This window comes from Primulina eburnea, chromosome 12, assembly GCF_022965805.1.
Source record: "Primulina eburnea isolate SZY01 chromosome 12, ASM2296580v1, whole genome shotgun sequence".
Taxonomy (NCBI): domain Eukaryota; kingdom Viridiplantae; phylum Streptophyta; class Magnoliopsida; order Lamiales; family Gesneriaceae; genus Primulina; species Primulina eburnea.
Genome location: NC_133112.1, coordinates 9,462,367 through 9,534,455, shown reverse-complemented (window position 1 = coordinate 9,534,455; position 72,089 = coordinate 9,462,367). Strand labels below are relative to the sequence as shown.

General features: G+C 36.5%; 3 protein-coding genes and 1 non-coding gene across 6 annotated transcripts; 2 read left to right on the top strand and 2 right to left on the bottom strand.

Moving 5' to 3' along the window:
• Nucleotides 1-30,909: 30,909 nt before the first annotated feature.
• LOC140807942 (mitochondrial import inner membrane translocase subunit TIM17-2-like) lies at nt 30,910-33,423 on the bottom strand. Of its 3 annotated transcripts, XM_073164904.1 has the most exons (4): nt 33,312-33,377; nt 32,914-33,106; nt 31,591-32,336; nt 30,910-31,409 (listed from the first exon to the last, which is right to left on the bottom strand). In XM_073164904.1, exon 3 carries the CDS (start codon nt 32,281-32,283, stop codon nt 31,609-31,611), a length of 675 nt encoding a protein of 224 aa, XP_073021005.1. In that variant the 5' UTR covers nt 32,284-32,336; nt 32,914-33,106; nt 33,312-33,377; the 3' UTR covers nt 30,910-31,409; nt 31,591-31,608. The 3 variants fall into 3 exon arrangements, with proteins under 3 accessions (XP_073021005.1, XP_073021002.1, XP_073021004.1); XM_073164901.1 differs by lacking the exon at nt 32,914-33,106 and having other exon boundaries at nt 33,312-33,423; XM_073164903.1 differs by lacking the exon at nt 33,312-33,377 and having other exon boundaries at nt 32,914-33,180.
• A 131-nt stretch (nt 33,424-33,554) lies between these two features.
• Nucleotides 33,555-39,286, top strand: LOC140807941 (casein kinase 1-like protein HD16). The gene is made up of 16 exons (XM_073164900.1): nt 33,555-34,188; nt 35,114-35,245; nt 35,325-35,398; nt 35,494-35,563; nt 35,657-35,712; nt 35,807-35,878; nt 36,655-36,749; nt 36,843-36,909; nt 37,010-37,139; nt 37,214-37,432; nt 37,537-37,688; nt 37,765-37,939; nt 38,149-38,239; nt 38,329-38,486; nt 38,568-38,756; nt 38,860-39,286. Exons 1-16 carry the CDS (start codon nt 33,853-33,855, stop codon nt 38,917-38,919), a joined length of 2,076 nt encoding a protein of 691 aa, XP_073021001.1. The 5' UTR covers nt 33,555-33,852; the 3' UTR covers nt 38,920-39,286.
• Nucleotides 39,287-49,673: 10,387 nt separating this feature from the next.
• On the top strand, nt 49,674-50,422 carry LOC140807928 (uncharacterized). Its single transcript, XM_073164884.1, has one exon. The coding sequence runs from the start codon at nt 49,748-49,750 to the stop codon at nt 50,255-50,257; it is 510 nt and encodes a 169-aa protein (XP_073020985.1). The 5' UTR covers nt 49,674-49,747; the 3' UTR covers nt 50,258-50,422.
• A 17,875-nt stretch (nt 50,423-68,297) lies between these two features.
• Nucleotides 68,298-68,403, bottom strand: LOC140808502 (small nucleolar RNA R71). Its single transcript, XR_012112923.1, has one exon. It is a non-coding gene; the product is annotated as a small nucleolar RNA R71 (small nucleolar RNA).
• Between the last annotated feature and the right edge of the window lie 3,686 nt (nt 68,404-72,089).

The following is a 72,089-nucleotide window of genomic DNA, read 5'->3' as shown; positions in this document are numbered from 1 at the left end:
CATCCAAAGATTCCATGGAGTTAGAGAACGAACGGATAAGTGCATCATGATCAGTGAGACGTTGCAAAATATCATTCTGACCAAGCACTATGGTACTGTATCCTTTGGAAATTGTTTGTCTGAAGGCAATGGTTTCAGCATGCATCCTGCTCATAGATTATGCCGTGTTGAAGATTTCTCTTGTAATGCGGTCTTGAAAGAACTTAGAACCACTGACTTCTGCAGCATGTTCATGAGATAGCTTCCGAACTATATCGGATAGATTGTTGAGATTTTTCTGTAAAATATCTATCTCATGTTCGATATCGAATGGTTCTGGTGACGGAGTTCTTTCACGCATACGACGCCTCATTTCTTCTATTCGATCATCACGAGCAGTTTGGGCAATTGTGGATAATGCCAAAGCAGTAGAGGGTTGAGCTTCTGATTGGGCAGAAAAAATAGGAACGAGACCAGTAGATAATGCAGTAGTGAGGCCTTCCTGACCAGCAAATAGTTCAGCAACCACGGGTTCAACAGCAGCATGTTCAAAAACAGTAGAAGGTGTAGGAAGTGTGCTTTCTGCTGGTTGAGCTACTGCCATGGCGTTCAATGGTTGATCGGGTTCAATTGAATCATTCAAAATCAGGACCATCTCCTCTTGATGTTCAGTAGAAAAAATCGCCAAATTCGGCAAGGAAGGAGACTGATCAACATGCGATTCTTCCTGAGTTGGTTCTCCTGGTTGGACTGTTGGGTGGCCGGAATCATCATCTGGAACGGTATGCGATACCGCAGGGGAGTCCCGAGTGATAGATTGAATGACTTCCTCTACTGAAGCCAATTCATCAACATATACAAATGAAGAGGACGGAATAGGCATCTTGGAAAATGCACGAGTACTGGAATTTATAGCTTCTGGAATAGCTATAGATTGTTCCTCAACTGACTGAATCTGAGCAAGATCCGGAATAAGGCCTATTGAATACGGTTCAGTCTCTCCAAACTTTTGTTCTTGAGCACTGAGTTGCTCATCCATTATTCTCAGACGTTCTGTCAGTACAAGGATCACTTCTTGATCGTGAGCATCAGTTGGGATTAATGCATCAAAATTGGACTTAAGAATCTTTAAGATTGAGTCCAGTTTGTTTTGTTTAATCTGCTCAACAATGAAGCTCCGACGGCGCATCGCTTCAATCACATTCTCTGTCTTTGCAAGATCAAAGACCTTTAACTCATGCCTTACTAGTCGTCCAAACGAACCCTTAGTTTTGAAAAAGGTGAGGGGATGAAATACTCTGACCTTGTGCCATTCATCAAAGAACTCCATTTCCTCATTTGCAAAATTTTCGATTTCTTCGAGACGAAGATCAACACCAGTCGAGACAGATGATTGGTTAGTTTGAAAATTTGGTTGTTCCACAAGTTTCTCTTTTCCCTTTTCTGAAACAGATATAGTCGGTACCGGTTGAAACGCAGAAGACCCTGCAGTAGATTCTTGAAAGACAATTCCAGACACGGGTCTAAAAGTTGATGCAGTAAATGTTGTTGGAATAACAGCAGTAGTGATTGGTGTAGAGGCAGAGACAGTTGGTCGAGCAGAGGGAACAGCTTTTGGAAACACTTGCCTCAAAGGAACAGTTTCCATATCAGAGAGGGCTGTTGTCTTCTTGATACGAAGAACTGTTCGAGCTTTCTTTTTTAGAGGAGTGGGTGGCTGAGAGGGTTTGGTAGGAACAGCAGACTCCTCGGATACTGTTTTGTCAGAATCAGTAGAGATGACCACTCTCTTTCTTTTATCTTTCTTTTGAAGTGCCACATCCTTAGTTTGAGCATCGTCTTCTTCCTTTTTCACAGAAATAAATTCAGCCACAGTTGGCTTAGGTCGAAGAGCAAGCACGTTGGCAGCGTCTGTCATAGTGACATATGATGCGTCCGAATCAGAAGTGAGGGAAAAACCAGCATCTTTTAGCATTGTGCTGATCTGAACAACAAATCCAGAGCTTTTCCTTGTAACCATATCTTTCATTATTCGAAATAAGAAATGATTCCAATCCATTTTAATTCCTGAAGTGATGGTGTCAAGTCCCGAAAATTTTAAGTCCATATGAACCAAGTGCGTGCAAGTTATTAAATTCCTTATGTATTTTATTAAATGATTTTAATGCATGCATATATTTAATTTATGAAATTTATTATTTTATTATTTATGTTTATTTAATGTACGTTAAAATGTTTTTCAGAGTTTTATGTTTCAGGCGATTATTCGAGGCGAGATCGAGGAAAGAAGATCGGGACGATTTTTAGTAAATTTTAATGCAGTATTTTATTTAAGATAAGGATGGAGTATTTTAAATAATTTAATTAATTTTAGTAATTTAAGAGCTTAATTAAATTATTTAAATGATTAATTGATTTTAAAATTTTAGAGTTGTAGTATTTGTGCATCTTATTTAAATTTAAAATTTATAATGGGGTTAATATGAGATTTATTTTAAATTAGTATGTTAAATGTTTTTTTAAATAGATTTTTTTATTATATTAAATATATATGTTACAATTGTTTATATATATGTAGATATATATATATATATACAAACATATATATATCAACACACAAGCACACACACTTTGACTCACACACACACTCACACATTTACACACACATATACACATACACAACACAAAACACATTCAAACACCTTTTTCAAACCACAACACAAAACACATTCAAACACCTTTTTCAAACTTTTGACTATAAGGAATGAAATGTTTGTAAAACTCTATGATATCAATTCTTCTCTCATTTTATTTCTCTCCCCTCTCCCTTCAACAAACGTACAATCTCTACAAATTCCAGCAAGTTTAGTTTAGTTTTATTCAAAGAAAATTGAGCCAAGTTCGTCCTGGATCGTCTCCCGTATCGTCTCCGCTTCGGTATCGTCGTTACGGTATTTTAAATATCAAAAGGCACGTATATTCTGTTCTTGATGCATCGATCTTGTCATATTATGCGTTTTGTTGTTATTTATGCGAAAATTATATGTGCGATGCGTAGAAGTTTGAGCAATCACGTCTAGATCAAGTTTGAAACAATTTTGGATCACCAAATTCACGTTTTTTCTGTTCTGTAAAATACTGCGATTTTTCGGTATTGATTTTGAGAAAACTTTCAACAACAAAAACGTAGATCTTTTCGATACGTTCGATTTGATATAAAATTCGAGTTATTTGGATTAAAAACGAGTGAGTTATGGTGTTTTTAGTATGACTGCTCAAATTAGATCCGAAAATTCCTGTTTTGATGTTCTTTCGAAAACTGCAATTTTTCGGTACATATTTTGAGAAAACTTTCAACTAAAAAAACGTAGATCTTTTTGATACGTTCGATTTGATATAAAATTAGAAATATTTGGATGAAAATTGAGTGAGTTATGGCGTTTTTTGTAGGACTGCTCAAACTGCATTTTTTTAGAAACGTTTTTGTTGTTCTGAAAAATACTGCGATTTTTCAGTAAAGATTTTGAGAAAACTTTTAACTACAAAAACGTAGATATTTTTGATACGTTCGATTTGATATAAAATTCGAGTTATTTGGATTAAAAACGAGTGAGTTATGGAGTTTTTAGTATGACTGCTCAAATCGTGTTTCAAGAAAGTTATGAATTTTAATATGTTCTTGAAGTTTTTATGTTGCAGGCTTTGTTGGAGATCGATGGGTGAACGTTGCTGCATATAAGAAAGTTAGTAATGATGTTTAGAGTATTTTTGAGGTTTTGATTCATGTCGTTAAGAGCTTGAATTATTAAGAAGTCGTAAGAAATAAACTTTAATATAAATGACAGTATTTTGGGTCGTATGAATTGTAGGGTGATTATAAAAGTTTAGTTCATTGTTATGGTGTCCTAGAATGGTCTCATAGTGATGAATCTTGATGCATTATGTGTTAATTGGGAGAATAGATATGTCGAAAAATTTTCATAAAATAATTCGTCGAACAGAGCGGACACGGACCCAAACACGGAGGCAGGCACGGGGTCCGTGCCTTCTTATTTCATCACAACAATTTTTAAGCGCACGGACACGGACCATGATACGGACCTAGGGACGGGGTCCGTGTACCTTCAGATTTTAGGTATATTCTTTTATTATTTAAGGTTTGATTTGAGGTTTTATGCTATGGTTTAATATGATGTTTTACAAGGTTATGTCATGGGAAATTATAGAATGTTCTAAGAATTTATTTAGCTTGGGATTAAGCATGACATTTACGTTTAAGTTGTACAAGTTAAGTTTATGTATTCATATTAGTATGTTGCAGCAACGACCCGATTGACATCCAACGAATCCCTCAACACCAAGTAAGTATGTATGACGTGCAAAGAAAATATTTGAAGTTTTTGGGGTATGCTAAATGTCTTGTGACCAAAAGTGAATGGGTTTGGAAGTCGGTGAACGTGGCCGAGGACCTCTCCCCCCGTTAAATTATGAACGGGTTTGAAGTTAGGATTGGAAAGCGTTAAATTATGAACGGGGACCAATCCGCCCGTTAAATTATGAACGGGTTAGATCGTGGTTGTGAAGCGTTAAATTATGAACGTGGATCAACTGGCCTGTTAAATTATGAACAGGGATCTCATGTATGTGGTAGTGGATACATCCCTGTCAGCCCAGTATTGTGGTTTGTCTGATTAGATATTTATTATGTTATGGGTCACTTGCTTTGAAACATCCTCTACGCAAAATGATGAAGTTAAGTATGTTGAAGTATGAAAGCATGTTTAAAGAAAAGTTTATGTGATGGCACGTCATATTATGTATGCATGTATGTTCAAAGTTTATGCAAAGCTCAAGTTTATGAAAGTTCAAGTTATTATGCAAGTTCAAGTTTCAAAGTATGTATGTTCAAGTTCAAAGAAGTTTATGAGAGTTCAAAGTTATTATGAAAGTTTAAGTTTATTAAGAGTTCAAGTTTATTACGCAAAGTTTAAGTTTCAAGTATATATGTTATATTTTGAAGTTGTATGTGGTTTTATTATGTAATACTCGTTATTCCCAGTTTATACGTGTTGAGTTTTTTGACTCACTAGACTTGATCGATGCAGGTGCTTATGTTGATGAGGAGACAGGAGGTGGCGACCAAGTGGCAGGCTTGGACTGAGCGGGAGGCTAAACCCGAGGACCGCCATGTTTACGTTTTTATGCAAAGTTTAAAAATACTCTGATTTATATGATGTGATGGGAGATGTTTTGAGCAAGTATTTTGTTAGCGGATTTTATTGGTGATATTGAATTTCAAATATTTTATGAACGACTCTTTTGACAACCTTTTCTTATGGGGGATTTGGTTGTGGTATTTTATGGCAAATATTGAAGATTATTTTATATTAAAGAAAATTTTAAATTTTTCCGCAAATTTTGAATGGTAAAAAGTACGGTATGTTTCAGTTGGTATCAGAGCGGTTTTCTTGTAAAGGGTTATGCCTACTGCCAGTCGCAAGATGTGATATCTGAGGACAAGAGGGATGAATCTTGGTATTCGTGTAACCAAATTGCCGTCTCTTCAGCTTCCTGAGACTCTATATAAGTGCCTGCAAGTTTACAAACTAATGCATTCAAGATTTCTTTTTTCAAACCAATACACATGATAGGTGCAAATGATATCTCGGAGTATTCTCCAGAGTCAGAATCAGCAGAGGAATTCCAAAGACAATTTTCAGTCTCTCGTAAGCAGATGTTTGAAGACATCTTTTTCCAATACATCAGAGTCTTACAAGACCCAAGCTTGCCAGTGTCTTACAAGACCCAAGATTGCTGGAATCTTTTCGGAGAAGACCATCTTTTTCTTGCTGAAGTACTTTGCAACAAGAAAAGTACTTCAAGCTTCTGAAATCAACAAATGTAGTAGATAAACTCAATGTAAAGCTTCTGGTTAAAGAATATTTTGACATTGTTTATCTACTGCTTTCATTGAATAATAAAATAGTTTGAGTAAGAAAAGCTTAGTCTGGTAAATCAGAAGACGTTTCGGTTGACTTGAGACTTTTCCACTTTTTCATCGTTTAATGTACTAAAATAATTCCTTAATAAAATTTCAGTTGAAATACTTGATGTTTCTTTATTTTTCTGCAAATAACTCAATGTCAACTGAATAATATATATAACTGATAAATGATAAAAGAAATTCAGAAGGGAGTCTGTCGTCTTATGATAGCTTCTACTGGAAGATAAATAATGCCTTGTTTTATCAAAAAGACAAATCGCCTTCTGCATCTGACAAAATCAAGTATAATCAGAATAAAGTTCCCCCTAAATTAATGCAATTATTAAATGATAATTCTTGGTAAATGAACCGTCGATAGCTTGACACAGAACGCTTCACATTCTTTACTGTAGTCATGATTACCTTGATCTTTGGTACCTGGTTTGTCATCTATAAATACATGCATAGAGGTTAGTCATATAGTCACTTTTAAACAAAAAGAATATGGCAGGAAAGAATAGTCCTGATTTGGCCGAGGAGTTCATGAAAAAAGTGATGGCTGCAAGGAAGGAAGCAATAGAAAACAAGGTGCTGGAGAAGGCACTTGCTACCTGAACTAAGGTCCAGGAGCTTCAGTCCGCCTTTGAAGGTGGCCTGGTGTCTTCTTCCAAGGAGCTGTCAGCAATGGAGAAGTATTATCGACGTCTCCATGGTGCTGATAGCGCATACGTCTTCTCTGAAGATGACTTCTACCTTCTCATGCTCTTAAAGGAGCAGAGGACTCTGAAAAAGATTGCTTTTTCAGAGGAGTTTCTGCGTACCTCCACCGGAGAGCTGACCACCTGGTTGGCAATCTGGAGAGAGTACGTTAAAAAAGAAATAAAGAATGCACGCCCACGCTTCTATCATTAATGAAGTTTTTATATTTTTTTTACCTATTGTCTCTTTTGCTCAGCTTTTATTTTCTGCAAACTAAAACTGAACAATCACAAGAGAAGATTAAATCACAATATATCAATGGAATGAAGATAACAATCAATTAATTTATGTCTATCAATCCAAGTGTATTTCGAAAATAAGAAAACTTATTCTCAGGCAGAGGTTTTGTAAAGATGTCTGCTGTTTGTTGATCAGTAGGAACATATTCCAGACGAATGTTCTGCTTCTGCACGTGATCTCTGATGAAATGATGTCTGATATCTATGTGCTTCGTTCTGGAATGAAGTACTGGATTTTGTGTAATTGCAATAGCACTAGTATTGTCACAGAAGATAGGTGATTCGGAGGCCTGAATTCCGTAGTCTTTTAATTGTTGTTGCATCCATAGTATTTGAGAACAGCAGCTTCCAGCAGCCAGATATTCTGCTTCTGCAGTAGATGTGGATATAGAAGTCTGCTTTTTACTAAACCAGGAGATCAGCCTATCACCAAGGAATTTTCAGAAACCACTTGTGCTTTTCCTGTCTAATTTGCAACCTTCATAATCAGCATCTGAATATCCAATAAGATTGAACGATGAATCATTAAGATACCATAAACCGACATTTTGAGTTCCTTTCAAGTACTTCAAAATACGTTTAGCAGCAATATAATGAGATTGTTTAGGGTTAGATTGAAATCTCGCACTAATACAAACAGCAAACATAATATCTGGTCTACTGGCAGTAAGATATAACAATGAGCCAATAATACCACGATACTGAGTTACCTCTACTGGAATTCCACTTTCATCTTTATCAAGTTTGATAGATGAGCTCATTGGAGTGGAAGCAGCAGAGCATGCTTCCATACCAAAATTTTTCAGAAGCTCCTTAGTATACTTGGCTTGATTTATGAAAATTCCAGTATCAAGTTGTTTGATCTGTAATCCTAGGAAGAATGTTAATTCTCCCATCATGCTCATTTCGAATTGATCCTGCATCAACTTAGCAAACTTTGCACATAGTTTGAGGTTAGTTGACCCAAAATAATATCGTCAACGTAAATCTGTAATTATAGGATATGTTTATTCTTGATTAGAGGAACAGAGTTTTGTCTATTTTCCCAATTGTAAATTGACAAGAAATTGTGATAGAGTATCATACCATGCTCTAGGTGCCTGTTTTAGACCATACAAGGCTTTGTGTAATTTGAATACATGATGAGGTAAGAAATGATCAATAAAACCTGGAGGTTGTTCGACATAGAACTCTTCTTGTAGTAGACCATTTAGAAAAGCACTCTTCACGTCTATTTGATAGACTTTAAAATTTTTGAAAGCAGCAAAGGCCAAAAATATTCTAATAGCTTCAAGCCTTGCTACTGGTGCGTAGGTTTCATAATAGTCTATTCCTTCTTCTTGTCTAAAGCCTTGAGCCACCAGTTTTGCTTTATTTCTGATCACTATGCCTTCTTCATTTAGTTTCTTTCTGAATACCCACCGGGTTCCAATGACAGCTTGGTGAGATGGTCTAGGTACTAGAAACTAAACTTCGTTTCTTTTGAATTGATTCAGCTCTTCTTGCATAGCTTCAATCCAACTAGGATCCAGAAGGGCTTCTTCAATTTTCTTTGGTTCATCCTGAGAAATGAAAGCATCGTGCATATATTCATTAATCATTTGCCTTCTGGTTCAAAGGCACTGCTGAATTTCCAATAACCAAAGAGGGAGGATGATATTTTCTCCAAATAAAAGGGTTTAAAGGAATTTATTCCTGATTTGATATATTTGGATTGATCTCATTTGAACCAGTAGCAGGTTCTGGATTATCAGCTGCTGGTACGGGTATGTCTAATATTTGTACTTCTGGTTCTGCTAATGGAATGTCTGGTTCTGGATTTTGAACATCTTTTATACTAGCTTCTGTATCATCTTCACTATCCAGTTCCATGTGAATTTTTTCTAACATGTTGCTCAAATTTGACATATTAGATATTTCAGGAGCACTGCTGTCCTCGTCAAAGACAACATGAATCGATTCTTCAACAGTAAGAGTTCTATTATTAAAGATTCTGAAGGCTTTGCTCACAACAAAGTAACCAAGGAAAAGTCCAGCATCTGATTTTGAATCAAATGCAGTTAAATAGTTTTTGCCATTATTGAACACAAAGCATTTGCAGCCGAAAACATGAAAATAAGTTATATTAGGCTTACTCCCTTTCCATATCTCATAAGGAGTCTGGTTATGCCTTTTGTTGATCATTGTTATGTTTTGCGTATAGCATGTAGTGTTGATTGCTTCTGCCTAGAATCGCTGAGAAATGTCTGCATCTGCTAGCATTGTTCTAGCAGCTTCCTTGAGGGTTCTGTTTCTCCTCTCAGCTACTCCGTTCTGTTGAGGCGTTCTGACAGCTGAATATTCATGATGAATCCCATGTTCATCTAAGTACAACTCAAGAACTCTGTTAGTGAACTCAGTACCCCGATCAATTCTGATTTTAATTATAGAAGAGGATTTTTCATTTTGAATCTTTTTCAGAAGCTTGATTAGGAGGCTACTGGTTTGATCTTTTCCAGCAAGAAATATTACCCATGTAAATCTAGAAAAATCATCAATAACAACAAGGGTATATTTCATTCCCCCTAAGCTCATGATAGGGATTGGACCAAGTTGAAAGAGACAATTTGAGGGAATACTTTTTCCTTCTATTGAGATTGCCTTTATAGAGAATTACAGCATAATTACAGCATAATTACAGCACAATATTAGGGATAGAAATACTAAGCTAGAGGGAAAGAATATCAGCCTAGAATAAAACTACCTAAAATAACCTATTTACCATATTTACATGATCTACTGATTTACAGCTCAAACTTCCCCTAAATCATCCCTATTCTCGACACTCCCCCTCAAGCTGGTTTAAAGATGTCTTCCATACCCAGCTTGCTTACTAACAATTCGAACTGTCTCTTGTATAGTCCCTTTGTAAGCAGATCAGCTACTTGTTCCTTAGTATGGACATAGTCCACACAAATCACATTATTGTCTATTTTTTCTTTGATGAAGTGTTTGTCGACTTCTACATGCTTTGTGCGATCATGAAGTACGGGATTATGTGCAATTGAAATTGCTGCTCTGTTGTCACAGTGCATCTTCATTGGCACTGACTCTGACATCTTCAATTCTAATAATAATTTCTTAATCCACAAAACCTCACAAATTCCCTGTGCTAAGGCTCTGAACTCAGCCTCTGCGCTGCTTCGAGCTACCACATTCTGTTTCTTGCTACGCCAAGTGACTAAATTGCCGCCCACAAATGAACAATATCCCGAAGTAGACCTCCTATCGGTTAGACTCCCTGCCCAGTCTGCATCAGTATAAGCTTCAACTTGCAGATGTCCCCGACGTTCAAACATGAGACCTTTACCCGGTGTTCCCTTCAGATACCTTAGGATCCTGTACACTGCTTCGAAATGTTCTGACCCAGGCGAGTGCATGAATTGGCTGACTACACTCACCGGGAAGGCTATATCAGGTCTGGTATGTGATAAATAAATGAGCCTCCCGACAAGTCTCTGATAGCGCTCCCTCTCCTTTACAGATTCTGTCCCTGCTGGTTGCAGTTTGACGTTGGGCTCCATAGGTGTCTCAGCCGGCTTGCATCCTAGCATGCCTGTTTCAGTCAACAAATCAAGGACATATTTGCGTTGATTGACGAATATACCTTCCTTGGATCTTGCAAACTCCATTCCAAGAAAGTATTTCAACACTCCCAGGTCCTTGATTTCGAATTCTTTTGCCAGTCTCCCTTTAAGCTCTCCAAGTTCCTCGTAGTCACTTCCTGTTAAGATGATATCATCAACATATACAATTAACACAGCGGTTTTACCTTCCTTTGAGTGTTTGTAGAACATGGTGTGATCAGCTTGACTTTGAACATAACCAAGTCGCTTTACAGCCTTGCCAAAACGTTCAAACCATGCCCTCGGAGACTGCTTAAGTCCATACAGGGACTTCTTCAGTTTACACACCTTGCCAAGTCCAAACTTTGGTTCAAAACCCGGAGGGAGTCTCATAAATACCTCTTCATCCAGATCTCCATTTAGGAAGGCATTTTTAACATCCAACTGGTATAAGGGCCAATTGAGATTAACCGCAAGTGATAGTAGTACTCGAATTGAGTTAATTTTTGCAACAGGGGCAAATGTCTCCTGGTAATCTATTCCGTATGTCTGCGTAAAGCCTTTTGCTACAAGCCTCGCCTTATATCTCTCTATACTGCCATCCGCCTTGCTCTTTATTGTGAAAACCCATTTGCATCCTACTATCTTATGATCTTTAGGTGCTTCAACAATTTCCCAAGTACCATTCTTCTTTAAGGCATTCATTTCTTCTACCACTGCTAATTTCCAATCCTGGTCCTCCAGCGCTTCCTGAATGTTTCTAGGCACAACATGTTTAGAGATATTAGTAGTAAATGCCTTATGTGTTTCGGATAACTGATCATAGGTTATATATCTGGCAATGGGGTATTTGGTGCAGGTTCGAGTACCTTTTCGAAAGGCAATGGGAAGGTCCAGATCATTTTCTTGTGGGACAATTAGGGTTGGACTCTCGAGACTAACACTAGAAGGCTCGGGCATAACAGATAAAGGAATGTTTTTATGTGAGTGAGGGAAAAACGAAGTACCTGGAGTATCCATAGTTCCTTTGCCCGGGGCTTCCAATGAAGCTTGTGCTGGAATGATTAATTCATCTCCGCTTCTTTTGAGGACATTTCTCCTAGAATAAACCACAGGTTCAAGGATATTTCGGTTCTTCTCCATTCGTAGTATCTCCTTTTCCGACAGACCAATTTCACGGTCGACAATTGTGGATTCAGACTCCCCATTTTTTTCATTTTGAAAATCAAGAGGTTGGTCAATCACCAATTTTGGAAGAGGTTCGGATATTTCCCAAAAATTTGGTTCCCTTATATTATTCTCCCCCTGAATTAAATTTTTGGTAAAATATGATTTTGTTTCCAAGAAAGTGGCATCCATTGTTATAAAAAACCGTTTTGTGAGAGGATTTAAAAATTTGTAGCCTTTGCGATTTGCAGCATATCCTAAAAAAACACATTTTTCTGCCCTAGGATCCAATTTTGACCGAGATCTCTTGGGTATGTGTACATATGCGGTGCAGCCAAATATTTTCAGGGGTAAATCAGAATTGATTCGAGAGTCCGGAAAAATTGATTTCAAACAGCCTAGCGGAGTGATGTATTTTAAAACTCGTGTAGGCATCCTATTAATTAAATATGCTGCTGTTAAAATGGCATCTCCCCACAGGTATTTTGGAACTTTCATGTAAAACATTATGGCCCTAGCAACTTCAAGTAAGTGCTTATTTTTCCTCTCCGATACCCCATTTTGTTCTGGAGTGTCAGGACAGGTTGATTGATGTAAAATGCCTTTTTCCTTCAAAAAAGTCTCTACATATTGATTGAAATATTCTGTTCCATTATCGGTTCTTAAAATGCTTATTTTTGTTTGAAATTGGTTTTCTATCAAATTGTAAAATTCTTTAAAAATTTTTCCAACTTCAGTTTTGTCACTCATTAAAAAAACCCAACACAGTCTAGTATGGTCATCAGTAAAAGTTACAAACCATTTTTTTCCAGATGATGTAGTTATCTTTGAGGGTCCCCACACATCACTGTGAAATAAGTAAAAAGGTTTTGATTCAAGGTAAGGTTTAGAAACATAAGTTCTACGTTGACTTTTTGCAAGAACACAACATTCACAATGAAAGTCTAAGGGATTCAATTTTTTAAACAAATCAGGAAACAAATGTTTCATATATGAAAAACTGGGGTGGCCTAAACGGCAATGCCAAACCATTATTTGATCATGAACAGAAAAGGAACTAATACTACTAAGCCCTTGAATAATTTTATTACCAGGTAAAATATTCTCAAAATAGTAAAGACCATTAATCATTCTAGCACTGCCAATCGTCTTCCCCGAGCTCCGGCTCTGAAAAATACAATGAGAGTCACAAAAAACCACATGACAGTTAGAGTCTTTGGATAATTTGCTAACTGACAAAAGATTGCAGGTGAGTTTAGGTACATAGAGAACAGACTTAAGGGCTATGTTTTCAGAAATTTGGACCAAACCTTTGCCGGCAATAGGTGAAAAACTTCCATCTGCAATCCTAACTTTTCTATTTTCAGAACACGGTGAGTATAGTTTTAACAAGTTCAAGGAGTTGGTCATGTGATCAGATGCTCCAGAATCAATAATCCATGGAGTAGAAATTCCGAAACCACAAGAAAAGGCATTTATTTCGTTACCTGTATGTGCCACGGAGACTTTGGGAGCGCTGGACGATGGACTGGATTTTATCAGTGCTAGAAACTGCTCCAGTTGCTCTTTGGTGATGGTGCTGGCAGTAGTCTCGGCCTCATTTGCAGTGGGAAAGGCACGGCCAGTCTTTTCCCCTGTTCTGCCCTTGAAGTTGGTGGGTTTGCCATGAATCTTCCAGCATGTTTCACGGGTGTGACGCGGCTTATGGCAAAAGTCACACCATACACTTGGTTTCTCCTCTAGTTTACGTGGGTTGGCAGCACCTCTTCGCATGTTTAGGCCTGTAGAAGCAAGAGCAGAACCTTCAATGGTAGCAGCAGGTCCCTTCTTGCCGAGCATAACATTCCTCCGGCTCTCCTCCCTCCTAACTTCAGAGAAGACTTCGCCCAGGGATGGCAGCGGCCTCCTACCGATAATTCTCCCCCTCACTTCGTCGAACTCAACATTGAGTCCAGCCAAGAACTTGAAGGTACGACCATCTTCCACTGTTTTCTTGTGGTGCTGTCCATCTTCAGCATTCTTCCACTCATAAGCATCAAAGAGATCAAGGTCTTGCCAGATTCTCTTCAAGAAGTTGAAGTACTTGGTGACTGTTTCTTCTCCTTGCCGCAATTCACCAAGTTTGAGAGTCAACTCAAATATTTGGGACTGATTCCCTAAATCAGAGTACATTTGATTTATATTGTCCCATAACTCATATGCCGTAGGAAAGCACATATAATTTGCGCCAATCTCCTCTTCCATTGAGTTTACCAGCCACGACATTACCATGGAATTTTCGGCATCCCATGTAGCATACATTGGGTCATCTTCTGACAAAGCTCTCTTGTCACCCGTTAAATACCCCATCTTTCCTCGGCCCCGGATATACATTCTCACCGACTGAGACCAGCGCAAGAAGTTGTCGCCGTTCAGCTTGATGGTGGTAATTTGAACAGTGTGTGAATCAGAGGTTGGTTTTGCCAGATCTCTATTCACTGTGGGTTGTGAGGAAGACCGAGGAATGGTTGTGGAATCGCTAGAATATTCTGACATGGTTCTGGCTTAGGGTAATGGCCTCAAAAAAAAATTCTGGGCAGAGGAGCGTACAAGGCTCTGATACCAAGTTGAAAGAGACAATTTGAGGGAATACTTTTTCCTTCTATTGAGATTGCCTTTATAGAGAATTACAGCATAATTACAGCATAATTACAGCACAATATTAGGGATAGAAATACTAAGCTAGAGGGAAAGAATATCAGCCTAGAATAAAACTACCTAAAATAACCTATTTACCATATTTACATGATCTACTGATTTACAGCTCAAACTTCCCCTAAATCATCCCTATTCTCGACAGACCAAATAAGTCCATGTGCAGCAATTCCAAACATCTTGAAGTCGATTTGCTGCCTTTGTTCTTGAAGCTGGATCTTATCTATTTCCCAAGCTGACAAGCAGAACAAACATGATTATTAACAAAATTAATATCAGGTAAGCCGTCGACTATATTATGCTTTTTGAGATTGTTGATAGATTTGAAATTCAGATGATTCAATCTCTTGTGCCAGAGCTAATGTTTCTCACTAAGAGAGGCAACTAAACATGTAGGAGCATTAACATGATCTAAGTTCCAAGAAACTCTGTAGGTGTTTCCCTCTCTCTTTCCAGTTAATACAGTAGACTCAACATAATCTTTAACTATGCATGTGTGCTTCTGAAAAATTACAGAATAATCATTATCACACAGTTGACTAATGCTGATTAAATTATAACAGAGATTCTCAACCAGTAGTACGTCGTTGATAGTTATGTTACCATGGATAATCTTACCCTTACCCACGGTTTTACCTTTTGAGTTATCCCCAAATGTTATTTTTGGTCAAGTAGAACTCATTACTTCTGAGAGTATATTTTTCTGTCCAGTCATGTGTCTGGAACATCCACTGTCCAGATACCATGTGGAGCTGCTTACTTTAGCTTTCTTTTCATGTTCCTGCAAACACAAATTTTAGTATCTGGTACCCAATCTACTTGGGTCCAACCTTATTAGTCCCTTAGAAACCCACATTTGTACAATTTTTGGTGATTTTGTACTTCGGGTATCCAAGGAGGTTTGTGCAGTAGAGGGTCTATTATTTCTATGCATCTCAGAATGTTGTTCTTCCCTTCTGTTCCTATTGTCTAGCCTGTATCTCTTCTGAACAGGTCTAGAATTATAGTACTGGTAGTTTTTAACCTTCATGGGAGTTGTTTTCCTGAGTTGAATCCTCTACTGGATCCAGAACTTTGGTCAATTCTTCCCTTAGGTTCAATATAACCAAGACCATAATTCTTTTTTCTATTCATCTGATTTATATTTCTTTCAAATTGAACAATCGGTACTTCTGGTTCATATGCCACACTGGATTTAACAAATCGAATGTATTTTGTTTTGTTGGTATCCAGTTCTGGCTGAGTACTGATTTCAGAAGTGCTTTCATCATTTCTGAATCCGAGACCACTTCTATCTCCAGATTGCTTCTGTAATTCTTGCATCTTTTCCAATGAAATAGAAAACTTATTCCAAGCATTTACCAGAACAGACAGCTTCTGATTTTCAGATTTCATTGTCTGGTAATCTGATTTTACTTTCTCATTCTCAGTTTTCAACTTACTCATCTCCACTTTCAAATCATCGCAGCTATTCTCTTGCAAGCACGTGAACTTACTGACTTGATTTCTTAAGTTTAGATTTTCAATCTTAACTTTCTCGAATGATTGAGAAAGTCTTGATTACTCACTTACCATGTCATGTAATACCTTAATTAAATCAGTTCGTGTAAATTCGTCAGAGTTGAAGTCGAATACCTCTTCAGATGTTGAGTTTGATTCAACATCTGCCATAAGACATTTAATCTCTTCTACATCACTTTCACTAGAATGAATTTCTGAGTCAGATGACTCAGAGCTGGAATTCGCCCATCTAGATTTGCTTTCTTCAGCAATCATTGCTTTGCGGCCTTTTCTGAACTTTTTGTCATTCCTTTTGTACTCTTTCTTCTTCTGGTCATCTTTCTTGGGCTTTGGACAGTCAGCAATAAAGTGACCAATCTTTCCACAGTTGAAGCATGCCATATCACCAGATGGTGAATCTTTCTTGAAGTTGCGATTAGGGCTTTGGTGGGCTCGGTGATTCTTTCTCATGACTCTAGTGAACTTTTTCACAAATAAGGACATAGCTTCATTGCTGATTTTTTCAGCAGTCTTTTCAGAAGTACTTTCAGTAAGGGTAACAGGTACTGCTTGTGGTATGACTGCAGCAGCATCAGTAGGAGTAATAGCAGTAGTAGCAGCAAGGGCCTTGGTTGGCAGATTTGTTGAGGGCTTTTCTCCACCTCTTACTTCTAGTTCGAACTCGTAGGCTTTTAAATCAGCAAACAAGTCATGTAATTCCAATTTGTTTAGATCTTTAGAGACTCTCATAGCCATTGTTTTCACGTCCCATTCTCTGAGTAATGCTCTCATTACTTTGAGCGCTATTTCTCGATTGCCGTGCTCTTTGCCCAGAGCTGCAAGCTCATTGACTAGGCTACTAAAACGTTCATCAAACTCATTTAGAGTTTCACCAGCCTTCATCTTTAAATTTTCAAACTTCTGCATTGCTACAGACAGTTTTTTTCTTTTGTTTGCTCATTTCCTTCACATATCTGAATGAGCTTTTCCCAGATCTCTTTAGTAGTAGAACACATCTTAATTTTGCTGAATGTGTTCTTATCAAGAGTTTTGTAAAGAATGTCCTTAGCGACATTATCAAGATTGGCTTTCTTCTTATCTTCGCCAGTCCATTCGTTTCATGGTTTTTCAACCATTTGAGGTGCACCCTCAGTAACAGCAATAGCTGTATTTGGCTTTAAGATCTTTAATGGTCCGTCTGTGATGACATACCATATGTCATCATCCTGCGTTGCAAGGTGAGCTTGCATACGGATCTTCCAATCATCAAAATCTTCTTTCGAGAACATGGGAACCTTGCTGAAGTGTGCCATCTGTATGTATTTTCAGGGACAAGAATAACCCGCTCTGATACCAATTGTTTGGGATCGAGGAAGAGTTTAGAGGGGGGGTGAATGAACTCTTCTCCAATTTCTTCTTTTCTTTCTCAGATAAAGAAGGTGCTAAAATCCTGTTAGGGATAGTAGCTTATCTTGTCGTGAGTACTTCCAAATGATTACAATATTAAATGCGGAAACAATCTGATGGAGTGAATGAAAATAGTAATATCAGTAGACATCAGTTGTTTATGGAAGTTCAAAGATAAAGTTTTCTACGTCTCCCCTTCTTCTGTTTCCAGAAGGTATCACTAAAAGACTTTGGATTTTACAGTACAACTCTTGTACACACCCACTTCAGTAGGGCTTACCCTTTGCCTACTGAAACTCTTAGTTACTCAACACAGTGAAAATACGATACAACAAAGTTCTGAAAAGACTCTTTTCAGATTACAAACTCTTCTTGATAAAATATGAGTGCAGTGAATAATTATGAAGAGTGTAAGAAACAGTAGCACAAAATGATCTCAATAGATCAGATATCTGCTATGAAGCGTGCTACTTTTCTTTATGTTGAACTCGAAGATATCAAGGATTCGTGGTTTTCTCGGTTCGTGAAATTCAGATTGATTTTGAGAGATATTTCGCACTATCTTCTATATGGGTTTGTTCTATATATATAGGTGACTGAGTTCAACGTCTTTAATCAGAAACTGTCTTCTGACTTCTGATAGAATCAGCTTTATTACCGAAATAGGTTCCTGCAGAAATGCTATAAAATAATCATTCCTATTTTATACTAAAATTGGCGAAGTGAACTAAATGACTTCGTACAGTGATTAATGCTGCAATTAATACTTGTACTAGAAAAAGGTAACGGTAACATTTAAAGCTGATAACGTTAAGATGTCGAGTCTAATAAAGTCCTTTCTTCTGCTTCTGATTCTATATCCGTTTAGGTACTTCTTCTGATTTTCTACGCTACTGATTCTGATTTTAGTTATCTACTGTTTTAACGAGTGATCTGCTGGTTTTGATTTTCATCGCCACAATAAATTTAGATCTAACAACATCTTTCTATTTTATCCAGTCCTGTCGATTTTTACATTCACCAAATGATTTTTGTCCATGATCTTCATTCTCATTTATGATGTCAAATGCCACATTGTAAGAAAATATCTCATCAATTTCTTTTATATCTTTTCGGTTCCATATTTTTCCAGTATTAATATAATTTATAGAGATTTCACGTTTCTCATCAGTTTGTGGTTCTGACGGAACATTTTCATCATCATGTATTTCTGCCGGAATATCATTTTCTATTTTGTGATCATCGTGTTTCTCTATGATTTTTATTTGTCGAGGATTTTTATCCTTGGAACCGATTGGCCTTCCACGCTTCAGGTGTTTAATGACATCATGAGTGTCTTCAATTTGTTTCTTTGGAATTTCAATTCGAGCAGGGGCATTTACAACATGTATATATGATTTAGTTACCCTTTTTGTGTCTGCAAAAATGAATCTGGTATTTGATTTTGTATTCTTTGCAAGTGCACAATTTGCTATACATCATTTTCACATTGTTTAGTTCTTGGATCCAGATGTAACAATGATGATGTATACCATGTAATTTCCTTTTCGATATGTTTCTTTTCTTTCCCTAACATTGGGAAGATTTCCTCATTAAAATGACAATCAGCAAAACGTGTTGTAAACACGTCATCTGTCTGATGCTTAAGATATCAAATGATTGATGGGCTGTCATAACCAACATAAATTCCGATTTTTGTTTGAGGTCCCATTTTTGTTCGTTGAGGCGGTGCAATAGGCACATATACCATACATCGAAAAAATTCTTAGATGAGAAATATCTGGTTCTTTACCAAATGCAAGCTGCAATGAGGAGTATTTATGATATGCACTTAGTTTGATGCGAAATAATACAGCAGCATGTAAAATTGCATAACCCCATATAGAAACATGGAGTTTTGTTTTCATAATCGTTGGTCTAATAATCGGTTATAGACGTTTAATCAATGATTCAGATAATCCATTTTTTCCACTGGATGCTCAACAGTGATTACTATTGACATACAATAATCATTGAAAGTCTGGGAAGTAAATTCACCAGTATTATGAAGTCTAATTTTCTTGATTGTATGATCGGGAAATTGATTCCGCAATTTTATTATTTGAGCAAGTAATCTTGCAAATGTCACATTGCGGGTTGATAATAAACATACATGTGACCATCTGTTGGAGGCATCGATCAATACTATAAAATATCTAAATGGTCCACATGGTAGATGAATTGGCCCACAAATATCACCCTGAATACGTTCAAGAAACATGGGTGATTTAGTTTGGATTTTAGCTGGTGATGGTCTTATAATAAGTTTTCCAAGAGAACATGCTTTGCATTGAAACTTATTATTTGAAAGATCTTCTGGTCTTTCAGCGGATGACCATGTGGATTTTCTATAATTCTTCGCATCATTGTTGAATTAGGATATCCTAATCGATCATGCCAATTGATCAATATTGAAGAATTATCAACTACCATGTTTGATTCAGTTGGACTTATATATGTATAATACAATCCAGTAAAGAGCATTAGTAGTTTTTCAGCTACATATTCTTTCCTGATTTATATGTGATAAGACACATATATTTCTCATTTCCTTCATTTATTGTTTGAGTATCATACCCATGAGAATATATGTCATTAAAACTCAACAAAGTTATTTTCGATTGTGGTGAATACAAAGCATCATTTATAAAAAAAATAATTTGTACCATTAGGTAACAAAAAATGTGCTTTACCACAACCTTTTATCAAGTCTACTAGACTTGATATTGTATTCACCATTATTTTGTTGGTTTTAGTTCCAAGAAATATATTTTATCTCGGAGAATAATGTGCGTTTTACCACTATTAGGTATGCAAACTTTCATGTGATTAGTTCCTTATTTAGCTTTGTTCATAGCATTTTCCGTATTTGAACTTCAAAAAAATATGCAATGAAAAAAATTACTGACAATACATATGTAATTTATTGAAAAATATAACACATGTCATAATTGTACAATAAAATATTATTATATGTGTACATGAAAAATAAATTATTTTACATTTATATTCTACCAATATATTGTTCGTTTTCAGATAAATCATTGAGAAAATCTGCAGCATCAATATTTTTCATTTCAATTCCACCAGCATATTGATCATTTCTAGAAAAATCATTCAGAAAATCTGCAGCATCAAACGGTCACTGCGTTCAGTGAATTTTGTCTCTTTTTATCGATTCTTATAGAGGTGGTTTGTGACGCTTTTTTGAGATGAGTCATAAAAATAACTATCTAGATTGTTTTCAAAACCATGGCCGCGACCACGACCATGACCACTTCCTCGTCCACGTCCACGACCACGACCTCGACCTCGACCTTGTCTCTGAATTTGATTTTGGTTTCCAGTTTTAAATTCATTTATACTCACAACATTTACTTCTGGAAATGTTGCTGATCCAGTAGGTCGGGACTGATGATTTCTCATTAGCAGCTCGTTGTTCTTTTCTGTCACAAGAAGGCAGACGATAAGTTCAGAATATCTCGTAAATCCACGCACTCTATATTGTTGTTGTAGAGTTATATTTGATGCGTGAAATGTGGAAAATGTTTTTTCAGTCATTTTCGATTCCGTAACTTCATGTCCACAAAAAATTAATTGCGAGATTATTCGATACATCGCCGAATTGTAAACACTGATTTTCTTAAAATCTTGGAATCTCAACATAATCCACTAATCACGAGCGGTTGGAAGTATAACTTCCCTTATATGTCCAAATCTTTCTTTTAATCCTTTCCTTTCCATAGAGTCATGAGATCTTTTCGATAAGATATTCACATTTTAAACCTTCATCAAGATGTCGACGTAAAAATATTATAGCTTTTTATTTTTCTTGTGATGAAGAGATACCATTTTCTTTAATAGTCTCGCTTAGACCCAATGACTCGAGATGCATTTTTACATCGACAGTCCGTGGCATATAATTTTTTCTTGCAATGTCGAGCACAACAAATTCGAGCTTTGCCAAGTTTGACATAGTGGTACTATAAAAATAACATTGCATTTTATTAGTTAAGTTCTATTAATATGACAATAAAAAGTAACGGATAAATTACAAGTACAAGCATTCTTAAAAATAAAGAAAAAATGCGAGGCAGATATTCTCCGATAAATACAAGACTAATGACTATAATAACCAAAATAATATACAAAATAACCTTAAAAGAACAATCTTCTTTTTCTTCGAAAATTTTGATGAAGAAAATTTTTAGGGAGGAAGAATAATTTTGGAGTGATTGAATGGGTAAAAACTAACAGTTTATGTAATGCCCGAGATGTAATTACTGTAATCAGACGTTGATTAATTGGTAGACTTGAGGTTGTAGGAGCTCACGTGGAAAAGCCGGGCGTCGGTGCAAGAAAAACAAGATTTTGTACAGAACTCGTGGCGCCCGAGCGGTAGAAAGAGACCGCCCGAGCGCCAATGCACCATAAGTTTGGATTTCAGGCAGAACGTTTGGTGCCCGAGCGGTAGCATATTACCGCCCGAGTGCCAATGTGTGATAAGCCAAGCATTCGGGCAGAAAGTGCCGCGCCCGAGCGGTACTTTCTTACCGCCCGAGCGCCACCTGGAAAACATGAAATGTGCCACGTTTTGTAAGCATGCAACGTGGGATGTATATATATATATACATATATATATACGTATCATTCTTCAGAAAAACAAAAGAGAAAGGTCGAGGAAAGCTTCAGAGAATTTGTGAAAGAAATCCTTACGCCTTTATATTTCAATCCGCCCGTCCGATTTTGAATCCGACTTCGGTATTGAGTTCCTATCGACGTAGACTACAACTGGACGTAAGTTTTGCTACGTTTTGATATGATTTGAAATTATGGTATGGTCAGAATCTGATATGATTCATATATGATGTTCTTGACATGTTAGACATCGTATAATCGAAACCGGACTGAAGAATAGATACCATATGGAATTGTTATGATTTTTAGAGTTGAGTTGATTGAGAATTGATATCAGGATTGGAATATTATCGAGTATGAGGTGTTAGGATTGATATCTGACTGATATGGTATTGCTGGATATATTGAGATCATGATGTTATGCCGTTGAAACAGAATTTGATTGAGTTCTGATTATATCCAGTACTGATTGAGTGGTGTATTGATACCATACCCTCGATATTGTTATTGTCAGATTGAGTATTGACAGGCTTTGAGTTCGAGACTTCGACAGAGTAGAATATTAGAAAGAAAGGTATAAATTAATGTTGTGTCGGGATTGCACAACTCGAGTAAGGTTTGACTCGAGTTTTCCTAAATCACATACTTAGTTTATTACATTGATATTTGTAATTGATGAGATTGATGTTTGTTGTCTATTGATTTATAGCCACTGCATGTATTGACTACTGAGTCGTTTAGTCATTGGCTGATTCGCCTAGTCACCGGCTGATTCGTCTAATTATCGACTGATTCGTCTAAACTTTGGCTGATTCGCTTAATTACTGGTTGATTCGTCTAGTTATTGGCTGATTCGCTTAATTCTTGACTGAGTCATCAATTCTGAGGCTGTTTCGCCCAGACACTAATTCTTGACTGATTCGTCAATTCTGCGGCTGTTTCGCCCAGACACTGGATATATGAATTGTATCGATGCCGTGTAGGAATTGATTCATTCATATCGACTGAGATTCAATATAACTTTCAATATCCAGACATCGGGATCCCTAGGTTAGAGTTGAGTCGAGTCTGAGACGACGCGTTGTTTGAGTCGAGTCTAAGTCTGAGTATGATTCATTGTTTGATATTGAATTATGTTTCTGATTTGATACATGTTATGAATATTTATTAAATGCTTTTATATATGTTTTTATATGATTGCATGTATACATTGTTTATACTGGGATTCATTCTCACCGGAGTTATCCGGCTGTTGTCTTGTTTTGTATGTGTGCATGACAACAGGTGGGGCTGGATCAGGGTCAAGAAGAGGATGAGAGAAGATAGATAGCGTGGAGATCCGGGCTCCGAAGCAACTTAGGATTCAGCACAGATATATAGTTGAACCTAGTTGAATCCTTGTAGATAACACATGATTTGTATGTTTATGTTTAATATGTAATTTGAGTAAATTACATTACGTTTCCGCTTTGTATTTTTAAAAAAAATTTAGACCCTATTTATTTTAATTGATTAAGTAGTCCCAAAAAGTGATTAAGAATTTGATTATCGTCCGGGTCCCCACAGTTTATGACCGTTACAAATTCTTAAAAAATAAATGTATGTATTTGTAAATTTTATGGTAATAATTTGATGTATCTAATTTTAATCATGTTTAAATAATTATGTATATCGTATCACAATATTATATTGAGTTGTCAGGGACTCCTATTATATAATACTGTGACATTATACAAAAATATATATATATAATTATTATATAACACAATAAAAATATATAAACAGTGAAATAATCACATCAAATTATTATAATGAGGTGTCATAAACTCTTTTTATATAATAACATGATATATTCAAATATATATATATATATATACAATAAATAAATAGTAACACAATAAAATTATATAAGCAGTATAATAATATAATCACATCACGTTATTATAATGAGGTGTCATAGATCTTTTTTATATAATAACATGATATTATATATAAAATATATACACAATAAAAATAAATAAACAATAAAGTAAATAGTCTTACTTTTGAATATTGTTACATTTTTCTTATGTTTTGGATCTTGGAAAAATACGGAGAACCGAAACTTCGAGTATCGTGCTAATAACGTGTTCAAAGTAAAAATTTACGGTAAAAAGTAAAAATCTAAACTCTCAAAATTTACCAAACTACACAATTTATAAAATTTTCTCTCTACTCAATTGTGATTTTCTTCACACATTAAGAGACTTATTTATAGAATTTCCTTGGAAATAATCCAAAAGTCAATACATCATTATATACATCATCACACACTAATTTTAAATATTTACAACTCTTATTTTCAACATTCAACTTTCTTATTTTCAACATTCAAATATTATAACTCATATTTTTCAACAATAGGTTCATTCTTTAGAACGAAAGAGTACATATTCTTGAAACCATAATGTATCACTTTTCTATCATATTGTCAAAGTCTTCCCAACAAAATATGACAAACATGCATCGGTACAACGTAACACAACACCTCTTCCACATACTTCCCAATCAAAAAAGTAACCAAAACTTGCTTATTCACTTTGGCCTCCGCATAATCGTTCAACCATCGTAGCTTATATGGTTGATGATGTTTCAATGTAGGCAAACCAAACTTCCCCACCATCTCACAACTAACTACATTGGCACAAATCCTTCTATCTACGATGATATTACAAACCTTTTCGTTAACAAATCACCTAGTATGTAACAAGTTCTCCATTTGCTTAGTCATCTCTTCTTTGACTTGGGCACTCATAATATGCATAATCACTAGAGCTTCATTTACAACCGCCTCATATCCCTCATCAGGTCCTCCAACTCGGGCATCTCATCATCATCACTCTCATCATCCCCCTCACTTTGAGATTCATATTGCTCATAGGCATCATTGTTATCACTTTCTTTTTGGATATTGATTAGCAATATGATCAAATCCTTGACACCTAAACATTTGATATCTCGACACCTAAAACATTTGTCATCCTCCCACGAGCTTGAATATGATTCAACACATAATAAAGGACAACTTTTAATGTTAAAATAATAGAACTAAAAATTTGAAATACAATACTTCTCTTTTTTTTGTGACAAATCGATCTTTTTTTTATCAGTACTTTTTTTTTTGAATTTGATCCTCTTTTTATAAAGCTTTTTTTAATTACAAAACTTGATGATAAGAAAGATGAAACTTGTGTGACAAGTAACAAGAAGGACGACTCAAGGATGTTCGAGGATCGCAAGATTCGCGAAAAAAGGAAGATTCACAAACAAAGTAAACGATAAACAATATTTTTTTAATAAAAATCTTGCGACACAAGAATCAATGAACGAAGAACAAAAAAAATTAGAACGACGATGAATCGATAATATAAAAAAAGATACTTACTTAAATCAGAGCAATTGATGGGATCGGTTCTAGGCACCCGCGAGGTTGCTTCGAACATAATATTCTCAATGAGCTGCAATAGCTCGTGTTCAAAGAATGTAAACAACGATGATTTAAATCGAGTTCGGTTTTAAATCAAGCGAAAAATACTCGAAGTAATCATTCGTTAAGAAAGCTGATTAAAACTTTTAGCTTGTGTAGATTGATTAACTAAAATAAGGGGATCAGTTCTTACTTGTATCAGTTCAGTTATGGTGAGAACTGAACTGATATCAGTTAAACTGATCAAATCAGTTTTAAAACAATAGTTAAATAGTTAGGAACACAAGATATGTTTATGAATGTTCGGAGATTTCAACTGCTCCTATGTCACCACTTCTACCACTTCGGGTAGGATCCACTAGAAGACTTTGATTTATAAAAAATCTTGTAAACTCACTTAGTTTAGGACTTACACTACTACCTAACTGAACTCTTATTCTATATTGGAGGCAACACCTTTTCAAATCAACACTTGTTTAACGTCTATGTGTCAAAGACTACATACACAAGTTTATTGTCTTTGTGCAAGACTCTCTCATCTTTTCAATACGCTCTATTCTCTGTGTATATGTGAGTGATGGTGTGTGTGCTTATGTGAGAACTGATATATGAATACAACACGAAAGTGTTCTCACACACTGAGGAAATTGAGCTTCTAAACTAAGCTGGTAAAACGTTGAAATGTTCCCTCAAGTCTGGGCTGGTTGCTTCTTGTAAGCTGATATGCACACTTTTTATTCCACACCCTTTTATTTCCACACACTTTCTTTTTGTTCTTCACACTTGTTAATGGTCTTGATCTTGTATTTATAGAGACAATGTGACCTACATCAAGACTCATCAAATGTGCTTGTTGCAATTTTAATCCGTTCCTCGAAATTTGTGTCTTGTCTTTTCTGACAAGCCGTTCTGGAACGTTCTGACTTTAAGCTCTACTGCAACGTTCATTAATGTCCTTTGATCGGACAATTGCTTTTATAACATTGTGCACAACAGGATTCTACTTAGATAAGCTTGTCGTGTTCTAAAAACTGGTCGGCTTCTAGCCGATGCTTTGAACTGGTCTTGAACTGGTGTGGTGAAATCAGTTGGCTCGTCAGCTGAACTGATTTCACTGATTCAGTTGAACTGATCAGCTGAGATCTTGATCAGTTGAACTCTTCATCAGCTGGCCAAGCTTCTGAAGATCTTCTGTTGAACTACATATCAGCTGAACAATTAGTTGAACTGTTCTTTGATATATCAGTTGGGCTGGTTCAGTTCGGTCAATCAGTTGATACTTTCAGTTTGCGTCTCGATAGATTCAGTTTTGGCTCGATAACTTTCTGCAACTTAGGTAAATTTGTTGGAAACAAAACAAAAAGTTTTGTTAACATCAAAATCAAGATTGCGAACATGAAATGTTCCAACAATCTCCCACTTTTTGATGGTCACAAAACTTGAGCAATTGAAGCGATTAAAATAAAATATTTAAACATTTAACAATTCTTTCCCATTGTGAGAATAAAAAATATATAAAACACTTAAGCGAATAAAAAGAAATTTTCAGTTCGAGGGATAACATATTTAAAAACAATTTAAAACTCCCCTTCAAGAACTGAATTAAAAACTCCCTCTTAAAAATATCATTTACGCGATTAAAGAAGTTTTTAGCATATTTTAACATTCAAGTAGTTTAGGCAACAAATATGAAGATAGAATTTCAGTTACATAGCAACTAACTGAATAAACATGATGTTTATTTAATCAAATATGCGTCCCTTGTATCATATATTTAAACACATCGATATGTGTAAGGGAAATTGCTACTACAATAACAAATTTTAAACAACATCAAATATTGGTTCGTTTACACATAATAGAACTGGATATACCAATAAATGATTGCCTTGAACACTTGAAATGCTGCATCGATCTTGAGTTTCTTAGCCAGAAGAACAACTAATTGCCTTCAACTTGATCTCTATGCTGGCTAACTGGTCTTAGCTGATGCAAACTGGACTCAACCGATTCTGAACCGCATTGATCATCTACTTTGATCTGATATGGCAATGAAACGGGTGTATACTGCTGATGATTAAGCTCCTAATCATCCAACATTTCAGCTGGTAGTCGGATTTCGTCTGTTGATCAGTTGAACTGGTAAGCTGGCAACTGAAATCTGATCTGCTGAACAGTTTAGCTATCCTGCTGTCACTCTGAATTAAAAGCCCTGCAAGCTACTAAAACAACAAAAATTACGTAGTCGAGAGAAGTGGCTACAATGTTAGTTGCAGATCCAAAGATCTTTTCTCTTACCACGACAAACTCATATAAAATTTTTAAGAGGATTTTGAATGACATTTTAAATATAATTTTGAAATATATTTTAAAATATCAGTTTTCAAATGTTATTTTTAGAACAGCTATCTCTGATACCAATTGATGGGACCGGTTCTAGGCACCTGCGAGGGTGTTTCAAACACAATATTCTCAATGAGCTACAATAACTCATGTTCTAAGAATGTAAACACAAATGAATTAAATCAAGTTTGGTTTTAAACCAAGAGGAAAATACTCTAAGTAATCATTCATTAATAAAGCTGATTAGTTTAAATATTTTAGCTTGTGCCAACTGATTAAGTGAAATAAGGGGGATTGGTTCTACCTTGTATCAGTTCAGTTATGGTGAGAACTGAATTGATATCAACGAAATTGATCAAAATTGTTTTAAAACAATAGTTAAACAGTTAGGAACACAAAATATGTCTATAGATGTTCGGAGACTTCAACTCTTCTTACGTCACCTCTTCTATCACCTCGGGTAGGATCCACTAGAAGACTTTGATTTACACAACACCTTGTACAAACCCACTCAGCTTAGGACTTACACTACTGTCTAACTGAACTCCTAGTCTAGACTGAAGACAGTACCTTTCCAGCCAACACTTATTTAACGTCTATGTGTCAAAGACTACATACATAAGTTTATTGTCTTTGTGCAGGACTCACTCAGCTTTTCAATACGCTCTATTATCTATGTATATGTGAGTGATGGTGTGTGCGTATGTGAGAACTGATATGAAACTAAATCTCGAAGTGCACATTTTTATTTCAAAAATAATTGAAGGCATGCATGCGGTATCTACCTCAACCACATATTTTAAAAATAAAAAGTATTCGCTATCGAGTACCAGTATTGCAATTTTTAAAAGAACTCAAATAAGCAACATACAAATCTTGTCAAACCATAAACATATAAATAATAAAATGTAAGAAAATATCCATGATCTCTCCTAACTCATAAACATGATGTGTGGAAAAATAAGGTCCTCGGGTTAGCGTGCGTGCATCCAGCCTGCTTACTCAGTCTTCGACACCTCCAATCTCCTCATCGATATGTTCACCTGCATCAATCATGCCTAGTGAGTTTAAAGACTCAGCAAACCAAAATCGTTATAACAAATACATATACATAACATACAACAGTAAAACATACTGTACTTAAAATAAACTTCACGATCGTAAAAAAGTGAACATAAACGTAACATAAACATAAGCTGATAAGCATGTCAAAAACATGCATCAACATATCAACATATACGTATTAATTTCCTTTATTGAATTCTGTTCATAAACTGTGACTTTCGTATCATTGTATTATTCGATGGATCCATCAACGTATAATCGCGGTACACGACGACGGGGACATCAGCGACAATATTACCCATCCACTGAGCTTTGGCCTTACATGTCATCATATTATCGTATCATCGTATTTAGTCTCACAACCAACTTCATTCCTTCAAAACATGTCATCATATTCATCACTTATAAAAATCATGCATATACGTAAATTTCTTAAAATCAAGCATGTAGCGTAATTTTCATATTTCCATAAAATGTCATATACGTGATATCATAAATATTTAAAACATGTCAAATTGTGATTAGGGCGCCGCCAGGACCTCTAACTCGACCTTAAGTGCAAATGACCATTTTGCCCCTAGAAACTCTAATTGACCATTTTACCCCTGAACCTTTAAATTTCGACCCGAAGCCAACCAAACTCCTAAGAACACCTCAAAACATATTAAAATGGCATAACAACGTACCAATAAGTCCCAATAGATGTGACAAAACTTACTTTACTCTGATATTCATTTGGCAAGGGATTTTGGTGGTATCCTTGGCAAGCATGCAAAAACACAGAATCTAGTGCTCGATCATGGAGTCGACCAACTGGTCTATCCGGGGCAAAGAGAAACAATATTTAAGACATGCTTTACTTAGGTCACGGAATTGATGCACATGCGCCATTTTTCCGAGGACTTATGTACAAGTTGAAAAATATACTTCCTGAATGTGTCCAGCCTTCATCAATTCTTGAAGTTGTTCTTGTATGTTGCGTTTTTTTCTTGCCCAAAACGCCACTTCTTTTGGATGATGTGTTGGAACTCGCTCAAGACATTCAACTTATGTTCCATCAGTTCTCTTCAGACGTCGATGAGGTCGGCTTCGGACCAAGTAAAAACTTATTTGTTTTTATGTAAGCATTCTAACAGCAGACTCCTCAAGGGATCTTCCAGTGTGATAGGATTAGGGGTGAGGGTTCGAACTGACCAAATCGAATTAGCTATAACCGAACCGAAACGAAATATTTATCCATAACCGAACCGACCGATTAATTTTTACAACCGATGAAAACCGAACCAAATTAAAATCGGTTAATTCGATCGGTAACCGAATATTAACTGATTAGCTTTAAAAGATTGTGATTTAACTTTAATTATATATGTAATTTTTCTTGAATACTACTGTCTACACAAATGCATAAAAATATAAAATCATACACATAACAAATGCATAAGTTTTGTTTGAATACAATTAATACATGTTTTTTTTTATAAAATAACATAACATGGGCGGGCATCGTCTCGACCGATGACTAGAGATGAGTGGGCGGCACATGAACTCAATAGCGGATAAGAGAGAAGTGAAAACGAGAAAGCCAAGGTATTTAAAATTATATTAGAATTAAGGTTGATTTTAAAATTAAAAATTTAAATATATATATAAAAAAATTGATAAATAATAAAAAAAACTTATTAAATAATAGTATTTATTATATCGATTAATTTGGTTAACCGATTTCAAAATTTTGAAAACCGTAACCGAACCGAATTAACTGATATAACCGAATTTTTTAATTTGAAAACCGAATTTCCGAAATAACTGAACCGAATTTTTCGAATTGACTCGATTTGGTCGATTAATTCGGTTTAACCCAAATCTTGCTCACCCCTAGATAGGATCGGTTGGTAGGTGAAAGGATGTTTAGAAGGTGAGTTGAATAAATACTTTACAATTTTACCTCATTTTCAAATAATAAGTCAGTTTAGTGATAAACTGAACTCGGGAATCTAGTTATGTCAATGTCAATCAGTTAACTAATGAAAATGCAGAAATAAACTGAATGACAGATAGACTAAAACTGAAATTCCAATATTTGCCTATTACAGTAATTTCACCATCTAATCTATTATTACAGTATTTGCCTATTAAATTGTTAAATTTTTTAAATAAGAAAACGAGTATCACAAGATATTGAATTATCAAAGTGTGCGAGAATTTCAATGATGATATAAAGTGCCATCGAGCCAAATAACCAACCACCGGAAGTGTAGGCCTTCAAAAATTCTTCAGGAGCTTGAAGTTATCTCACCGATTAATATGATAGTTCTAATATATCAAGATAAGATGCGTTCAAACCTTGCTCCCACACACTCAAGAAAATCTCAAGTAAATTGGTTCAGTTTCAGTTCTCCTAAGACATATCAAACCAGCTACATAAGTGATGAAGCTTCTATAACTTATAATACATTTTCTCCTTCCTTCAACCAATTCCCGGACAAAATGTCGCCTACCAGAGGTGAAAGACAAGCAGCAACTACCTGGGTAAACACAAAAAGATGATTGCATATTTCAACAAATTGGAGCATCGATCATCCTATCTTCGAACTCCATCACTCGACACACAATGAAATAAGTCGACTCAAGCAGGCAACCATAAGACATATCTCCGGAGTACCTTGTTACAGATGTAAAACACAATAAATGAACAGACCGACTTACCAGAAAATGGCTCTAGAATTATTTGTAATCAAATGATGGTGGGGTTGGGGCATCAAAACTCTCCAAGATCTTTGTCTTGCTTTCATCACTAGTACTTTTCTCCTCCTTGCCACCGCCGAAAAGGCCTCCTAACCATGAAGAAGATGAAGATGACGAAGATCCACCTCCCAAGCTCTCAATATTTGCAGGAGCTTGACCAGGAATTTGTCCCATTGGATATCCAGGCACACCAGGAACATTTGGTAGTGGCTCCTCCATTGGTGGGAGATTCTGAGGAGCACTCATGATTTTATTTAACATGATTCCAGCTCCCTCAATCAGAGCAAGTAAGACACCACCAAACATAGCTGATCGTGAAGCAGCACCTAATCCCTGACGCATCTGTAGAAATCCTCCTGTTGCAGCACCAGCAATGATCGAGTTCCAAGGATCCTCTTTCTGGCGGAGGTAGACCATTGTGCAATCAAATGTAGAAAAGAGTCCACCCCAAACAGCGAAACTACCACCAATGCGAGGTGCATTCATTCGAACCGCTTGAGTTCCACCAATAAGACGCTCACCTTTAGGGGAGTTGTAGATGCCCTTCAAGAAATGGAAAGCTGAACCACCAACAGCACCCATGCCAAATGCTCCCCCAACATCATCAAGGATACGATCAGGGCAAGGTTCTCGTGATGTTTCTGGCGTCCCCATGGATCACTCACAAGGTGAAGTCGAAAGGAATTGACGGATACAGCTCAGGCTACCTGCAGAGAAAGCAAACGTGCTATGAAGCGTTTGATGGATCTTGATCTTTACCTTGCTACCGTTTAACACACACTCTTGAGCAGTCAATACAAATCTTTAGCAAACGCCTATAAAATTTTAACTAGTAGGATGATGAACATACGGGTAAGAAAGCTAAAATCAGGAAAAACAAGTCTTCAAGATTATTCGTGACTCCAACTTCCATAATAATTGATTAATCCACCACCACCGAAAGACTTTCTTGTAAAATGGAGACCTTTAGTCTATACCAAGCAAAAAAATAACACAAAACTAAGTAAATCAAAACAGAAGTAATTTACTGCAGCATCTCACAAGGGTTTTCTAACTCTTTATGGTTTTTCAACACTTTCGCTTCTGTTAGATTTATGACAACAAATCCTTGGATCAAGGTAGTTTTTTAGCACCAATGAAGAAAAAATACAGAGAGAGTTGTTTAGCATATCAGCAGACGTATCACTGATTTTGCCGTTAATCCATCATGATAGGATTTTCAACATTTGCCACATCCAATTCTAGATCGTTCTGCACGTTGGTCAACCTGAAAAATGTACGTACCCAATGGAACCCAGAAGTTTAATCGATGACATATTCTGGATTTTTTTTTACTAATTTTATCCATTTGAGAGGGATGGAAAGCAGCTGGTCCACTCCAGTATGGATCCCTAAGACGTCCAAGTAAGAAATTTATAATCTTACAAAAGGGGGAAGCAAGTTCCAACAGTAACCTAGCCAAATAATTATACAGAATCTGGAATTTCGCATAAAGCATAAAAAAATTTATCAGCCATCCACTCTCTGATTATTATCGTCAATAAACGCAGCAATTAACATAAAAAAAACGCTAAAATCTGAGATCGAGTCATGAAACACACAATCAATCAAAATCGGCCACAGACTACGGAACGAGAACACAATAGCGAACGAAAATCTTCGAAACAAAAAACAGCTCTCACCTTGAATTCTCGGTGGCTGCTGCTTCTTGTGTAGAAGGAACGGGTCACGCCTACTTAAAACAATTGGGCAATATCGAAGCCCATAATGTTGGGTTGGGCCAAAATATATTACAGGCTTTAAACAGAGGTCAAACCAATGGATTGGCGTAAAATGGCCCATGGGCCCGCCACACCCGAAATATACCCAATTTCAGGAGAGAGAGAGAGAGAAGCATTGCTTGGTCATCTCTCTTGATATACACCACTATTTTTGGTGGTACAACCTTTTTTCGAGCCACTCCCTGCCCTAATTCCCCCTTTTTGATTTTGGTTACAATTTTCGGAATCTACTTGTTCACACGCATGCATGTTTAATCGGGATTCATATAATCAGAAGCCAACTATCGATTGGTTATTGATTGCCTAGTTCTTTACGATTTATTTATTTATTTATTTTTTGTGTGAAACTTTGACATTTTATTTGGGATCTGAGGGAAGAAGCTGGGTTTTGATGAAGAATTATTCCTGGGATTCGTGAAAGAGTTGATGGGTTTCCGTAGATATGCCTCGACTGCGTAGCGGAGCGCGCCGAGGACGCCAACCCGCTGCTGCTCGACTCGACCCGTGCCAGGATACGCAAGCACCTGTATTTGTACGGAGAACCAGGCGTACTGCAGGGAGGAGAAATAAGGATAAGGAAGTTGAGGTTGAGGTAGATGGTTCCGGTGTTTTGACGGAAACAACGTCGGATAAGGCTGTAGATAGTAACAGAGTTGAGGAAGTGAAAGAAGAGGTAGGGGAAAAGAAGATGAACGAGAATAACAGTGGTGCGCGTGGCAGTGGTGATAAGGGTGCGGGACCCGAGGATGAAGGAACTACCGCTCCTCTTCCTGAAAGGGTTGGTGACATGTTGTTTCAATTTTTTTTTTTTTTTTTGTGAATGGGTATTTTATACGCGTGTATTGGCTTTTTCAGATTAATTTGAAGAAGTTTATTTTGGTTAATATGTAAAAGTTCTGGTGTCTAAGAGATGGATTAGATGATTATAAACGAGGATGACTTAAGCTCAGGCTCTAAATTTCTCTGCGATTTATATGCTTACATTATTTCTTGGTTCACCTTTTGGGTTCTCCTGGACTAGGTTCATTCCGGGGCAATAAACTTGATATGGGGTTTGCTGTTGCTCTGTGCAGTGACTAAGCCCGGAATTGGTCTTAGGCCGTGAAATTGAAACCTAAAGGGTGTTTTTTAAAAAAATATATGGCACTAAAAGTATATTTTTATTTTGTTTTCATATTGAAATTGTCGTTTATTGGGAAATTTAAAATTCAGAGTAAATGGTCGTTCTTTTTGGCAACCTGCCTTCATGGCTTCTTCCTTCTTGGTGTAGCAATTGATACCGCAATGATTGTTGCTATGTGTTACTTGGTGTAAAAATTGATAGGATGCTTGTTGTTATTTGCTACTTGGCCTAAAATCAACCTTTTGAGCGATCAAAATGTATCTTGTCTGGATGGCTTATATTGTTTGTAGTTGTTACACTTATTTTGATACTATGCATCACATTGATGCTGTTATTGACTTTGTCCGAAGGTTACAAATTTTTTGCTTTAATGAGATAAACGAGTTTGTTAAGGGACACAACATGATGTTTTTTTATTAGGAAGCTATGACATGCAATAAATAATTTTCATTTATCTTTCTAATTCAGTTTATTTTAGCGATGGTTTTAGTTCGATTTCATAAAGAATTCAGTATAAGAGCTATTGATTCTTTCCAGCTTGGAGTGTCAGAGTTAATTGAATCTGCTTTATCCTTAACAGGTTCAAGTTGGTGGTTCTCCAGCGTATAGAGTTGAGAAGAAACTGGGGAAAGGAGGGTTTGGGCAAGTTTATGTAGGTCGCCGAATCAATCCTCCAAATCCTAATGAAAGAACAGGTTCAGGAGCTGTAGAGGTATATACTTAGGATCCTGGCCCTATTTTCTGCAGCATTGATCTTTGTTTGTGTGACGGAACATTCTTTTGTTTCATAGGTTGCTATGAAGTTTGAGCACCGTAGCAGCAAAGGTTGTAATTATGGACCACCATATGAGTGGCAAGTCTATAAGTGAGTGATTTCATTATCGTTTCTCTGTTGCTAAGTTTCAATATTTCTCTTCCATGAACGTTACAGAATTGAACTAAATCACTATTTTGATTTAGTGTGCTCGGTGGCAGTCATGGCATTCCACATGTCCATTTCAAGGGACGGCAAAATGACTACTATATAATGGTGGATTATCTGATCTCTAGTACATATTTTTTTCCATACCTTTTCTTTTCATTTTCCCTCTAAGGGTAAAAATAATATTTTTTCTTTTTACAGATCATGGATATGCTTGGTCCTAGTTTGTGGGACGTCTGGAACAACAATTCCCACATGTATGTCTCCTACGTAATTGATGATTTGTATACCTTTTGGCTTTTGTCTTTTATTATATGGCTTGCATGTAACATCATCATGTCCCTTTTGCAGGATGTCTATTGAAATGGTGGCATGCATTGCCATTGAAGCCATCTCCATTTTAGAGAAGTTACACTCTAGGGGGTAATCTTTCCAAATTACCTTTTCTGGAAAAATGATGACAATTTCGGTTTTAAGTTGGGAGTATCAGGGGAAGAGTTTTTGGGAATATTTTGGGGGAATGTTGCCAGAAAATTAAATTGATATTTTGTGTTGATATGTGAAAATGAAATTGTTTCTGAAGATGCCAATTCATGACAGAAATGTTACAATTATTTCAAAATTTAGAATTTTGAATAAATTTTGGGTTAGAATATAATATGAGAATATTAATTTTTGGAAATCGTGAGAAGTTTGTTTAAACAAATTGGTTATGTTGGAAGATGTGAATAGGATGGAAATATTATTCTGGGAAAATAAAGAAAAAATCAATGGTAGTTTCTGTTTTTATTTTGGGGATGAGAAATTGTTTCTGGAAATAAGAAACAAACTTTGCGGATGTTTCTTATTGCATTTTTTGAAATATCGTGGAGATTAACTTGTTTAATCCTGAAAGATTTGTACTTGCATCTTTTAGAGAGTGTTGTAGATATTGTTAATCGCTAGCATTGGATTATGGGAGAGGCTGAGACTTGGATGCACCTACCACAAGGCTTAAGATCTGACAACTATCTTTGGGTCATAGAAATTTTAATGTTTTGAGACAAGAAATCTGTAGTTGAATGTTTATTGAGCTAATAGTTGATTTGGAAGAAAATCAATTAATGTTCCTGCTGTAGTGTTATGATCATGTGGTATGGAGTTCAATCATCCTGTATTACTTCAAAAAATCTAATTAATATTATTCCTTATTTCTTCAGATATGTGCATGGTGATGTGAAGCCAGAAAACTTTTTGCTTGGTCCACCTGGTACAACTGACGAGAAAAAGCTCTTTTTGGTTGACCTTGGATTGGGTAATTTCTGTCAAACAGTAGCATATTTATGACAAAGCAAATTGTAGATATAAGCAAGACATGCTTACTTGTGCCACTCTTATGAAATTTCAGCCACCCGTTGGCGTGATACTTCGACTAGCCTTCATGTTGACTATGATCAACGGCCAGACGTGTTCAGGTGAAGTTTTTTGTTGTTTTTCCATCTAGGATGAAATTTTATACTATTTCAATTTTCAAATCAATGGTAATGTTTATGCATGAAAAATTTGGGTTTTCAGGGGAACTGTGCGATATGCCAGTGCGCATGCCCATCTGGGAAGAACTGGTAGCCGTAGAGACGATTTGGAGTCCCTTGCTTATACTCTAATTTTTCTTCTACGTGGTCGTCTTCCTTGGCAGGGGTTCCAGGTTGGTAGTCGCAGCTCCAAAAGCATGTTCGTTGACTATTTATTAGCAATTCTCATGCTTTGGTGCTTTTATAGGGTGAGAATAAAGGCTTCCTCGTGTGCAAAAAAAAGATGTCAACCTCTCCCGAAGCTCTTTGTTGCTTCTGCCCTGCACCTTTCCGGCAGTTTGTTGAGTATGTTGTGAACTTAAAATTTGATGAAAAGCCTAATTACGCAAAGTACATCTCCCTCTTCGATGGAATAGTTGGTCCAAATCCAGACATCAGGCCAATCAACACTGAAGGTGCTCAGAAGGTATTTGAAATTGTTTTAGTATATCTGGGATTATTTTGTGGATGTTACATAAATTTGCTCACTTTTGATTTTGTTCTCACGGCACAATTTTTACCTCATTGAAGCTCATATATCAAGTGGGACAAAAGAGAGGACGGCTTATGATGGACGAGGATGAAGGTGGTGATGATGAGCAACCAAAGAAAAAGGTCCGTATTGGAATGCCGGCCACACAATGGATTAGCGTGTATAATGCTCGACGCCCTATGAAGCAAAGGCAAGCATTAATGGCTTAAGTTTCATCCTCTATTTTTCATTGGAACAGTAGTTATATCTTACATTTTTTCCTTTAGATATCACTACAATGTCGCAGACACGAGGCTTTCTCAGCATATCGAGAAAGGAAACGAGGATGGACTATTTATTAGTTCTGTGGGATCTTGCTTAAATCTGTGGGCTCTAATAATGGATGCTGGAACTGGATTTAGTGATCAAGTTTATGAACTCTCACCTCATTTTCTTCACAAGGTTTCTTTTTTTCTGCGTACATCCAGTCTGTAATTTTTAATCTTTACATGTCACACCAGCTCAAAATTAAGTTAAAAAGCGAAGTTTGAAAAAATTATTGGTATTGATTTTAGCCGAGGCTCTAAATATTTACGATTGGAAATATAATATCGAGCCATTGTTTAAATAATTGAATTTCAGACACCATTAATTAATTATATTGTCATTAGGAATGGATAATTGATAAGTGGGAGAAGAATTTCTACATCAGTGCAATAGCAGGGGCGGACAACGGGAGCTCGTTAGTAATCATGTCTAAAGGTGTTAGTCTCACAACTCACAACCCAATTAATTGTTACACTTGCTACTATTACATGCCGTTAACCTCCAGTTTTACTTTCCAAATATAGGTACCCAGTATTTGCAACAATCATATAAAGTTAGTGAATCATTTCCATTCAAGTGGATCAATAAAAAATGGCGGGAGGGATTCTATGTCACCGCCATGGCTACTGCTGGATCCAGATGGGCAATTGTTATGTCTCGTGGGGCAGGGTTTTCCGATCAGGTTCATGTTGTTATGTTACGGTTACCAGTTTATCTAACCCAAAAGAATACAGTCTCATTGTATCTATTCATTGAACTCTAGGTTGTGGAGTTGGACTTTCTTTATCCCAGTGAAGGTGTTCATAGAAGGTGGGAAGCTGGGTACCGTATCACTTCGATGGCAGGGACAACAGATCAGTCGGCTCTTGTTCTTAGCATGCCCAGAAGAAAACCAACAGATGAAACACAGGAGACCCTTCGAACTTCTGCTTTTCCGAGTGCGCATGTCAAGGTTGGCATTTTTTTAGAATTATGTATCTTTCTTTTCTCGTTCTTTTAACATTTATTATCCCTTTTGATCTTTTCTTGAAACCTGAAAACCACTTTACTTTCAGGAGAAATGGGCAAAAAATCTTTACCTTGCTTCCGTTTGCTATGCAAGAACCGTATCTTGAAACATAGGAAATTTTCGGCTGATTGAGCTGTCCTTTCCTCATTCGAGTCAAAGCGAGCCAATGATGCTGGGTTTTTGTTCACCGGAGCAAAGAAGAATCACCATTGTTCCATCAGTCACCGAGTCGGCTGGTTGTGCGGACAAAAGTTGTTAGCCTATGCTTCTCTTAGCATCAAAAGTACCGTGCAGTGACCAGCCATTTTCTATATGGTTTATGCAACGACAGATCTGCCTTCATTGCATAGAAAAGTTTGTATCATGTTTTGAACTAACAATCGTTTGAAGATAATTAAGAAAAGAGTGCAGAGCCTAATATTGCGTTCTTCAATGTAGGCTGCAATTTATATTAAGTTCCCCTTTGAGTTCCACTTTCCTATATTTTCATTGTTACCTAAGGCACATTGTGTCGTAATATTCAAACATAAAATTCTTGTTTAAGAATCGACGACTTAAAACTCATCTAACATAGAAATCTTAGGTTTGGGATGAGTTGTCTAAGAAAAATTGAGGTATTGTCTTCCTAAATTCGTATGTGGTAGATACTACTCTCCCTTTGTATATAATGAATAATATAAAGAACAAGGTGCAATTAAATAGCCCAGATTATGCGTCTTGGCCGCTCTAGCTAACAGGATAAAAGAAGGAAGGAAGAGAATTCACTGTACCACTCCAGCTTAAGGAAGGAAGAGAATTCGTTGTACCAGTGGTTTTAAGAAGAGATGAAAGAAATAAATGGAAAGCTCTCGACGTAGAGAAATAATTGTTTTGTTTTTATGGGTCTTTTAAAGCACAGTTGACAGGATGTTTATATTATATTTATGAACAATAATAATAAGCAAAAACTTGTGTGAGACGGTCTCACGGATTGTATTTGTGAGACGGGTCTCTTATTTTGGTTATCCATGAAAAATTATTATTTTTTATGCTAAGAGTATTACTTTTTATTGTGAATATGGGTAGGTTGACCCGTCTAACAGATTTTGATCCGTGAGACGATCTCACATGAGACCCGCTCATAATAATAATAATAATATATAAATTATGAGAGGATGATTAGTCGAAAGGAAATACAGAACACTATGAGTTCCAATAGTTTTTTCTCTAAGACAAGCGTTTACCTCGTACGTGATAAGAATTTAAAATTCATGTGATATTTTTTGTTCCCCACAATAATAATTTTTATTTTTGTCCCCCCACATGGCATAGATATTAACTAAAAAAATACTGAAATAAATTAAATTAAGAGTGAATCTATTCCATTTCGGCCAATTTATTTAGATTTGATTAGGGGTGGTAGACCATAAATTCATAGTGGGTGTTTTGAATAAAATTGACCATTAATTAGAATCAAATTTATTTATTCAAAATGCTAATTGGACCACAATTGTTAATTCATAAGAGTAGGTCTCTTGTGAGACGGTCTCGCGGATTTTTATCTATGAGACCGGTCAACCTTACGGATATTCATAATAAAAATAATACTCTTAGCATAAAAAATAATACTTTTTCATGGATAGCCCAAATAAAATATCTGTATCAAAAAATGCTACTCGTAAGATCGCCTCACACAAGCTTTTGTCAATTCATAATTGGCATACAATTTGTTCCATATTCCCGGTTGGTAATGTTTCACTTTTATATTGCCCATATTTTTTAAATACAAGTGATCTTTTCATATTCTAAAACAGAATTCATATTCCTTTAATACATTAGCTATATATCAATAAACTATTAATTTGGTATATCGATTATTGCAAATGACTCAATATTATTTAATTTTTTTGAAAATTGAGTTTTTCCACAATTTAAAATTACAATGATATAAAAAAAAGTGCACATTTTTTTGTAAATATCTTCATTGATTACCAAGTTTCTTAAAATTTACAATGCTAAAATTTTGTTTATATTAAAACAACTTCCACATCACAGCCATAGTTTTATGAATTCTAGATTATCGAATGAAAATTATGAACTCTAATGACATAAATATTTTAAAAATGTGATAGAAAATATTTAAAGACACATCATTTACTGGTATTATTTGACTTTTCAATAATATATTTATGACCCAGTGGGTAAAGATCATCGTTCAAATTAGTAAACAACTATTATATAAAACAAGAATGTACTGTACTAATTTTAAAATATTATATTATTAAAACAATAAAATTTCTGTCCCGCTAAAATTATTTAAAGTGACACTTTAAATAAGAAAATTTGTAACAGGGGTTAGCTTTAGATTTTAAAGATATTTTAAAGATTGTAATATAAAGTGACATATAAAATTAGTAAACATCAATATAAACATCTTGATAAATTCAAGCTCATCTCAAAATTGGCCCCAATGCTTTAAGGCACAGACCTCATTATTGATCAAGACCCAGTTACCAAAACCAACCATATAGTAAGGTGTCCGAGCCCAGGAGTCCGAGCTCATTGATTTCTAACAAGAACGGACTCCTCAACCATATTTATTAAAAGTCCGAACTGTTTACTAGAAGTCTAAGCCTACTAATGTGGACGAGAATTCAAGCTCTAACGCTGTTAGTTGTCGATAAAGGAAAAACTCTAATAAATACGGGATTCAATCAAACCTCGTCGAGATAAGGCAAAAATCCTAGCCCTCTTCAAAAATACTAGTTGTTGTGGTCACTGGTTAGTTATCTTTGGCCTTCCTCCGACACATATTGATCATACAGTTAGTTATCTTTGAAACGTCGGATGTGGTAAAGTAACTCAATACAATAGAATGTAATCGCAACATGGATTGGCCATTGAAACGTCCCTTATTTTTAACTTTAAAATTTAATTAAATAATAGAGATTTTTTTTATTAAAAATTTTCTTCTAATTTCAAAACCATTCAACATAAAAACTAGTAATTTTAAAACCTCAAATGCAAAAAAAATCTATAAATCGTCAACCACAAATTGTGCGTCAATTTTAAAATAATCTAACAATTAAACTTCAAAATAAAGTATAAAATATTTAAATAAATAATTCTCAAGATCTTTACTTTAGAATCTTAAATCTTAAGCTAGTGCAAAAAATAAAAGCCCCTCGGAAGTGTACTACCAGACCCGATCTACTCAAACATCAGCGTCTCCCTCAAAATCATCCTCACCTGCGAACATTCAAACCTAGCGAGTGTAATGACTCAACACGTTGTAACCGTACGTAGAAAATAATACATATACATGCACATGTAGCTTTAAAATAAATATTTTAATAAAATAAGCTGGCGTAAAAATTCATAAACATATATCATTTTCATAAATTATTTAGCAGATAACAGCATAAATCGTTTCCTCGTCATATATCATTTTTGGTTAAGTTTGATACTTGAAAATGACTATCTTTTATCTTTTATCATTCATTATCTGGTCGACTCATCAGTCTATATACACCAAGTACGTGAGAGTGGAGCGTCAGCAACCCTCGTCACTGAGCCGTGACCAAAAATGGAAATACGATCATTGGGCTCCTTTTGTGGCCTTCTCCCGTAATGGGCTCCCTCTAGGGTCTTTTCTCTCATGATATCCTCATTATATCCTCGTTATCACAATCAATTCATATCCTTCAAAATATTTTTCCCTTTCTTTTTATTTATAAAATATCATTTTCTTTCAAAAGTCGTAAAATAACATTTTTCAGGCAAAATCATAGAGCCTTTGTATATATCATAAAAAATCATATTTTCATTATAAACATTTTAAAATATAATTTAGCATGTATTATGATTCTTCAGGACATTGTACAGACTTTTCGACCTACCCGGGACGTAAAATGATCATTTTACACTTGGACCTCGAACTTCTCAATTTTGAATTTTTCTTACTTTCTTGACTCGAACCTATCCTGAACCATCATATAAGTTTAAATTTGACTTCTAATATTTTTCTTAGACATAAATCCGACTTTTTCGATTTAATTACTTTATAACTAAACCGTGAAGCGTTTTACACCCGAATTAATTCCAAACTTAATATTTTATTCTCAAATTTTAAATATAAGCTTTTAATCTCTAAACTACCCTCGTGAACCACGAACCACCCCCCGTGAACTACGGTTCGAACCACTTTCCCTTCTTTCTAGCCAGGTTCAAACCATTCCTCCCTAGAATCGTTCACATCACCCAAACCACGAGCCACCCTGGACCGAACCTTGCCCAGACCCTCCTGGACCCTACCTGACCGAGCCTTGACCAGTGCACCAGCCCTCAGCTGTTGCAGCCAAGCCGCGTGCACAAACGCATGCACGAGAAACCCTAGGGCTCGCGGCTCCTCTTCCCTTGCTCGTCGTTGAGTCCAGCCATCCTAGGACTCTCCCTAGATCTAGGAAACAACCATCACAATGCCTTGACCGAGCCTGGTTGAGCCCCTGGTCCGGTGGCCCCCTAGCCGTTCACTATAACCCAAGAGAAACCATATCAAACCCTAGGTTCGACTTCCATTAGCCTTGCACGATTCCAGCCTACGTTCCGCCATTAAAAGACTCTTTTTACGACTCATAAATATCTCATATTGGCAATGTGTCCTTAGACATTATAAAGCGCCTCAAACAAGCGTAAAAACGTAAAATCTTTGAATAATATTCATCCAATTGTCAAATAGTTTGATCAATATAATTTTCATGCTTCAAAAGTAGAACACACATATTATGGATAGAATGGTGGAAAAAAGAAAGTTTAGAAGCTTGTCTTTGCGTTTAGAACGCTCAAATAGTCAATTGTTGGCACGGGTTGCGAAGAAGAACGAACAAGTCATGAACCACCTTGGATTTTTGCTCCCGAAATTTTCGAAAATTTCAATGTGTGATGTGTGTGATTTTCTGCTGCTGGTAGGAGTCCTCAACCCTAGGTTTGCTTTTATAAATTTCGAATTCTAGTGTTTCTAAAAGTTAGGTTTCTAGATTTTTGGTTTAGAAATACTTAGGCCCATAAATCCTAGGTAAATTAGGTCCATTAAGGCCTAATTAAATATAAAATAAAAGTTACAAAAATAGTTTTCAAAAATAATAAATTTCGGGCCCATAAAAGTCTTTTGTTTGACTAAAACCGACTTCCTGGATAAAATAAGGCTCGATCGTGAATAATTTGTCCACCATTTTTAGAAAATTTATCATATTATTGAGCCTTAAAAACATTTATCGAAAAATATTCTCATCTTACTCGTCCCAGATCTCTTTTCCTCGGCTTAATATCGAATATCCGGACAAAATCCTTAATTTCATGAAATCGTGCAATTTATAATCATATAAAATATATCATTTAAGCATTTAAAATTAATTGAATAAAATAAACAACCAATTTAAATAATTTTCATGGATGTGGTTTACGTGGACTGATTTTTGGGCGTGAAAGCCATTTTACAAAGACACCTCCGGATTGAAAAACTCTGAAAAGCTCGACTAGCTCAATGCCATATAACCCACGAATATGCTATTCATAAAATTCTGACCAACTCGTCATCATGTAAATCCACGAACGTGGCATTTACAAAAGCCCGACCCTCAGCTCGACATTATGTAAGTTCACAAATGTGACATTCATAGAAACAAAGCACACAAATGTGGCATTCCTGAATAAGCCTGACCATCTTGACACTATATAAGTCCAAGAATGTGGGATTTATATAAACAAAGCCTACGAATATGGAACTCATCTCGGAAGCCCGATTATCAGCACGGAACTATGTAAGCCAATGAATGTGGCATTCACAGAAACAAATCCCACAAATGTGGCTTTCATGAATAATCCCGACCAGCTCGGCACTATATAAGTCCACGAATATGGAATTATGAAATCCCAACCATCTCAGAACTATGTAAGACCACGAATGTGGCATTCATAAAAACAAAGTCCACAAATATGGCATTCACCAAAGCCTGACCAGCTCGGCACTATGTAAGCCAAAAAATTTGGTATTATTAAAAAACAAAGTCCACGAATGTGGCATTCACCAAAGCCCGACAAGCTCGCACTATGTAAGACAACGAATGTGGCATTCTTAAAAGACAAAATCCACGAATGTGACATCCGTCAAAGCCTGACCATCAGCTCGACACTAAATAAAACCACGAAGGTAGCATTCATAAAAAAAAGTCCATGAATATGATATTCACCAAAGCCCGACCATCAGCTCGCCACTATGTAAAACCAAAATTGCGACATTCATAAAAACAAAATCCACGAAAGTGGCAATCATCAAAGCCCGACTAGTTCGATGCTGTATAAACCCACGTATGATGAATCCATATATAAGCCCCATCTCGGCTTCGCAAAATTACTTAGCCAATCTTGGTTTCAAGTCAAAATGGCACGGAGAACCATCTTGTTTGGGTTTTATGTTTATTACTTAGTCAATTTTAGTTTCAAGTCAAAAAATCTCGGAAAACCATAATGTTTGGGTTTTATGTTTATTACTTAGCCAAATTGGGGTTTCAAGTTCCAAAAGGGCTCAGACATCCATCGTGTTTGAGTTTTATGTTTATTTCTTAGCCAATTTTGGTTTCAAGTCAAAGGGGCTCGAATAGTCATCCTATTTGGGTTTGATGTTTATTACTTAGCCGATTTTGGTTTCAAGTCAAAAGGGTTCAAATGGTTCGGACATCTATCATGTTCGGGTTTTGTGTTTGTTAATCACTTTGGGTTTCAAGTCAAAAGGACACAGACAACCATCCAGCTCGGGTATTACAAGTTTATTGAAGCTATGAATGTAAATTATGAAGCATAAAATTTTTCGTAAATCCAAACCAGCCATTACAAATAAAAAAGCGCCAAGCATGACATAAAAATGGAAAAATTAAATTCAGAGAGACTAGGGGTCGGCTGCATCTCCACCCTTGGTCTGGTCATCTTGCTCGGACATTTCTCCCTCCTCGGGCATATCTTCAAGAGCCATATCTAAATCCAGGAATGAGTTCGGTTGCTTGGCAGAATAGCCATTAGCTTGGAATTGGGCCAAGGAATTCTTGAACCCCACTTCAAAGTAGATGACGGCCCTTTCAGCACAGAGTCTATCAAAATATGAGGATTTAATTAACTCCTCCTTTTTTCAAGCTCATGTGGCCTCGACCTCCCCTTCACGCCTCTAATCCTTGTCCATCAAGCATTTAATCCTCATCTCGGCCTTGTTCAAGTGGTCTTGAGCACTCTATAGCTCACATCGTGGGATATGAAGCTCATCGTCATTCTCTAACTTGAGGTCTCGTAACCGTTGGGTCAACTCCCTGTGCCGGGCAAAGATGTCATCCATGCTCTTAGCATTCACCAGGGTGTTGTTTGGGACTTTTGAGCTCGGAGTGTGTACTCTCCGACCCAAACAAAGCTCTGTCAGAAAGAAGCATGGGTTATTACGAGAATACATTAAAATTAGCTAGATAAGGGGTCAGATACAAACCAAAGTTACCTGCATGAACCCAAGGGCCATGGATTCCTCAACAAGTGAGTCCGAGGCCAAATGGAGAACCCCCAAGTCTAGGGAAGGAACCAAATTTTGGATCATCCATATGGCCCCACGCCCATCTGGTTTAGCCAGGAAGGAAATGTCCGGGTTGCGGGGGTTGTGAGCATAATCCAGAACCACTAGCACGGGCTTGGAAGGGGCTTCACCCACTTTGTATTTTCTCTTGGAGAGGGTAGACAGTTCGGACCCATGTGGGTTGAGTTATGAGAAACCGATCCCGAGGTTTCTTTCCTTTCTTGTTGGGAGGATGAGAGGTTGGCTCGGTTGCCAGCTCCTTAGAAGGGGCCTCGGTTCTTTTCCTCTTCAACTTGGTCATTTCTGCCTTCATTTTAGCTTCCATCGTGTGGTCATCAGCATGTAAAATACATAAAAGTAATGGGCAGAAAAGTAAAAAAAAATGAAAATAAAGGGTCGGAGGATCATATCTATGTCCCCCTTCCACCCCACTTTTTTTATTAGCAGAACCCAAATTTACAGAGCATGTTGTCTTCTAACAAGCTCTCAATATTATAACACTTGACACTCATGGTGACTGAAAAATTCTTGAAGTCATGGTCCGGCTCAGCTAATTTCTTGGGAAGAGTAAAGTTCATGACCCAGAACATGCTACAGCGCCATGGCTTGGTTGACCTGACAAAAAAAAAATGTTTTGCCATCCCTTATGGGAGTCTAGATTCCCTTTGAAAAATTTGTGCTCGAGGCGGATGGACAAGTAAAAACAGCCAGGAGCGGTTCTCTTTATTTTAATGAATTTAATAATTTCCCGATCCCCATGGGAACCTTGAAAAACCTAAATAAAACACATAAATCTAGAAATGAACTAATTGAATTAGAGCTTAACTGGCTCAAAATATTTGAAAACAATCACATGTGGTTTGGATGAGTTTAGGCATTGGCAATCTAAGGCTCATTTCTAACCGATCTACATAAAAAGCATAGAATCTCTCGGGGGGTTGATGAGCTCGGTCTGTCCAGCCATGGATGCATATTTATAACTACGGGGCATGCCCGACCCCTCTCTAATAGTTGGTCCTAAGTCAGGATCTAAGTGGGAAGCCAAGACTTCATACCAGGGCCGACCTTTTTCTTTTAATCTAACCTCATCAGCCTTCAATTGCCTCAGTCTTTTAGATTTTTCAGCTCGAGTTTCAAGAGGACATGGTTCTGGATCTTTTTATAAAGGTTCGGATGGTCCGGGCTCAGTTGTTTGAGACATTGGGTCATCTAAATAATCAATTAATTCCAGAACATAGTATTCATCGGGGGAAGACAAATCTACTCCTAGAATTAATTGAAATGAACAAACTTACTGAAAGGGACGGATGGTAAATGGTCGGGCGAATGAAATGATGGTCGGGAAAGTTCTCGAAATTTCAACAGATTAACGGCTCGGAGAAAAAAAAGCTGAAATAATGGGAGGATAGTCTTCTATTTATACTTGGGATCATCATCTGCACCATTTGGTATGCCACGTTGGATCAAAGAAACACACCTCAAAAACGAAGAACACAAAGAGAAAGACTAGGAGTTTGAACAGATTTTTTAGTATAAACTTCATACTTTTTTTAGGAGATGTGCTATTGATGTCCCCTAAAATTGACACATCTGGACAGATCAAAGCCATCAATAAATTGGCCCTAGCCCTTTAAGGCCCATACCTCATTATCGATCAAGAGTCCGGATACTGAGCTCAACAATATAGTAAGGTGTCCGAGCCCAGGAGTCCGAGCTCATGAATTTCTAACAGGTTCGGACCCCTCAACCCTGTTTATTAAAGGTCCGAATTGTTTACTAGAGGTCCAACCCCAATAATATGGTCGGGAAGTTCGAGCTATAACGTAGTTAGGGAATATGAAGATATCTTCGTCGATAAAGGAGAAACTCTGATAAATATGAGATTTGATCAAACCTCATCGAGATAAGACAAGAATCATAGCCGCCATAAAGAGTCCTAGCTGTTGCGGTCGTTAAGTCCTACTGCATGATGTCTTTTGTCTCAAATAGAGTTCTATCTTAACAAGAATTCTACTCCCATAGGGTACGTAACCACCCCACTCATGCCTCTATAAATACAAGGTACGAGTCTACAATTTTATTAACTGACACTCTCTTACTCTCTTAGCACTACTATATCTCACTCTTAAGTTGTTCTCCCGACTAACTTAATCATCAGAGGTGTCACATCGAAAAACTCTCAGGCGACCCCTAACCTTATTTTATTCTGTGCTAAATCCAGAGCACCGAATCGGATTTGAAGACTCGCTCTTTAGACTGAATCCAATGTAAATTTTTTATATTATTATAGTTCTTAAAATTTTTTTATACAAATTGTCAAACTAAAATAGTTATTTTCAACGAAATAAAAAATTTTGCAAATCAAAATTCTGATTTTTGAATGATATTTTGAGAAAGGTGCTATTAAAAAAGTAATTCTTTATAATTTAGAGTTCAGGGATAAAAAATACATATGATGCGTGTATATTATGGATTTGAAATGTTCAATTTTAATTCGTTTTTAAAAACAAAAAAAAACATATAAATTTTATGAGAAAAATACAAATCTCATATTTGTCTCTACTAATAGAAAATATTATTTTTAATATAAAAAATATTAATTTTCATTATATATATGGATATGATTAACTTTTTTCACTCATATAAATATATGATACAAATTGTTGGGATAATAGGGAAATAAACGAGGTAACATCGCAGCTAAACATCATAAGTAATATCAACAATGAATATAATGAATATTTGTAGTAGTTCACCAAAGATTGAGCCACGTCTACTCTAAACCTCTCAAGGAGATCATTTCTTAATTAATAACAAAGAAGAAAAGAGAATTGAGAATATAAAGTATTTCATTCAGAACATTCTAATTTGAACACTAATTTGCTATACACAAATCATATTTCTTACAAGATAAATAATCATTAAGAAATCTCACACTAAATCATTTATCTCACTTTTACACTTATGATTGTAAATGAGAGGATTTTGTATTTTGGTGTGATTTTGAAATGAAAAATGAATGAGTATTTATAGGTGAAGTTTAGGAAAGAAAAAAAATTATACGTCGTTACAATATAATGAAGCAATCTTTGAATTCAAAGCAAGCTAAATTTTAATTCAAAGAACATCATTTTTGAATTATAAACACGTGTTGATATCATGTCACAAGATAGTTACTCTTTTAATTTTGCTAGGGTCCTAACCCTGTTCTAAATTTTACTACGATAAGTTTGTCAACTTAATTAATTAGCCTATTCTGTATATATTAATGTAAAACAGCTCACTCGTATTTCTTACCCTGCCTCCCATTATTCCTCCATCCAAAAACAATTTCTCTCAGCAAATTTTAATGTCGAAAGAAAATGATCCTCCGAAATGGGAAGCCAAATCCACAGCAAAATTAAGCAAGTCCACCGCAGAAGAGGTGTGGCCGCTCGTAGAGGATTTCTGCAGCCTCAACAGATGGCTACCAACCATCGACACATGCTACAAGATCGAAGGGTCGAACCGGGAGCCTGGCCTAGTCCGATACTGCGCCACCACTGAAGGCGGTGGAGACTGTGGCGGTGGCGGGGTTCTGAGGTGGTGCCATGAGAAGTTGGTTGATATTGATCCAACCGCCAGGTGTTTGAGCTATGAAATTTTGGAGAATAACATGGGAATCAAGGGTTATAAGTCAACGATAAAAGTCGTCTCAATGGACGGTGGGGATGAGCTGCATGGTTGCTTGATCGAATGGTCGTTCTTGGCCGATCCGATTGAAGGGATGAGTTTCGGGGATATGGCTAGTTATCTTGATCTCAATCTTCAAGGGATGGCAGGAAATATTGAGAAAGGTTTGGGAAAAAGAGATGTATAAATAGTTTGTCTATATTTTATGTAGTTTCTATGGTATCTTTAGTTATGTTAGTTGAATGTCAACAAAAAAAAGTGTTCGTGGAATGTGAATGATACGAAATATGTCATAAATGTTGGTGTACTAGTTTTTTCGAACTCAAAATACAACAGAAGTTTAAATTTCATTTATGACATTCTAAAGTTGATTAGCCGTCATATTGTTCTAATCTATTTATAAGGAGTTTATTGGATGTTCGTTTAAAATTTAACGCTTGACTCGAATTATTCTGTATTTTAAGTGGATATAACTTTTTTTATATTTCCTTACGAACAACAATCAACTTGATTTATCGTTCTTCAACCTCCAACGATTAGGTTCACGATTGAAAGTTGTGTTCTCCATCTTGATCGTATATAAATTTAGAGGAAATTTTCATTGAAAATCAATGGCCGAAAAGCGACGTCATTCCGACGATGACACGAAAAATGTGACATCCCGTCGATTTTTCTTATTTAAAAAATAGGAACAATTTAAACTTTTTATTTTTATAAAATAATCTTGCGGTCTACACCTAACATGAGGACTCAAAATTTGAACTATCATAAAATATTATTACGATCCAAAAAAAGTCATCAATATTTAAAGCATCGTCAACACACAACAGTAATGTATCCCAAACAATACATAATTAAAATACATGCAAATATAAAAATATTTTTCTTAAACATGGCTAAGGAAGGTTCAACAAATGATGTGCCATGCAATTCTCCTCGCCACCCCGAACTACTCAATCGCATGTTTGCCATCAGTAATTTCATCACCTGTCAAGAATATGCATATAGCATCAATACATAATAAAATCATAAGATATGCGTAAGACATTAACATTTACTCACGAGATATTGAATAAGTTGAACTCGTGCAGGCTTCAAAAGATTAACAATCTCACATTATTGATTGTTAGAGAATCAATTGTTCGGTCAATTCGCGTAGACCTTACCTTCAATTCCTTAAGCCATGGCGATCACAAAAATATTGAGTAGGTCTCTTGTGAGACGGTCTCACGAATATTTCTCTGTAAGACGAGTCAACCCTAACGATATTCACAATAAAAAGTAATATTCTTAGCATAAAAAGTAATAGTTTTTAATGGATGACCCAAATAAGACATCTGTCTCACAAAATACGACCTGTTAAACCGTCTCACACAAGTTTTTGCCAAAAATATTTGTACAACTTATCATATTTCATGTAGCAGCACATCCCGCACCAGTCGAAACTAATATGTTGTGCCCGTATAATCCCACCGACGCCCATATCCATGTTTTATTATTCACGTATAGTTTACCACCATATATGTTAGAGTAGATGTCCTGCAAGTCAACTGTTGGCTAGGGATTTTATTGACTCAGTTGTAATTAACAATCTTTATTTTAATAGAATTTATTATTTCATGGTTTTTATTTCTTTATCTGTATACCCATGTGAACAACATATAAAGACCTTACTTTAATACAAATGAATCATAATTCGATGTTGAAACTCGTTTGTAAACACTGTATAATCTAAATTCGTTCCTAGTCGATTCAGCCGTCTAAAACATTGATAAAGGTTAGCTTGAGCTCGAGACTAACATATGTGATGTTGTGTACTGCATTTCTTGGTAAGGGCACAGAGATGTCCAAACATGCAGATGGGTAGTCATATGATGATTATACCGAACAACTCTCCCTCAGACTTTTCAAGTGGTTATCATTCATCGAGAGGATAAGTCTGTGGTTATGATTGTAGACCATTAGTCCTTACGACCTGGGACAACACTGAGGCTCTATGCTAGGGTTGTGCTTTGATTCGTTTACCGGCCCCAGGAGAGTCATCAGGTGGCGAGGTTGGGTCAGTTGAGACACATATAGGAGCCCGTACATTGTAGTCGGGGATTTACCGCTCACCTATGGGTGTGAATATCCTGTGTGATCTGATGAAATAATAGTGTATGAAATATCTGGTTAGAGTATGAGATGTACATTGGAGAAGGAGTTCTCTAATGATACATGCGATGCCACTATTTATATGTATCACATAGTTATCGAATTATTATGCAACCCTCGATGAACCGATGGTTGCAAATTCGATCGGAATATGTGAGATGAAGGGACCGTACTGTACGCTAATCATAATCGACTGGTTCTTGCATGCACTATCAGTGATACCTAGGAGATCATGGGGCAATGCTACTAGAAGCTCTTACCATGATCCGATGGGTGCAATCAGAAATGAGTTCTGAAATTCTAGATCAAAGAGTTGATGAAAAGAATGGGGTTAACTAGAGTAAATCCGAATAAAATAAATGTTATTCTGAATCACATGGAGATGTGAACCCACGGTTAGTTGTATCCCTGAACTATTGAGGGTCACACAAGTACTGGATCATTTGTTCCCGTTGAGAGATTAAATTCAAGGAGTTGAATATATATTATGATATAGTAAATTCAAGGAGTTGAATTTATGATAATTAAATTTTGAGGAAAAAAAATTCAAGGAGTTGAATTTATGACATAGTAAATTCAAGAAGTTGAATTTATAAAATTTGAGAATTTAATTTATTAAAATCAAAAGTTGGGTTTATTAAACATTAAATTTTTGAGGTGATAAAATTCAAGGAGTTGAATTTATAATTTAAATAATAAATTCAAATGTTGAATTTATAATCGATTTAATTTATTAAGCTCAAGAGTTGAGTTTATTAAATATTAAATTAAAATATAATAAGAAGTATGTTTAAAGGGCTTGTAGGAGTACATGTCCAACATACTAAATAATTAAAATTATTAATGGATTTTGATTAATTAATTAAACTAGTTGGACTAGTCCAATTAATTAATCAAGCTCATTAATGTTAATTATGGATATTAGGACATGACTTGTTTATAAAAAAGAGAAAACAAGTTATAACTGTAGAGGCCCGTATTTCGTACTCGTATTTTTGCGGAATTATAAAAATTTTTCTAAATATATGATCATCTTGCCTCATTTATAAAATAAACATGTAAATAATTTTAACTTTAAAATAACAGCGGAAGTCAACATTGTATTTCAAACAACAATTTAAAAATAATCCAACATGTTAAAATCGAGTTTGAATGATAAATGATAAAAGGTGCATAAACTAAATCATAAGGTCCTCGGGTTTACTACTGTTGTCCCAAGATCGATCACTGGTCTCCGCCCGCGGTCTCGACCTCGTCAATACCTACGACAATCAGGTCTAGTGAGTCTAAAGACTCAACATGTATATATCGTGAATAACAAGTAAATATATCATAAAATCGCATGAATCATAAAAATAAAGTATCGTAGAGCGTATGGTGAAAATCGTATAATGAATAATTATAACTACGTGCATATCTGAAAATTCATACGTAAAAGCTTTGCTCAATAGAGCTCTGTCATAACATATCACAATTTTTTCTGGTAGAGATAATGTTTCTAAGCAAGTGGCCCATAACATAGCGTAAGCGCCTGATCAGACTAAACCAAAGTATACTGGGCGGTAGAGATCAATCACAGCCCTTGCACTGGATGTCCGTACCCATACATAATTATAAACCGATCGTAAGTCACCGGGCGGAGAGGTCCTCGGTTGCGCCTACCGACTTCCTAACCCATAAGCATAAGGTGGCCACAAGACATATAGCATATATCTCAAAAATAAATATTTTATATTTTTATGCACGTAATATAATTATAACCTTATTTTTACCGGATGAGTTGGATCGTTCTCAGGCTTGCTGCGACTTACTTCTAGTATGTGACACATGCAATAAATCTTAACTTGACAAAATTTTAATAATAGAACAAAAAACGAGACGATTCGGACCAACAACTTGATTTTTAACCATGGCTTCGTACCAACCCGAACCAACATTAAACCGACGTTTAAACATTATTAAAAATACCCCAAACATACTGAAAAATATGCATAATAACTGTAAAACACGAAAATGGGTGAAAGGAATCGAAAAACATAAAACACTCTTTCGAGAGTCATTTTGGCACCTTTCACCGTAAATTCTCGTACGACCTCTAAACTCGACCGAATCACGAACGGCCAAAAACATGACTTTCCTAACTCATTGAGGTACTGTCCAGTCTAAGGCCATGGGCTAAAAAGCCAGACAAGAACTCAAACCGACCTCATGAACCGAACAGCAAGTTCCTGTCAAATTATAGCAGGAGCAGCTTGTGTATTTGAGGGGAAATTCTGAAATTTAATGACCAAGGGCTTGAACCACCACCCAAATACTCTTACCAAAATCCTAAGGCATGGCTTGGACCATGGCTAAGGGCTAGAAGCCAACAGACCAAACCACACCCCAAAACCGAAACACACTCACACAGGGAATGGAAAGACCGAAATATGCACTTGTGTTGTTGTTTAAAAATTTTGAGGGAACCATGAACCAAACCTTGAAAGGACACCTTGGTCACGTCCTAGACATGGTAAGTGAGGGTTCTAACCATGGCTACAGTCCCTAGGACAGCCAAGATTAGAACACGCACCTTAACCACCCAAACGACCAAAACCGTGACTCATTATTGCACCTAAGGGAAAGTTGTTGTCATTATTTCGTTCTTGAGTGTATGGACTGAAACACATGAACCAAAAACCCCCTAACATACTCAAATCATGCCTATAATCAGCCTTGGGAGCCTGGAACCGAAACAACTCCTGAAATCACAAGAAACATCTCAAACAAAAACATAAGCCAATTCCGAGGACCTGTGCAGATTTTTCGAAAATGTTTCTGCCATAATTTCGTTTGGCCTCATGAATCTTTAACATATAATGTTTAAAAATACTTATAGGACTTGATTGAAGAGCAAAGAAACAACATATACATGCCTGGAAGTTGTTTTGAATAAAACAGATCAAAACGACAATACGATGCGACGGAATCGGAGTTGGCTTTTCCTTCTTGTTTCTGTTGTTGTCTCTCGAATTCAGCAGCTTGTTCTTTCTGATATTTCGAATGTAGGGGTGTAGTTGATGTTAGGGATGAAGGTCTATGATATAGGAGGTGTTAAAGGGGTCTTGAAGTGGATTTAGTGGAGAGTTACAAGTGCAAGAAGTTGAATGGGATTGAATTGATTTCCCTTCACCCCTTGCTGCCGAAGGATTCTTCATTATTTTCCTTATTATTGCTGCTATTCTTACACGATTATGGCACTATTTATATGTATCACATAGTTATCGAATTATTATGCAACCCTCGATGAACCGATGGTTGCAAATTCGATCGGAATATGTGAGATGAAGGGACCGTACTGTACGCTAATCATAATCGACTGGTTCTTGCATGCACTATCAGTGATACCTAGGAGATCATGGGGCAATGCTACTAGAAGCTCTTACCATGATCCGATGGGTGCAATCATAAATGAGTTCTGAAATTCTAGATCAAAGAGTTGATGAAAAGAATGGGGTTAACTAGAGTAAATCCGAATAAAATAAATGTTATTCTGAATCACATGGAGATGTGAACCCACGGTTAGTTGTATCCCTGAACTATTGAGGGTCACACAAGTACTGGATCATTTGTTCCCGTTGAGAGATTAAATTCAAGGAGTTGAATATATATTATGATATAGTAAATTCAAGGAGTTGAATTTATGATAATTAAATTTTGAGGAAAAAAAATTCAAGGAGTTGAATTTATGACATAGTAAATTCAAGAAGTTGAATTTATAAAATTTGAGAATTTAATTTATTAAAATCAAAAGTTGGGTTTATTAAACATTAAATTTTTGAGGTGATAAAATTCAAGGAGTTGAATTTATAATTTAAATAATAAATTCAAATGTTGAATTTATAATCGATTTAATTTATTAAGCTCAAGAGTTGAGTTTATTAAATATTAAATTAAAATATAATAAGAAGTATGTTTAAAGGGTTTGTAGGAGTACATGTCCAACATACTAAATAATTAAAATTATTAATGGATTTTGATTAATTAATTAAACTAGTTGGACTAGTCCAATTAATTAATCAAGCTCATTAATGTTAATTATGGATATTAGGACATGACTTGTTTATAAAAAAGAGAAAACAAGTTATAACTGTAGAGGCCCGTATTTCGTACTCGTATTTTTGCGGAATTATAAAAATTTTTCTAAATATATGATCATCTTGCCTCATTTATAAAATAAACATGTAAATAATTTTAACTTTAAAATAACAGCGGAAGTCAACATTGTATTTCAAACAACAATTTAAAAATAATCCAACATGTTAAAATCGAGTTTGAATGATAAATGATAAAAGGTGCATAAACTAAATCATAAGGTCCTCGGGTTTACTACTGTTGTCCCAAGATCGATCACTGGTCTCCGCCCGCGGTCTCGACCTCGTCAATACCTACGACAATCAGGTCTAGTGAGTCTAAAGACTCAACATGTATATATCGTGAATAACAAGTAAATATATCATAAAATCGCATGAATCATAAAAATAAAGTATCGTAGAGCGTATGGTGAAAATCGTATAATGAATAATTATAACTACGTGCATATCTGAAAATTCATACGTAAAAGCTTTGCTCAATAGAGCTCTGTCATAACATATCACAATTTTTTCTGGTAGAGATAATGTTTCTAAGCAAGTGGACCATAACATAGCGTAAGCGCCTGATCAGACTAAACCAAAGTATACTGGGCGGTAGAGATCAATCACAGCCCTTGCACTGGATGTCCGTACCCATACATAATTATAAACCGATCGTAAGTCACCGGGCGGAGAGGTCCTCGGTTGCGCCTACCGACTTCCTAACCCATAAGCATAAGGTGGCCACAAGACATATAGCATATATCTCAAAAATAAATATTTTATATTTTTATGCACGTAATATAATTATAACCTTATTTTTACCGGATGAGTTGGATCGTTCTCAGGCTTGCTGCGACTTACTTCTAGTATGTGACACATGCAATAAATCTTAACTTGACAAAATTTTAATAATAGAACAAAAAACGAGACGATTCGGACCAACAACTTGATTTTTAACCATGGCTTCGTACCAACCCGAACCAACATTAAACCGACGTTTAAACATTATTAAAAATACCCCAAACATACTGAAAAATATGCATAATAACTGTAAAACACGAAAATGGGTGAAAGGAATCGAAAAACATAAAACACTCTTTCGAGAGTCATTTTGGCACCTTTCACCGTAAATTCTCGTACGACCTCTAAACTCGACCGAATCACGAACGGCCAAAAACATGACTTTCCTAACTCATTGAGGTACTGTCCAGTCTAAGGCCATGGGCTAAAAAGCCAGACAAGAACTCAAACCGACCTCATGAACCGAACAGCAAGTTCCTGTCAAATTATAGCAGGAGCAGCTTGTGTATTTGAGGGGAAATTCTGAAATTTAATGACCAAGGGCTTGAACCACCACCCAAATACTCTTACCAAAATCCTAAGGCATGGCTTGGACCATGGCTAAGGGCTAGAAGCCAACAGACCAAACCACACCCCAAAACCGAAACACACTCACACAGGGAATGGAAAGACCGAAATATGCACTTGTGTTGTTGTTTAAAAATTTTGAGGGAACCATGAACCAAACCTTGAAAGGACACCTTGGTCACGTCCTAGACATGGTAAGTGAGGGTTCTAACCATGGCTACAGTCCCTAGGACAGCCAAGATTAGAACACGCACCTTAACCACCCAAACGACCAAAACCGTGACTCATTATTGCACCTAAGGGAAAGTTGTTGTCATTATTTCGTTCTTGAGTGTATGGACTGAAACACATGAACCAAAAACCCCCTAACATACTCAAATCATGCCTATAATCAGCCTTGGGAGCCTGGAACCGAAACAACTCCTGAAATCACAAGAAACATCTCAAACAAAAACATAAGCCAATTCCGAGGACCTGTGCAGATTTTTCGAAAATGTTTCTGCCATAATTTCGTTTGGCCTCATGAATCTTTAACATATAATGTTTAAAAATACTTATAGGACTTGATTGAAGAGCAAAGAAACAACATATACATGCCTGGAAGTTGTTTTGAATAAAACAGATCAAAACGACAATACGATGCGACGGAATCGGAGTTGGCTTTTCCTTCTTGTTTCTGTTGTTGTCTCTCGAATTCAGCAGCTTGTTCTTTCTGATATTTCGAATGTAGGGGTGTAGTTGATGTTAGGGATGAAGGTCTATGATATAGGAGGTGTTAAAGGGGTCTTGAAGTGGATTTAGTGGAGAGTTACAAGTGCAAGAAGTTGAATGGGATTGAATTGATTTCCCTTCACCCCTTGCTGCCGAAGGATTCTTCATTATTTTCCTTATTATTGCTGCTATTCTTACACGATTATGGCAGCTGGTTTCTCTTGATATTTTCGAGCATATAGGTGTTGGATATGTAGGTGATGAAGATGAATGTTATAAGTAGTGTTAAATGGGTCATAACATGCATTAAGGTGGGAGGTTACAACTCAAGAAGTGGAATGGTTTGAAATGTTTTCTTATTCCTTGCTAGCCTATTCTTTTCCCTCATTTTTGTTGCATATACACGTTGGTATGCTAGGTAGTAAGATGAGGATGAATGTGGTGTGCTATAATATTTGAATTACCATTACTTGGTGAATTAAGAGGGTAAATGAATACACCATGAAGTGTAATTAGGATCGGTTTAAATGGGGTGTTACTAACCTTTGAATTATTTTAAATGTTGGACTCAAAATTATTATTGCTAATTTGCATGGTATTTTATTGTTTAAATCTTGTATTTTAATTGCTTAAAGTTTAGCACTCTCATTATATATTTTAGTGAATTTACACATTAAATTTGGGTTAGATTATTGCATGGCATTCATGACCTCAAATTTAAATATTCAAATACTATGATTAATTTCTTGACTATATTATACCTAGATAATCTATCCTCACTTGTTTACATATTTTAATTTAAGCTTTAATTAAATATTGAACCTAATAAGATTTATTTACTAACTTGACTCCAATTAATTTAATAAATCCTAAAACATTCTTTTTCTTTAAATTAACTTACTCATTGACTTAGATTAAATTTAGAAATATTTTTCTTATTATTATTCTTATTTCTAATTTCCAAACTCCATTCCGTCATCGCGTATTTAACTGAAAAAATAAAACTAAATTTTTGCATTTAAAATAAATAGTTATGACTTGTCAAATATCAAAATGAATTAGACCCTTCATATATATATATATAAATCAATTTTAAATTTAAATAATAATAATTATGCATGGCTTATACATAGTCTGATTTTCGGGTCGTTACAATAACCCTAGCCTCCACCACCGTTGTGATTTTCGAAATCCCCTCTCCCAAGTACTCTAAAATTTCGGCCACCTTGATTAGATTTTAGGGTTGAGTCGCCTCTCAATATTTTGATATCCAACGTTAAAATTTCTTCTAATTTTTCTAGTGCAAATTAGAAGATGAATTAATCTTCCAGTCGTGGACCTAATTAGAAGAATAAAAAAAAGAGATTTTGAAAATCGTTCGTAGGGATTCATCAAGAGCTAGATCCGTCATAACGGATTAGTTGGAGCCAAATGATTTAATCACCAAAGGTATAAAACGATTTACTTCCTATGAATGTTTAATTGTAAAAACCATATGAGTGTCCAAAAGGATCTTGAAAGTCAAGATCTAAAATTTTTTAAAACTTCCGCTGCGTTTTGGGCACGAGAAAACCAAGATCCAACAGTGGTATCAGAGCCAGGTTTTCTAAATCGTATGGTTTTAAATCATATTGAATAATTTATTTCTAACCACAAAGAAAATTTTTCAGAAATTTGATGCACCATAAAAATTTATTTTTCCAGAAATAATAAAAAAAAATTATTTTCGAAGGCAGACCGCGGGCGCAGCACGCAGTCCGCGTAGCGTGCGCACGCAGCACGAGCGCAGGAGCTGGGCGGAACATCCGCGCATTGTGCACGCCCGCGGGCGCACTGCTGTGCGCGCACGAAGTGCACAGTGTGCCTGCGACTGCCCGAAACGTTCAGGCAGTGCGCGGGCAGTGTGGACGGCTGTCCGGGAGTGTCTCGGGAACCGTTTTGGATGATGGGCTTGAGTTGTTTGGGCATTTGGTGAAAATTTCTGATTTTTCAAATTTTTGGGCAAAATTGATATTTTTGAAAATTGGTTCAATTTTTATTTTGGAAAATTAATTTTTGAAAAATTAATAATTTTCTTGTAAAATAAATAATTAGAATATGATTTTAATTATTTATGGTAAAAATGAGTTTTACAAGAAATCAATTATTATTGATTTAATTGGAAATTAAATAAAGGTGTTTATTTAATTTATTAAATTCTTTAATTATTGTGGTGGTCAGTGATAAAATTATTAGATATATGCTTTATCAATTAATTAAATTGATGTTAATATTTGATATTAAATGCATGAAGGATGATCGAGAGCCTTGACCAATATGTTTGGTGTATGTTAAGAATATTTTACTGTTATATTTGTTTTTTAATATTTGATATTATTAAAGTGGACTTGGTTTATGGCTCGTTTCCATCCCATGAGATGTATCCCTTATGTGCCATGGCTATTTAAATGTAATTGTTAGAAATAGTGAGATATTGGAAGATGGTGGACCCGATGAACGAGATGAAGACATGTAAAATATTGGAAGCTCTTGTAATTGTTGCATTTGCATCCATGCATTCACCTAGTTTTTGGACCTGGATCCATGTATGGCTCACATGGATCTAATAGTCTTGGCAATCGATCATCCTTATTTGTTGTTGAATGTCATATTATGATATATGCGATATATAGTAGTATGAATGTATGTATATTATTAAATAATATAGTTGCATGAATCCGGCAAACATACAAACTCGTGGCACGTGATTATTAAATTAAAATGATGAGACAATTTTAAAATTAAAATCCCTCATTTTGAATATGATTCAAAAATTATATCAAACCAAAAAAGAAAAAATTAAAAGAGTTTAATTTTTTCTTGCCTTCCATCAACCGTGGTTGCATGTTGATCGCTACCCGCGGACAGTGTCTGGCTCATATTATTGGGGAGGCCTGGACGCCGGAAAGCTGTGACTTCCACCGGACATATGACTTCGGCTCATATTATTGGGGGGAACTCATGGCGACCGTCTACTACAATTCAACATTGATGGGTCGGTTTGACACGCGAAAATAAACGGCGTCATATTATTGGGTCCTTATTAAACGTGAGACAAAACACATGGAAGTTGCATAGGGATGAAGTTGGATTCTACCTTTTAGAAATTATAATTGGCTGATATTATTCGGGATTATAATTGGCTAATTGGACTCTACGTGCCCACTATGGAAATACGATTTCCCTTTTTCATCAGAGGGTGGTCGAAATGTCAAAATAGTGGGAGGGAGATTTATAAAATAAAATCCATATTTTATATCTTAGAATTATTTTAAAATTATCAGCAACCATTATTATGTTTCCGTATCAGTATATTTTCGATTTCGTTACGTAATACATTTTTATTATTAACAAGCTAATCAAATCTAATTTTCAAGACTGGTTGAGAAAATTGTTCTGAATTCAGAGAAAATGGCATATACACTAATGTCTGTCCTGCTGAACTGACAAAACATACAAGATGGTAGGACCATAGTATGCAAGCTAAAGTGTAACATGCTCGCTTCTATGTCAAATGAACTGTAGGGACAGTTTGAGGAAATGTGGAATGATGCTGACATTCGAGTACACATGCAAGAGTTGCATGGTACATGAAACTCGTATAGTGATGCACACAGTTTTAAAACCTCATGACTACATGTATGCAAGATGGGGCTCTGACCCATGAGCGTGGTGTACATATGACTAGGCTTATTGAGAATGTGGTGGGCCTGGAATATGTGATTCCTAACAAGTTACTAGATAACATCAATTTGTTGTTTTTCTCTTCCTCATTTGACGGGGTTATGGTGAACTTAAATTTGAATAAGACAGATGATAGCCTTGAAGAGCTAGTCTATACGCTTATAACTTATGAGATCACCATAAAATATGGAATTGTTGTTTTTTTTAATGGGCCTCTCATTGGACGAAAAATGGCCCACAAGGTAAGAGAAATAAATGTTCTGCCCCTCACAAGAAAAAACAAACCCAATAAGAGGCAAACTATGAAGGACACTTAAAAGGCCTACAAAGCCCGATAAGTCAGAACATATTTATTTCACTGCAAGAAGTCTGGATATAAGAAATTATATATGCCAGAAATGTTCTGGAAATAAGTGAATGTCCAAGTAAATATGATTTCAACAACAAACAAAAGAAAGTTAAATGATCCAAATCTCACACAAATATGGCACGCTAGACTATGTCACATTTCCCAAAGAAGGATGCACAAGCTAGTGGGAGAAGGCATGTTTGACTTGTCAGACATAAATTTTCTATCTACTTGTAAATCCTATCTAAAAGGGAAAAATGATAAAGACTCTATTCAATGGAAACGTTGAACTTACGCATGGTCTATTGGATTTGATCCACATAGACATTTGTGGCCCGCTAAGTGTTAGCACAAAATATGAGCAATCCTACTTCATTACCTTTACTGATGACCATTCGAGGTATATGTACGTTTATATGATGAAACACAAATCTGAAGCATATGAAATGTTCTAAGGATTCGGATCTGAAGTAGAAAAACCAGCTAGAAAGAAGTATTAAGACACTTCGATCTGATCGATGTAGATAATACTTGAGTGCTGAATTTTGGATTATCTAAAAGAGAATGAGATTCTCTCACAGTGGACTCCACCAACAACACCACAATTGAATGGTGTTTCTGAACCTCGAAATCGAACCTTGATGGACATGGTTCGATCCATGATGGGATTCACTGAATTGCCTATGTCGTTTTGGGCTTTGCGTTTGAAACTGCGACAATGTTGTTGAATAATGTCCTTACTAAAGCAGTGGATAAAACACCATATGAGAAATGGATGAGAAAAACTCCTTAATATTCTTACATGAGAATATGGGGATGTCCTACTTACGTGAAGCAGAAAGTGAGAGATAAATTGGATAGTAGATCCACTTTGTGCTACTTTGTAGGATATCAAAAGAATTCTGTTGGATATTATTTCTATCATCCCAATGAAGCAAAAATGTTTTTTTTCAAGAAATACTACCTTTTTGGAAAGATAATTAGAAAAGGCAAGATGATAGAACTTGAAGAAATTCAAGATACTCCCTCAATTATAGAAGTTGAACCCATTTTCCAAGAACTAGTAGTTGAAGTACAAGCTTCTAGAAGGTCTGATAAGGTTATTAGACCACCTGCAAGATATACGCTTCTTCATGAACAAAGCCGTGATGAGCATTGTGTTGGATGTGATCTAATGAATTTCAAAGAAACAATATCTGATACTGATTCAACCAAATGGCTTGAAGCCATGCAGTTTGAAATGGACTCTATGTATTCAAACCAAGTCTGGTCATTGGTGGATCCACCTGAGAGAATCATTCCTATAGAATGCAAATGGATATACAAAAAAAAGCTTGGGGCGGATGGGAAGGTAGTGACCTTCAAAGCAAGACTGGTTGCAAAAGGTTATACTCAAAGACAAGGTATTGACTATGAGGAAACTATTTCACCAGTTGCAATGTTTAAGTCCATTAGAATACTATTGGCCATAGCAGCATGGTATGACTAAGAGATATGACAAATGGATGTAAATACTGCATTCCTCAATGGAGACATCAAAGAAGAAATTTATATGTCTCAACCTGAGGGATACACATCAGTAGGAAGTGAGCATAAGGTATGCAAACTTCAGAGATCAATATATGGTCTGAAGCAGGCATCAAGGAGTTGGAACCTCGGATTTGATAGCACTATCAAAGAGTTTGGCTTTGCCAAGAATCTTGAGGAACCGTGCGTGTATAAGAAAGTTAGTGGGAGTGCGGTGACATTCCTGGTACTTTATGTTGATGATATCCTGCTCATTGGGAATGGTGTAGGATTATTGCAATCAACTAAAGTATGGTTAGCAAGTAAATTCTCTATGAAAGACATGGTTGAAGCATCCTATATATTGGGAATACAAATCTATAGAGATAGATAAAAAAGGATGTTGTGGCTCACCCAAGCCACCTATATCGATTCCATTATAAAGTGATTCTCTATGGAAGAGTCCAAGAGAGGATACTTACCAATGTGTCATGGTGTTACTCTATCTAAGGCAATGTGTCCCAAAACTGATGAAGAGATAGAGATGATGACATGTATTCCATATGCGTCAGCCATTGGTAGTATCATGTATGATATGAAATTGACACGTCCCGATGTTGCTTACGCTTTGAGTGATACAAGCAGATATCAGGAGAACCCTGGTCCAATGCATTGGAAGGCCGTGAAAGATATTCTTAAGTACTTGAGAAGGACTAAGAACTTGTTCATGGTCTATGGGGGTGGAGAATTAAAATTGGAAGGCTACACTGATTCTAGCTTCCAATATGATGTAGAAGATTCGAAATCGACCTCTGGTTTTGTATTCATGCTTAATGGTGCGGCTGTCTCTTGGAAAAGTTCCAAGCAAGACACCGTTGCGGATTCCACCACTGAAGTTGAGTACAATGTTGCATCTGCTGCAGCCATAGAGGCAGTTTGGATGAGTAATTTTGTCCAAAAGTTGGACGTTATTCCTAATGGAGTTGATCCAGTCCCAGTGTACTGCAACAACACTGGTGCCGTTGCGCAAGCAAAGGAATCAAGGTCTCATCAGCGATCCAAACATGTACTGAGGAAGTTCCACATCATCCGAGAGATTGTGGGAAGAGGTGATATATCAGTCGAAAGAGTCTCCTCTGCAGATAATGTTGCTGATCCACTTACAAAGCCCTTGCCAGGACAATTGTTTGAAAAGCATCACGAAGCAATGAGATTAAATTTTATGGGTAGTTGGCTCTAGGACAAGTGGGAGATTGTTAGAGTAGATGCCCTGCAAGTCAACTGTTGGCTAGGGATTTTATTGACTCAGTTGTAATTAACAATCTTTATTTTAATATAATTCATTATTTCATGGTTTGTTATTTATTTATCTGTATACCTATGTGAACAACATAGATAAATACCTTGATTATACTTTAATACAAATGAATCATAATTCGATGTTGAAACTCGTTTGTAAATACTGTATAATCTAAATTCGTTCCTAGTCGATTGAGCCGCCTAAAACATGGATAAAAGGTCGCTTGAACTCGAGATTAGCATCTGTGATGTTGTGTACTGCGTTTCTTGGTAATGGCATAGAGATGTCCAAACATGCAGATGGTTAGTCATATGATGATTATACCATACTACTCTCCCTCGGACTTTCCAAGTGGTTATCATTCATCGAGAGGATAAGTCCGTATTTATGATTGTACACCATTAGTTCTTACGACCCGGGATAACACTGAGGCTCTATATTCTAGGGCTGTGCTTTGACTCGTTTACCGGCTCCAGGAGAGTCATCAGGTGGCAAAGTTGGATACAGTTGAGACACATATAGGAGCCAGTGCATTGTATTCGGGGATTTACTGCTCACCTACGGATGTGGATATCCTATGTGATCTGATGAAATAATAGTGAATGGAATCTCTGGCCAGAGTATGATATGTACATTGGAGAAGGAGTTCTCCAATGGTACATGCGATGCCACTATTTATATGTATCACATAGTTATCGAATTATTATGCAACCCTCGATGAACCAATGGTTGCAAATTCGGTCGGGATATATGAGATGAAGGGACCGTACTGTACGCTAATCATAATCGACTGGTTCTTGCAGGCACTATTAGTGATACCTAGGGGATCATAGGGCGATGCTACTAGACGCTCTTACTATGATCCGATGGGTGCAATCAGAAACGAGTTCTGACATTCTTGATCAAAGAGTTGATGAAAAGAATGGGGTTAATTAGGGTAAACCCGAATAAGAATAAATGTTATTCTGAATCACATACTAGCTGTATCCCTGAACCATTGAGGGTCACACAAGCACTGGATCATTTGTTCCTTTGAGAAAAATAAATTCAAGGAGTTGAATTTATATTATGATATAGTAAATTAATAGAGTCGAATTTATGATAATTAAAGTTTGAGAAAATAAATTCAAGGAGTTGAATTTATGAGATAGTAAATTCAAGAAGTTGAATTTATGAAATTTGGAGAGAATAAATTTAAGGAGTTGAATTTATAAAATTTGAGGATTTAATTTATTAAAATCAAAAGTTGAGTTTATTAAATATTAAATTTTGAAGGTGATAAAATTCAAGTAGTTGAATTTTTAATTTAAATAATAAATTCAAATTTTGAATTTATAATCGATTTAATTTATTAAGCTCAAAAGTTGAGTTTATTAAATATCAAATTAAAATATAGTAGGAAGTATTTTTAAAGAGCTTGTGATAGAGGTGGATTTTACTTGTTTTTCATATCGTGTCTTGTTGCATTGTGTTGCAGTTATCACTTAGATTTCGTGCATTTTGTGTTGTTTTAGCATAATCTATGTCTTTGTGTCGCTCATGTGTTTAGTGGCGAAAATGCAGGAGATTTGCGAAGAAACTGAAAAAAAAGAGGAAGAAAGTCGAGAGACCTCCGCCCGGGCGCACAATTGCATCCGCTCGGGCGTGCTCAAGTTTGGAGAAAGTTTTGTTTTGCGAGAGCCATCCGCCCGGGCGGATATTTAGCTAACTTTAACGACGTTTTCATATCACGAGTGAGTTCGAGAGAATAACGAGTGATAGGATCGAGTAGTATAGTCTGCGGATCTACAATTTACATAGATATATGAAATTGGATACGTGTCGATAGTCATAGTCCTAAGGGTCGAAAACTAGGGGATTTTATAGATCGAAATGCGATTCGCTCATGATAAATAATTAAAGATATTTAATTACTTCATTGAGTGGAATTAGTTTGGCATAGCTCGAGAGAGTGCGTTCAATAGATTAGGAAATCCTGTCGGAAGCGTAGATCACGATCGAACGAATTAATTAATTAACGAGGGGTAGGTGAACCGAGATTCCCAACAAATCCATTTCTCATTGAATTTTACTCAACCATTTTAGACATTATATTTCATTACTTGATTTTGAATCTTTTTATTTGCATTCTTATTTGATTTTAGTGGTAATAAAACAATCAACTCAAGTTTCGTTGCTAAATGTTAAATAACTGAAAATAACAATTGTAAAACACAGTCTTCAGTGGAACGATACTCGTACTTACGTACACTATATTATAACTTGACATCGTGCACTTGCGATTAAATTTTGAGCATACAAAATAATATTTTATTGGGGATTTCACTGTGCAAGTTTTACTCGATCAAGTTTTTGGCGCCGTTGCCGGAGACTGTTAATCTACAATTTTATTTTTAGTTATTTCCTTTAGCATTATTTTATTTCTCTTGGGATAACACTTCATATTTTATTACAGACATCTCTTCCAGTGCATGACAAAGTCACTTGACGTGGAGCTTGAGTTTGATCCTGAAATTGAAAGAACCTTCCGCAGGAGAAGACAACAATAGAGGCTTAAAGAACTGATGGAGAGACACGAGCCAGAACTTGAGGAGGAACAGCGTGAAAATAGACAAGTCGAGATGCCACGCCGCATACCGATGCTGGAGTATGCCCAACCTTCTTTGGAGGGTGCACGCCCCAGCATTGTGAGACCTATCGTGCAGGGCAAATCACTTTGAAATCAAGCCAGCCATAATCCAGATGATTCAGAACACAGTCCAATTCGGAGGAACTGCAGTAGATGATCCAAACACGCACATCGCAGATTTTCTTGAAATTTGCGATACTTTTAAATTCAATGGAGTTTCTGATGATGCTGTTAGGTTGTGTTTATTACCTTTCTCCTTACATGATAAAGCTAAAGCGTGGTTAAATTGTTTGTCTGTAGGTTCGATCGCTACGTGGGACGACATGGCGAAAGCTTTTCTCATCAAATACTTCCCTCCCTCCAAGACCATGAAGCTGCGGGCAGACATTACAACATTCGCTCAATTCGATCAGGAATCTTTATATGAGGCATGGGAACGCTTCAAGGACCTACTACGAAGATTTCCACATCACGAGTTACCACTTGGGTTAGTCGTTCAAACATTTTATTACGGTTTGCTTACTCCTAATCGTACTATGATAGATGCTGCTGCTTGTGGCAACCTGTTGAGGAAGACTGCGGAAGAAGGGTATGAGTTGTTGGAAGAGATGGCCGCTAGCAGTTATCACCCTCAATCTGACAGGAACAACCAGCGGAGAAGTGCAGGAGTTCACCAGGTAACCAATTTTTCTGCTATTACTGCACAACTGGATGCATTGAACAGGAAGCTGGATGGCTTGAACATGGGTGGCACAGCTATGCGTCTGCAAGAGATATTCTGTGAGAAATGTGGAGGGGAACACTATGTGAAAGACTGTCAAGATGGAAATCCCTTTTATGTGCAAAATGAGGCACCAATGAATCAAGTGGGAGTCCAAAACCGTCCAAGGAATGACCCTTATTCGAACACATACAATCCTGGGTGGAGGCAACATCTCAACTTCTCATGGGGCGGTCAAAACAGTCAGAATAGACCGCAAGGAGGACAACAATATGGAAAACAACCGATGTACAGATCCGATCCTCCTAGAGAAGAAAAGTCCAACTTGGAACAAATGATGTCTAAGTTTGTTTCTTCCACTGAAACTCGACTCCAAAACCAAGATGCATCGATAAAGGGGCTCGAGAATCAAATTGGACAGTTGGCCAAGATGATAGCAAGTAGAGAGCCGGGCACCTTGCCAAGTAATACCGAGACTAATCCCAAAGAGCAATTGAAGGCCATTGAGTTGAAGAGCGGAAAAGTTTTGGAGTTAAGAGAGAAAGAAAAAATTCAAGTGTCGGATAAACAGATTGCGACATCTAAAGGTAAGTCTTCTAACTCTACACCAACACCCACTGCACAACATAAAATTGTGATACCTCCCCCTTTCTCTGCAGCACTTAAAAAAGCAAAACTAGATGCACAATTCGGTAAGTTTCTCGAGGTGTTTAAAAAGTTGCATATCAATATTCCCTTTGCCGATGCTCTATTGCAAATGCCTAGTTATGCTAAATTTTTGAAGGATATCTTAGCAAATAAGAGGAAGCTGGAGGATCATATAACAGTCAACTTAACTGAAAATTGCTCCGCTTTGGTGCAAAACAAAATCCCACCTAAGCTAAAAGACCCAGGGAATTTCTCTATTCCTTGCATGATTGGTGATGTTGGTTTTCATAAAGCATTATGTGATCTTGGTGCAAGTATTAATCTGATGCCATTGTCTGTGTTTAGGAAACTTGGGTTGGGAGAGCCACAGCCAACGAGGATGTCGTTACAGCTAGCAGACAAATCTGTCAAGTATCCACGGGGAGTTATTGAGGATGTGCTAGTGAAAGTAGATAAGTTTATTTTTCCTGCTGATTTCGTGGTGCTAGATATGGAGGAGGATATGGAGATGCCCTTGATTTTGGGGAGGCCGTTCCTTGCGACTGGCAAGGCACTGATTGATGTGCAAGAGGGGAAGTTGAGATTGAGAGTGGGCGAGGAAGAGATTACTTTTGATGTTTTTAATGCACTTAAGCACACACTGCATTCTGATAGTTGTTATAGAATTGATGCTAACTATGCGCAGGATGCTTTGAGAGATCCTTTGGAGGCCGCTATCACTACTGCATTGGGAGAAGATGATTTGGACGACGAAAAAGCTGAAATAGTGGCATACTTGAATGCCAACCATCCATGGAGAAGGTCAATGAAGCTGAGGTTAGAAGATTTGGGAGATCGAAAAGACTTGATCCCACAGAAATCAAGCCTGGAGGAGCCTCGAGCTGAAGCCACTGCCTCCACACCTAAAGTACGTATACCTAGGTGAGCGTAACACTTTACCTGTCATTATTTCTGCTGCTTTGACAGGTGTGATGGAAGACAAACTGTTGAAAGTCTTGAAAGCACACAAGGGTGCGTTTGCGTGGAAGGTGGCGGATATCAAAGGGTTCAATCCATCAGTCTGTATGCACAAAATCTTGATGGAAGACAAGTACTCACCTCTTGTGCAACCTCAGAGAAGATCAAATCCAAAGATGCAAGAGGTAGTGAAAGCTGAAACGATTAAGCTTCTCGATGCAGGTATTATTTATCCTATATCTGATAGTGCATGGGTAAGTCCGGTTCAGTGTGTGCCAAAGAAGGGTGGGATTACTGTGATTGCAAATGACAATAATGAACTAATACCCACCAGAACTGCTACGGGATGGCGTGTGTGCATTGATTATAGAAAATTGAATGATGCCACCCGAAAAGACCACTTTCCCCTTCCCTTCATTGATCAAATGCTTGAGAGGTTAGCGGGTCATGAGTTTTATTGTTTTCTAGATGGGTATTCGGGGTATAATCAAATCACCATTGCACCTGAGGACCAAGAGAAAACCACTTTCACTTGTCCTTATGGAACTTTCGCCTTTCTCCGCATGCCGTTTGGTCTTTGTAATGCTCCTGCCACATTTCAACGTTGCATGACCGCTATATTCCATGATATGATAGAAACTTTTCTTGAAATTTTTATGGATGACTTCTCTATCTTCGGCCCTTCTTTTGATGACTGTTTGCAGAACTTGAGGGTGGTGTTAGTGAGATGTGAGGAGACGAATTTGGTGCTGAATTGGGAAAAATGCCACTTCATGGTACAAGAGGGAATTGTCCTAGGGCACAAGATTTCGGAGCACGGGATAGAGGTGGATAAGGCGAAAGTTGAAGTCATCAAGAACTTGCCACCTCCGGCGTCCATAAAGGGAGTTAGAAGTTTTCTAAGCCACGCCGGTTTTTATCGGCGTTTTATAAAAGATTTTTCGAAAATTGCCAAATCTCTATCTTCCTTACTTATGAAAGATGTGCCGTTTGATTTCAATTCTGACTGTTTACAGGTATACATGGATTTAAAGGAGCGCTTGGTGACGGCTTCTGTCTTGGTGGCACCGGATTGGGACCTGCCCTTTGAGATCATGTGCGACGCCAGTGACACTGCAGTGGGGGCTGTGCTTGGCCAGCGGCAAAACAAGGTATTTCACACAATTTACTATGCAAGTAAGACCTTAGATGAGGCTCAATTGAATTATGCAACAACTGAAAAGAAATTACTTGCAGTAGTATTCGCACTTGACAAATTTCATGCATACCTTGTTTTGTCCAAAGTAATTGTATTCACTGATCATTCTGCCCTTAAATACCTACTTGCTAAAAAAGATGCAAAGCCACGCTTACTTCGGTGGATCTTACTGTTACAAGAGTTTGATTTAGAAATAAGAGATAAAAAGGGTGTCGAGAATGTGGTAGCAGATCACTTGTCTAGATTAGAATTTATTTGTGATGATTCTGTCGATCGTGCTATCAATGATTGGTTTCCTGACGAGCAACTGTTTGAGATGAAACATTATCCATGGTATGCAAATTTCGCTAACTTCCTTGTCACAGGCACACCTCCACCAAACCTATCGTTTCACCAACGAAAAAAATTCTTTTCTGACGTGAAATACTATTTTTGGGAGGAACCGTTTTTGTTTAACATTTGTGCAGACTCCATGATAAGACGGTGTGTTGCGGAGGAAGAGTTTGATCAAATTCTCAACCATTGCCATGACCGTGAGGTAGGTGGTCATTTCGGACCAACAAGGACGGCATCCAAGGTACTTGAATGTGGCTTTTATTGGCCAACTCTTTTCAAAGATGCTCGTTCTTATGTTCTACAC

Excerpts from the sequence above, each read along its gene's own strand:
- LOC140807942 (XM_073164901.1), bottom strand. The coding sequence starts at position 32,283 with ATGGGGACGCCAGAAACATCACGAGAACCTTGCCCTGATCGTATCCTT.
- LOC140807941 (XM_073164900.1), top strand. The coding sequence starts at position 33,853 with ATGCCTCGACTGCGTAGCGGAGCGCGCCGAGGACGCCAACCCGCTGCT. Across the intron at positions 34,189-35,113 it reads CCGCTCCTCTTCCTGAAAGG|GTTCAAGTTGGTGGTTCTCC; the intron begins GTTGGTGACATG and ends TATCCTTAACAG. Across the intron at positions 37,689-37,764 it reads CGACGCCCTATGAAGCAAAG|ATATCACTACAATGTCGCAG; the intron begins GCAAGCATTAAT and ends TTTTTCCTTTAG.
- LOC140807928 (XM_073164884.1), top strand. The coding sequence starts at position 49,748 with ATGTCGAAAGAAAATGATCCTCCGAAATGGGAAGCCAAATCCACAGCA.